Genomic DNA, 61,998 nt, shown 5'->3' with positions numbered 1-61,998 from the left:
GTCATATAAAAAAGCTATAATTCTTTTTTGCATAACCCAGTTGTCATCAACCCAATGACATGCAATAGAAAAAAAAATCTAAATGGTTAATACTAAGACCCAAATCAGCGGTAAGACAAACATTACAATTTAAAGAATTAAATACATGGCGCAAATAAAATCTAATTTTTTAAACAAATCTATAACATCGGCTCTACAAGTACTTCTAGGAATACCCTCAAATAACGGGTTATAACTGTTGCACCCCATTTTTACCAAAGGCTAAACAAAGCACAACTTATGAAGCTCTGAAATAGTTAATTATGTACAGAGTCGCCACCTAGCATTTAAGGTATACTAGGGTACCTATAAATTATTAATATATGCAGCTTAACATGATCTACGAAAATAAGTGAGATTCTAGGTAAGGGTTCAAATTATTCCGAAGGGAAGGTGTTAGGCATCCTTCAGAATCCACAAATGTGGTTCCCGGCTAGACCAATTTAACTATACGAGGGATGTGTAAAAAGGCTTTATTATTTACAAAAATTAATAGAATTTAGACTAAAGAATAATATGAATATTCACATAAATAATCATGCAATACGTATTTTATACATATGTGTTATAATAATTATTAAAAAAAAAGTTATGTGCAACTTAGAAGCTTGGGTATGTGAAAAGGGTATAAGGAATGGACATGAAATTATTTTGCACTCAAGGTGAGTTAACTAATTTAACTAGCTAAGTATGTACGCCTAATCAATTAATTATGAGAGTACATTCTAAAGCCTAAATATTGAGGCAAATCACCCTATTTATTTACTTAAGTGTGCTAAGCTATTGAATTAAAACTCTAGCAAAACATGATAACTATAAGAATATTAGCTACAAAAATAATAACTGCCTAATATTAATTTGTCTAAAACACATAAAATTTAAATCACCTAAGCAGATCATAAATAAATATCATCAACCTGCACCCTAAAAAAGTAAAGTTTCACTATATTTTATGCTTGTATAATTTAATAATGTAAAATATATATATATAAACAGAGAATTTAAGAAGCTATTTAAACTTCTTTTGAGTGTCATCTTCAAAAAGTAACTCCGGATACCTGCATGAGACTTAATAAAAATGTTAGTAAGAAAATAAATAACTATCGGATGAATTAAAGAAATAATGAATAAACTTAAAATAAAAAACCCGTCTTTGTACATGGAAGACCTTGGAAATCGACGGAAATTTCTTCATCGGCCAAGTATAGAAAACAAAGTTTTATTAATTAAGATAAAAAAATTTAGTAGGCTAAGTAGCCATTTTGTCACATAAGAGCAAAAGAAATGAAAACAGTAAAAAAAAAAAAGAAAAAAAATGAAAGGAAAAAAAAACATGAAAACAGTAGGTCCAACCTATCAGTGTCATCTAAAGATGATTTTATAACGTGAAAAAATATGTAGACTAAGTATGCAACTCCAGGCCAAAGAAACGACGTAATGATTTTTTTTTTTTTTTTAAAAGAAGCCTAAACAAAGAAAAGTCCAAGATCAACAGTAAGGAATCAAAACAATACATCAGCTATAGAGAAGGACCAAACCAATTCACAAAATACCACATGAATATACATGCACAAAATGTAAGGAAATCAGTAAGAGGCACTGCAGAGAAGATAAACATAACAGGCAACCAATAGCAACAACAACCAGTAAGATGGAGCGGCTCCGCCAACACAGAGGTCACCGGAAAACTCTCACAAACAGTCCAACAATGGTAGTAGCGGAATGGAGCAGTAACGCTAAACACAAAATAGTTATAAACCTGCAAATATATACAGATAATATTAATGCAGAAGCAACAGGGGGCAAGAAGCAGCAAAATGGAGGGAGTTCGTCGTCGTCGTCGTGGTGTTTCGTCAGAGATGGGTTTCGTGGAGGAAGGTAGTGTCGCTGCTGGCTGCTCCGATTCACCGGAGCAGTGATGAAGAAGTAGCAGTGAAACATTAGTCAACAAATTGTAGTGTCAATGGAAAAGTAAAGGCATCATAGGGGATCTGTACAAGTGGGTTAGGGAAAACACTACTTAGCAAATAAATTCAAAATACAGCAACAAGAAGGTAGTCAAACAATAGGAAAATACAACAACCATGGTAGACGTCGGATAACACCTAGTCGCCGGAGCACAACGACTCCGACCAGATCTGAACTGAAAAAAAAATGCACACATACACACAAAAAAAAATCGTGAGATGAGGAAGGGAAGTAGCAGTGAATGGTGGTGTCATTTGGTTGCTGGTTGTTTCGCGGTGGTTAATGGCGGAGTTATTGTTCGCTGCTCCGGTTCATCGGAGTTCGGAGCTCCTCGCCGGAGCAGTAACGAGGAAAAAAAAAGGGTTGTTGTGTGGTGATTTCTGGTGGAAAGCAAAGGGACAGTGGTGGTGAGAAGTCCACCGGAGCTCGGAGCTCCGGTGTGAAGAGTGGGCGGCGGCTGTGGTTGAAGTGGAAGAGAGGGAAAAAATGTTTAGGGTTTCTTAGAAGAGAGAGAGGGGATGGACCAAATCTGAAATGTGCTTGTGTCTGATAGCGTGTGTGAGGGAGGAAGGGAATAGAAAAAGTGAAGGGAGAGAGTTTTTAGAGGGAAAGAAATGGAAGAAAATTAAAAAAGTAGAAAACATGTGGGGCCTGCAGAGAAAGGGGGAAAGGAATAAAATCTGGAAAATGAGATGTGTTGTTTGTGTAAGTGTGTGTTTGTGTATAGAATGAAGACAAAGGATGAAAAAAATAAAATTTAACCCCACCCTTTCTTATAATATCAATGAACACCCTCTTTTGTCCAAAAAATAAAAGAATGCACCCCTTTGTCCCCTCAATGCTTATTTTAATCCCTTTTAAAAAAAAAGTGATGAAACCTTGACTTGATCGGATTTTACTCTGCGTTTAAAAATTAATTACTCCGATTTTCTCTGCACTGTCAGACTGTACTAATATATAGTTAATTAATACATGTATAAATAATAACGCAAGTATAAAATATAAACATTAATGTCTATGATATGAAAATATATTGCTATAAAATTAAGAAACAATTATTAATTGCACAAAAAATTGTAATATCACGCTGTACATGTGCAAAATAATGATTCTTGAAAAAATGACAATAAATTGAGAAAATTCCTAAAATAAGGATAATCATCAATAAATTGTTGAAAAAATGTAAAAATGTATTTCGTGCTCTTTAACGAATCAGGGCCCCCCCAAACGTTAATTTTAAGCACGTCGAGCCAAAATTAGGTGTCAACAATAACAACGTTGAATGTAAGTAACAAACCCCAAACCCGAGGGAAAGGAAAATGGTAAACAATCATAAGCTATCATTTTAGTTATTTCTACGCGTTCTTTTTTCTTGTCATACTTAAAATTTCTACCGGTTCGTGGGTCTATCGTCATTTGAATCCCCCCACATTTGAACCCGTTTGCTCTCCCCAAATATCCATATGTTTGGTTCTCATATGACCATTTAGTGTACCCGTTCTACCATCCTTACCAGTTCCTTGTTTAAAACTAAATACTTGTCCACATAGGGTGCACGTAGCTGTTTGGTTTTCCCTATTCTTAGTCATAAATTTCCAAACTTTAGTTGTTGGCTTACGAGTTCTAGGCGGTTTGTCTTGTGTATGTGATTGTGCAGGACATGTATCTCCTATGCGATTTTCGGGGGGTTGTGTTTCATCATCATCTAAGTCTTCATCAAAAGTGTCGATAAAATGTTGTTGCATTGCCTCATGACCTAAAAGTGGATTATTTCCACCAACATCAATACCTAAATTAGGTGTTTCTTCCACAAATGTTTCCTCATTAAGCGCACCCCTAACAATACGACTACTACTACCGGCACCACGTCTTAATCTCTTTGACATTATTAAATAGAATTAATTTAAATCACAATCAAATAAATCACAAGAAAATAAATTACAACAAATTAAATTGCTAGAATTAAATTGCGTAAATTAAATTGCGGAAAATAAATTGCTAGAATTAAATTGCGAAAAATAAAGATAGAGTTGGAACGAAGGTACCAAATTGCCGGATTAATTTCCAACAAAGTGAAGGCGTCTAGAATTGCAAATCCACCAAAGCTACTTCGGATTGTTGCAAAATCACCAACTCCAGCAACAATATTATAATTGCAAAATTAATAATTGAAAGTTGAAACTATAATAAGACTTTGTGGCTAATTATTGCAAAGTAACTATAATTGAGAGATTGAGATTTGAGAGAAAGATGAAGAAGAGTGAATTGGTGTGAATTAAAATGAAAATGAAGAAGGGTTTATATAGGGGTGGGGGATGGGTTAAAGTGTTAAAAAAAAATTGGGGGCCAAAAATTAAGAAAATGATCGTTTGGCAACGGCCATTTTTGCAAATGGACCGTTGCCAACGGTCCATTAATAACGCACAGGCGGGCGGCCCAACGACTCTTTCCTTTTTTTTTTTTTTTTTTAATTTTCACCGGTTAAATCGGTCCGGTTCCGGTTTTCAAAATATCGGAACCGGACCGGTAAACTATTACAAAATTAACCGGAACCGGTTAACCGGTTCTACCGGTTCCGGTTCCAGTTCCGGTTTAACCGGTCCGGTTACCGATTAAAACCGGTTAACCCGAACCGGTTGCCACGTTTACTGCCATGGTTCGCTTGACCTTTAAAAATCTTGTTGATCATTTTGTTAAAAGAAGCGCCCTTGCTGCTCTGCTAATGGTAAATAAGAAGACTTGGCCGCCCGGTGTTGATAAGAAGTTCCATGAATATTGGGATAGGGCCGCCATGCACACTGATATGATGAACTATAACATTGTGACTGGGGTCTTCGAGATTCTGACATTTGCACACGAAGGTAAGGGTGGAAATGTCCATAAAGTCTCTGACAATTGAAAAAAATGTTCGTGTGGGAAATGGAAAAACTACCACATGCCATGTTCCCATGCAATTAAATTCTGTCGGATCCGTAAAATTCAGCCTAAGGACTATGTTAGCAAGTACTACAGTTGTAGATATTACAAGCAAACATACAGTGGAAAGTTTTCTCCCTTGGGTGATGAGGCATATTGTCCTACAAGTCCCTTCTGTTTAATTGCAAACACTGCATACGAGCGAATTTCTGGAGCTCAGAGAACAACTAGAAGGAGGAATCAAAATGGATATTGCTCCTGCTCGCATGGCTAGGAGGTGTGGAACTTGCAGGCAAACCGGTCATAACAAAAATCGTTGCCCCAATCGTACTCAGTAGTTGTTGTTGCTTGTTTACTGTTAAGTTTTTTCATGAGTTCTATGTTATTGTTATTTTATGTAATATTTGTTATCTTATGTAATCTTCAATAATATGTTGTCGTCCTTCAATAATATGTTGTCGTCCTTCAATAATATGTTGTCGTCCTTACTTTAAAATATAAACGGTTCGTATTGTAGAGTTTAATTTTGTCTTTAATTTAACAGTTATTGTTGGATAGAACTTACACAACACTTTATTGAATAAACATAAAATTACATTATAATTGAAAATTAAAACACAAAACACATAGTTGGTCTAAGGGCGTTCGTTAGGCATGTCATCATCCGATTTGTAAAGTTCGTGTGCTAAAACACTTGCTCATTCATGTTCTGTTAGCGTGCGATTTGTTGCTGCAGCTTGCTCTTCAGCGAGCTTAAGGATATAGTACCTACAACGTCTCACCAACATCCTATTATTCTCCTTTCGAATTTGTTTCACAGCTACCTCATATTCTACCATATCCCTGTGTTCCATCCACACAGAGAATCGACGTGGCTTGGGTACCCCCAGTTGCTCAAGATCATTCATGAGCATATTTGACTTATGGTACCTATGCTCCCATTCACGACGTAATCCACAGTAGTACTCACATGGATCTGATTTTTTCAGCATCCGAAAATCATTCTCTCGTTCGTCAAGCATGTGCGGGTTGTACATGTCCATTTCAAAATCATATGGATCCCATGTTCCCCAGTCACTGTTGGGTGACTCTGAACTTGAGCTATCATTTCTGTTTTCCGGGAATGCCCAAGCAAAAGGTGAGGAAGAGCTTCCAGGAGTGCTCTTTTTTTTTGTTCGATATTTTTTGGATAGTAAATGGATTGTTAAGTCTCAGTCTAAGATTTTGGATAATTTGCGAAATGCAAAACAAAAAAAAATGGCTCTTGCTTGTAAACGCTCACCCGAAGATAACAATGACCGGTTAGATTTCTTTATAATGTAAATTTTGTTTCATATGCACCGAAAATGTAAAATAAAAAATTGGAGTAATCCAAGTTTATAAATAAATTTTCGTCATGGACTTGTCAAATTTAAGTTTTTTATATTTTGTTGCTGACCTTGCGAAATGCAAGGATACAAAATTGTCAGAAGCTTGTCAATAACTTTCAATTTTTTTTTTACTTGGAAATGTATTCCTTTTCTTTTTACATGGACAAGTCAAATCCAATTTTTTTTAAGAATATTGTCAGAAGCATTGTTGCAGTTATATTTTCCAAGCTTTTATATTTCGTTGCATACTTTGCGAAATGCAAAGCTAAAAAATTGGACAAGTTAGAAGCTAAAAAATAAGCTCGTCAATAGCTTTCAATTTTTTTTCACTTGGAAATGGATTCCTTTTCTTTTTACATGGACAAGTCAGAAGCTAAAAAGAAGCTAGTCAATAGCTTTCAATTTATTTTTGACTTGAAAACGGATTTCTTTGCTTTTTACATGAACAATTCATAAGCTAAAAAAGAAGCTAGTCAATAGCTTTCAATTTTTTTAAAGAATCTTGTCAGAAGCATTGTTACACTTATCATTTCCAAGCATTGTTGCATACGTTAAAAAGAAGCTAAAAAATAAGTTAGTCAATAGCTTTCAATTCATTTTAAGAATCTTGGCAGAAGCATTGTTGCACTTATCTTTTCCAAGCATTGTTGCATACTTTAAGAATCTTGCCAGCGGATTGTTAAACTTTTTACATGTACAAGTCAAAAGCTAAAAAAGAAGCTAGTCAATAGCTTTCAATTCATTTTAAGAATCTTGGCAGAAGCATTGTTGCACTTATATTTTCCAAGCATTGTTGCATACTTTTAGAATCTTGCCAGCGGATTGTTAAACTTTTTACATGTACAAGTCAAAAGCTAAAAAAGAAGCTAGTCAATAGCTTTCAATTCATTTTAAGAAGCTTGGCAGAAGCATTGTTGAACTTATCTTTTCCAAGCATTGTTGCATACTTTTCGTCATGGACTTGTCAAATTTAAGTTTTTTATATTTTGTTGCTGACCTTGCGAAATGCAAGGATAAAAAATTGTTAGAAGCTTGTCAATAGCTTTCATTTTTTTTTACTTGGAAATGTATTCCTTTCTTTTTACATGGACAAGTCAAATCCAATTTTTTTAAGAATCTTGTCAGAAGCATTGTTGCAGTTATCTTTTCCAAGCTTTTATATTTCGTTGCATACTTTGCGAAATGCAAAGCTAAAAAATTGGACAAGTTAGAAGCTAAAAAAGAAGCTCGTCAATAGCTTTCAATTTTTTTTCACTTGGAAATGGATTCGTTTTCTTTTTACATGGATAAGCCAGAAGCTAAAAAGAAGCTAGTCAATAGCTTTCAATTTATTTTTAACTTGGAAACAAATTTCTTTGCTTTTTACATGGACAATTCATAAGCTAAAAAAGAAGCTAGTCAATAGCTTTCAATTTATTTTTGACTTGAAAACGGATTTCCTTGCTTTTTACATGAACAATTCATAAGCTAAAAAAGAAGCTAGTCAATAGCTTTCAATTTTTTTAAAGAATCTTGTCAGAAGCATTGTTGCACTTATCTTTTCCAAGCATTGTTGCATACGTTAAGAAGAAGCTGAAAAAGAAGCTAGTCAATAGCTTTCAATTCATTTTAAGAATCTTGGCAGAAGCATTGTTGCACTTATCTTTTCCAAGCATTGTTGCATACGTTAAGAAGAAGCTAAAAAAAGAAGCAGTCAATAGCTTTCAATTCATTTTAAGAATCTTGGCAGAAGCATTGTTGTTATATATCTTTTCCAAGGTTTAATATTTCGTTGCATACTTTGCGAAATGCAGGGACAATTTTTTTAGCATGGACAAGTCAAATCCCAATTTTTTTTACACGGATTCCTTGGTCTTGGCTGTTGAAAGAGCTAACATTTTCTTACAATTGCATTCATCCAATTTATAAATAATCGGACTACTTCAACCAAAAAAATATAAACTTTCAACCAATATTCATCGTATTCGATTATCTATATCTCAATCTAACTAACTCCATTAATGTCTAAAAAACCTTTTTTCAGCGGATGGTTTAAAAAAAAAAAAAACATAAAGGAGAGGGGAGTTGGATTACGGCGCTCTTGGATGGGAGGGGGGAAATCGCTCACTCGATAATGAAGATGGACAAGATGGAGAGGAAGATGAAGATGAAGATGAATACGACAACATTTCACATAAAATACAAATTGAAATAACATTGAAAAATGAAAAAGGTACAAATACAATACTTAACTAGCCGACATAACAACAGAAAATGCTTATGGAAAATCATCTTCATCAGACATTTCGCAGTCTGAGTTCCAATCAGGGGTAACATATAACCCTATTCTGTGTCCCTCCAAACGCAACCATCGCAAACGCATCCTATTATTTTCTTCGCGAATGCGGTTCAATGCAACATTCAGTTCTTGGGGTGATGTGAGCGGCATGCCTATTGCACGGCGTTTTGGACGATGCAGGCCATGACTTCTTAAATCGGTCTCAATATTATGAGCTTCATCTAGGCGGTAGTTCCATTCTCTCCTCATTTTGCTAATGTATTGTCTATTGTAGCGCTCGCTCGGATTAAGCGAGTACTCAAATTCATGTTCCAAAACCCATTTCCTACCCATTGACTCAAAAATGTCACCTGGGTGATATGTCATTGGCCCGCATTGCCAGAAGAATGGATTCCACGATGACATTTTGAAAGAGTTTGTTTTGGCGTGGTGAGATGAATAATGTATTATGGAAGACTATTTATAGAAAAATACATGGTGTAGATAGGTCTAAACCCCACATGCAATTTTCGTATTTATTAAAAAAACAATTCATATAGAAGTCTAATTAGTCAGAAATACACCATAATTCATATTGACGGAATATATGTCGCTATAATAAGTCATATATAAGTCTAAATAGCCATAGATACACAATAAATTTTCAAAATAAGTTGTTAAAGCTCCTCATGCACCCCTACGTGTGCATCTTTTCCTCCCACCAGTGCCACATTGTGTTGGCCGGCGATCCTACGAGATCTGCGCGGAGGAACCGCCTCATGCATCCCTTCCGCACCCTATAAATATCATACAAAATAAAAGTTACTTTTTAATGCGACACTTAAATTATATATATAAAAATTTAAATTCAAAACGAACTTGTGCCTCTAAGTCCTGAACATCTGGCGTAGGTGCATATGCATCATTAAAACTGAGCCTCCTTCCATCACAGGGAAAATTAGTTGGAGGTCGAGATGAGGTACAAGTCTGAGGAACTTGGAAAAGGAGGTTGTCCAAAGCCTGTTGGCTCCAAGGTTGTGAGGAATTGCTAAATGGGGTGAAACCTTTTAATGTTGATGATGCTTGTGGAGTGACCATATTAGATGAGTTATATGGAGCCTCCAACCGAATCATAGATGGGACAGATATATCCATGGTCGGATAGTGGGAGCTATGTATATTCATAGATGAGTGACATGGAGCTTCTGGGGCAGTCATAGATGGGTCGAAAAATTCCATCGACGGATAATATGGGCTAGGTAAATTCGTATGTGGTTCATGTGGACTGGATGGGTGATATGGGGTGGGTAAATTTGTAGGTGGATGATAGGAAGCAGTCATAGATGGGCCGACATTACAACAGAATGAATGAGCCGGGTCTGGGTGTGGCTCTAGATCGTCAACTTGATCGTCATCAATAAGCTGGTGCGCCACCTGACCTCGACCCCGTGGGTTACCAGCACGACGTACATTTTCACGATCCCGACGACCAGTTGGCAACTTAGGCGGTGCCACATAAACTGCTGGTGGTATATAATCGGGATCAAATGTCAACCTCGTCCCCATTGCAGCAGCATTCAGAGACTCAGTCGACATATTAATAAACCTTTGCATCAATGCATTCATACCCTGAGAATCTGAAGGCCACTTTGACGGACTTTCCTGAACACTGTAAGCCAAATGTCTAACTCCATGAATTCCCCGAGCCTACAAAAAAATATATAACAAACAGTGACGTAAGAAAGCCACTGATTGGCAAAAAGAAATTAATGTGTATCATATACGATATAGTTATTAATATTACTATAATATTTAATACATATGATACACATGTATTTGCATGTAAATCGGTTCCAAATCCTTTATATGATGATTTAGTTAGAAAATATAATTAAATTACTTTCATAATCATGGTCAATTTATTATTATACAGTCTTTTTGCTAAATAACGAAAGAGATAAAGTATAAAAATCGAAGCACCTAGGTTAAGATTTTCATGGTAAATTTGCCTGAATACTGGCATTGGATGAGTGTAGTAAGTCAAATTCTTAGACTATTTTTCAAGATATATTAATTAGTACTACCAGTAATTTTGTTTCTACTCAAATGTTAGAAAACTATATAGTACATCATTAACTGTCTATTTAACTTGACATGCACCAAAAGTTACGTACCAGTGCTTCGTGCCTCCCTGCGAGGTGTTGGTATCCCCTATTTACTGTACGTTTTGGATTTCCTATCAAGGTGCGGGAGTACCTCCGGTACCATTTAAAATATTCAGAATCCGGTCCGGGAGCTACAGTAGTATATGGAGCTTCAACTATTAGTTCCTGACGGCGTTCCCACAAATATTCAGCTTCCTCAAAATTTCCCCCCATCTCCTGACTTACCTTAAATCGCTTGTCCACTGAAAAATGAAATGGTCTATGTGGGGGGATTGTTCCCGGAACAGACTGCTCCTTACCAAATTGTCTGTTGACCCGACCCGCCATGTTCCACTCTCGGTAGATCCCACAAATGAGTGGCAACTGCACCATCCAAATGTCTTGACCACGTCGGCACCACTCCGGAAGTCCATCATTGATGGCCTCTGTATAAGGCTCCCACACAAACTATGATAGCAAAAATATTATACAGTCATTTATAATTTATAATACAAATTATAAATTTTCTCATTACAACAAACATCCATTATGCATTTTCAGTTAAGTAAAGATTAGAACATTCAAGCAATTTCCTTCCTTCTAAATACACAAAATTTCATCATTTCCAAACCGTGCAAATGAAGAATAAAAAATACTCAATAGTAGAAAGCGTATCATGATGAAATCCTTGCTAGGAGCACTTTCTTTTTTATTCAGTTCCAAAGCATAACAAGAACAGGCTAACTTGAAAATTCCATAATGAATTTTGATCGAAATAAAAACAAAATAAAATACTTTAGTAACCTTCTAGCCATTAAAACAAACCTAGACAAAATACTAATTATGCTAATAGAAGAAATGGGATCTAAAAATATCACAACAAGTAGCAAGTTGTAGCAAATTAGCTATAACAAATTAAAATAAAATCAACCCATTATCATAGTACGAGTTAGCAAAAAATGAACAAATCTATAAAAACTCTATTATTGTTATATTTTTCACATTTCTTATCAAAAAATTTAAAAGGAAAAATACCTGATCATCAGTTAGGTTGTCTAAAACATCCCTACAAACTGCTAGCACAGCTCGTGCCTCGCTTTCACGAACTCCACGACGAGTCCACTTCTGCGCAAATACAATATCTTGTTCGTTTACTCTTGGGGGACGAAGTAATGGCTGCATCAGGATTATTCGCTCCCAAGCCTAAACCTGTATAAGTAAATTTAAATATATAAATATTTTTTGAATTAAATAAAATAACCCGAAAATACACATGAAAATTGTGTTGTTATGGTTGGGTTCCGATAATGCGCTAATATTGTTGTGCAAGCTATTCGACAATATTATAATTTTTAATGATTTATTATACAAATTATAACACTAGGAAATCTAAAATATTATTTAAAAGATAGCAGAGAAGTTGACTATTTAAACGTGTATCAAGCAATACTTTTAAATTGTTAGCGTGATAACTCAAGGAAATATGGTTAGCTGACATTTAGAATTATACACAAATATTAATAATCCAGATTGCATTATATATAGTGGTACATTTAGTGTTTATAATAAAGCTCAACTTTCGATTCCTAATTTCATTTTTCAAAATTTGGGTAATGGTGGTTATAAGAATGCTGCTTAATCTCTTATTTCTACTGAAGTAGAGCAATATATTATTGAAATTCACGTACCTGTAACAAAGCAATAAATCCACAAACATCACAGCTATTGGCCATCGAAGCACGACATAAACAATTGTACAAGTATGATAATGCTGCTGCTCCCCAAGCTTTCCCGCCTATTACATCAAGGTCTATTATGTCAAGCAAAAAGTGTAAACTAAGCTTTGAACCAGTATTATCAGGGAATATATTGCCACCAATCAACCAAAGCAGGTATAACCTGACCCTCTTTTGTACCTCAGCCTCATCAGTGTGTTCATCAATAATATCATCATTGGCAATCAAGGTTTCCAAATGATTAGATAATTATGTTATTACCAACAAGCTATTACCTATAATTGCTTCTTCTCCGGGCAACCAACCAGTAAGGTCGTACATCAATTCCTGCCACCTTGATTTAGTTATATTTTTAACATTTCTCTGCACCAATGGGTGGCCATCCACGGGAATGCCATATAACACCTCGACATCCTGCAGTGTGATGGTACATTCGCCAGTCCGCATATGAAATGTATGCGTCTCTGGACGCCATCTCTCAATAAGTGCAGTGATGATTCCTTCATCATACTGCACATTACCTACTACTAAAACTCCCCCAAATCCACACCTCTCAAAGTAATTAAGAATGCGATTATGTAAAGGGTATTGCCTCACGTGATTCCAGAATTCATGATCCGCACGACGTATAGTCAAACACGCGTTCTTTCCAGTCAATTTTCCATCCCACACAGCCTGGGATCGATGCTCATGCTGGAGTATTAATAAATCATAGTTTTCTAGACCTGGATGTACAGTGACTTTGGGGCGATCCATATCTATAACATTGCAACACCAAGCCACTGCTATTAGAATAATGGACAACACAGTACAAAATTGTTTACTATATATTCAATAAGAAAGTCAATAAAGGTCAAACTATAAGATATATTATCACGTGAGAAAAGAATTTTTTTTTAATAAGAGTACAACTGTCAAAAAATAATTGCAGTTCCCTATGTGGTGAACGAAATGTAATTAAACTTTTGGTTAAGCTCATAATTAATTGCCATAATAGTATTCATCTTACATATAACTACTTCTTTTCTATTTAAAACAAAGCATATGACTGGAGAGGGGATGCAAGGAAAATATATATATATTTTTTAACGGATCGGAATAGTATTTCGCCAGTTATCCAACGAAATACCCATTTTGGTATTAAAAAAAAAGGACATGCTATTTTTGTCTATTAGCTTCAAAAACAACTCCAACTTCCTCACAGTTTCTTGATCTTATACTTTTAATTTGAAAATTAAAAATTCTTCATGCTTATCAACAGAAAATAATCTCTAACGATTAGTCACAATTTGAACATAGAAAATGACCCAACAAATGATACAAATATCTTTATGTTATATTTAACAATATTACTTTCCTCACAATTTCTTCATCTTTTTTTTAACTGTTGTTCTATGAAAATGACTAACTAAAAAAACATTTTATAATATAAATTTATACCTTTTTAATCAGTAGCTTCAATGATTTTTTTAGTATTTTAATTGTAGTTCGTTGACCAATAAACTCTACTAACATTTTTTAAAAGCTTTTTTTAATTGAAGCAACGACTGAAATTACCAACTATTGATTAATTAAACTTGTAACTTTTGTTTTCTTTATTATAGTCTACTACACTAAGTATAAGATATAAATAAATCAAAAAAATAAATGTGAACTAATTTATAATGTCTAAATCAAAAAATATATGTAAAAAATTATAAAATTAATAAATTACCTCAATTTGAAGAAGATTATGGAGCAAAAGTTGAGGAATCCTTGTGATAGGATTAGTAGAAAAAGAAGAAAAGAATGAAGAACGGAAGAAGAGAAAGAATGGAGGCACAGGAAGAACGGAAAATGGAGAGGATAAGGTAAAATAATATAGAGTAAAAGTGGGGAGCAGAAAAAGGGTATATGAACGAAATAAAAAAAAAATTCCTATTTCGTTGGAATATAAACGAAATGCAAAAAAAAAAAAAAATCCTATTTCGTTTTTATATAAACGAAATACCAAAATAAATAAATTATATTTTCCTATTTCGTTTTTATATAAACGAAATATAAAAAAAAAAATTATCCTCATGTATCAACGAAATACAAATATATATATATATATATATATATATATATATATATATATATATATATATATATATATATATATTCCAATTTCGTTTTTATATGAACGAAATAAAAAAAATTCATATTTCGTTTTTTAATAAACGAAATACAAAAAAAAAAAATTACTATTTCGTTGATATACCAACGAAATGCAAATATATATATATATATATATATATATATATATATATTTTCCAATTTCGTTTTTATATGAACGAAATAATTTTTTTTTATCCTATTTCGTTTTTTAATACACGAAATGCAAAAATAAATAAATTATAATTTCCTATTTCGTTTTTTTATTCACGAAATACAAAAAAAAACAAAAACAAAATAAACCTATTTCGTTAATTAATACACGAAATGCAAAAAAAAAAAAAAAAAACAGTTTCTTTCATTAATTTCATGAATTGCAAAAAAAAAAAAAAAAAGCCTATTTCGTGAATGGCACAACGAAATGCAAAAATAAATAAATAATAATTTCTTGCATTAATTTCACGAATTGCAAAAAAACAAAAAGCCTATTTCGTGAATTGCACAACGAAATGCAAAAAAAAAAAAAAAACAGTTTCTTTCATTAATTTCACGAATTGCAAAAAAAAAAAAAAAAGCCTATTTCGTGAATTGCATAACGAAATGCAAAAAAAATAATAATAATTTGTTGCATTTCGCTACATGTGTAGCGAAATGCAAGTAATCATTCGGCACCAGAACAGTGTTGTATGGGTATTTCGTTGGTTATCCAACGAAATACCCATTTTTGGTCTAAAAAAAAACATACTATTTTGGGCTAATAGCTGCAAAAATAAGCCATTTTGGCTCCGGACTCGAAATTTAAATCCTAAACCTAAAATTTAAACGTGCGAGATTAAATTGAAAAAACACAATAAAATCACATGTAAGATAATAAGCAAGTAAAGAAGAAGCAGAAATTGAAGAAAAAAAAAAAGCTTAAAGCATCATGAGAAATTAAGAACATAACTGCATGTACTATAAAGAAGAAAGATTGAAAAATAAAAGAGCAGCATGGATGATTATTACTATGAGAATGCGTATATATAAGATTTAATATCCGGCATCACAAATGTAGTGGAATTAGAACTCTAGTTAAAAGAAAACCCTAATTTGACGAAATTATTGTACTGTCAAAATCCTATATAAGGTAAAGTTTGAAATATTTCTATTTTTCTATTATAAATTATTTGATGGAAGAGTTGTCTTTGAGATTTATACCTTACGTTCTTACCATAATAAATTTGAACAAATTGAATTTAGTACATTACCATCTTATTTACATAAATTCAACGTGGGAGCAATTGCAAAACTATTAATATTATAATTTATATAAGGTAAAGCTTAACTTTTTATAAGGTAAATCATAATTAATATTAAAGCTCTAAATATTATTTCTTGCTACCTAATTCGTATAAGAAAAGATTTAATAAATAAAATTTTAGTTAGACTTTAACCCCCTGTTTGGATGGTGGTTTACCGTGGTTCATTAATGTATGGTTTTCTATGAAATCATGTTTGTTTCCATTGTTCTTAAAATTATGTGGTATGGTGTTGTAAACCCGTGGTTCATTCCATGGTTATATAATCATGAAAAGTCCTAATTTTTGTAACCACGGATTTGGTGGTTTTTCTGTGGTTACATATTTCATTTCTCCATTATACCCCAACCCCAACCCCACCCTACAACTGACCCTCACCCCACCCCTGCCCCACCCTCCACCATCCATCCCACACTACGCCCACCCTACCACTCACCCCACCCCACCCCGCCCTACCACCCACTCCCACCCCCAACTACCCACTTCTCTGCCACCCACTACTCCTCACCACCACCCAACCCCACCCCACAACAACTCACCCCCACCCTACCACCCACTACTCCCACCCTTATCCTACAACCACCCACCCCTCCACCACCCCCACCCACTACCCCTCACCACCACCCAATCCCACCCCCACCCTCATGCCACAACCACCTACCTCACACTATCCACCCCTCCACCACCCCCACCCACTGCCTACTTATTTTTTAAAGTTTCTATTTTATTCTTTACCTGAGTTTTATTAATATATATAAACTAATTTCTAATTAAGAGTTAAGGGTATTTTAGTAAACTTACAAGTTGTTATACAGTACCATACAGTCAAACCAAACAATACAAATGTTATTAAACCACAACAAACGATACAGTCTATCCAAACATGGTGTTTATTTATACAGTACAATACAATACAATACAACACCATACTGTACCATACCATACTATACATTAATGAACCACGGGAAACAACCATCCAAACAGAGGGTAAAGTCCTAAATATTAGGAAATAGTAAACTAATTTACGTGTTTATATAAGCTAGTGGTAAATCAGCACCAAATTGGGTGTTACTATATTTATGTGCTACTTTAATGATTTAAAATAGTCCTAAATTTTAGTCATATAATTCAAATAAGGAAAGGTTAGTAACCAAATTTTAATGAATTTTTAAATTTTAAATATTAGAAAAATTATTAAATGATCGTTTTGTCTATTGTAGAGTCTTTTAATTAAGGGTAAAAAGTTCAAACAATATTTCTAAGGCCCTTCGCACTTTTAATATAATATAGATTACAAATGTTAGACGATAGCTTTTCTTATTTGTAAGGTCAAATAATATATGAGCAAATATTAGAACCTAGTGAGACGTTATTCGGAAAGGTAATTTTTCAGAGGCTATATTTGCACAAGTTTTAAAAATATGGACAAAATCTAAATTATGGCCCGGAAGATGAACCTTTTGAGTAAATCAACCCAGGGCGTTGTTTAAACATTTTTTTGCGCGGATTGCCCTTCTTTTGGGGTGGTCTTTAAATTTTTCCCTTCAAATTTGTGGTCTTTAAATTTTGCCCCTCATATTTGTGGTCTTTAAGTTTTGCCCTTTGCTTGAAAAGGTGGGCGAATACATGAAGTTCTGGGTTCGAACCCCCGCTCAGGCATAAAATAAAAAAATAATTTAGCCAGACAGGACTGGGGGAGTGTATGCCGGATCCAACATACAATCTTTAAGGAAAAGCTAAAGTTATGCCGGATCCGGCATAACTAAAAGTCTGCCCCATAAGGCAGAATTTTTCCTAAGACATAGTTTAGTTATGCCTTATGGGGCAGAATTTTAGTTAAGGCATAACTAAATTATGCCCCATAAGGCAAGAACTTTTCTTAAGGCATAGACTTTGCCTTATTTATGCCTTAAGGAAAAGTTCCGCCTTATGGGCATACTTTTAGTTATGTCTTTGGGGCACACTTTTTAGTTAAGGCATAACTAAAAGTTTACCTTGAAAAGTAAAAAATAAAAATAAATATATATATATATATATATATGCTTCAAGGCAAAGTCTGCCGGAGGGGGCAGACTTTTAGTTAAACACAACTAAAAGTTTGTCCCCTCCGGCAGACTTCTAGTTAAACACAACTAAAAGTCTGCCGGACGGGGTATAGCAAAATTTAAACTTTACCTTATAAGACAAACTTTTAGTTATGCCTTAAGGAAAACTTACGCTTTATGGGGCATACTTTTAGTTATGTTTTATGGGGCACACTTTTAGTTAAGGTATTACTAAAAGTTTACCTTGAAAAGTTAAAAAAAAATACGTATATATGCTTCAAGGCAAAGTCTGCCCCCTCCGGCAGACTTTTAGTTAAACATGACTAAAAGTCTGCCGGAGGGGGCATAGCGAAATTTAAACTCTGCTTTGCAATTTTTTTTTAAATTTTTGACTGAGCGGGGTTTCGAACCCGAAACCTATGGGTTTTGGCCGAAGGGCAAAATTTAAAGACCACAAGTATGAGGGGCAAAATTTAAATACCACCCCAAAAAAAGGGCAATTCATTTAAACATTAATCAGAATTTGCAAACTATTTAAAGTTTAGCCAAATATTTTAACAGGGCAGTGCACCTTCTTTTCTTCTTTCTTCTCCTTCTCACTTCTTCTGCAACTGCCATTTCTTCTTCTTCTTCTTCAACGATAATCTTCCTTTCGCTACCAAGAACGAATCTCAGAGCATATAATTTTCATCACCTTGTTCTTACATGAGTACTAATTGAAGGACACCACCCTGAAAGTTTGAACTATGGAAATCAAACTTAAGGACAAATTTTATGAATGCATGCATCGTTATTGTCACCAAATTAGTTACTATTACTACTTGTTCTTTCTTATTTTCCGTATTCTCCCTTCTTCTTTAATGGCTTGAAGTTGGAACCACAACAATTGAACTTCAGGACACAAGCCTGAAGGTTGTACTACACAGTTCGAACTTCAGGACATAATGTCCTGAAATTTGAACTGAAAAACTAAATATAAGGACACTAAAGCCGAAAATCTTGAAATTTGGGTTAACAACTGAACTTAATTAAGGACACAAAGTCCCGAAGTTGAACAGAAAAAACTGAAGTTAAGGACATAGGTACATGGTGTCCTGAAGTTCGAGGAAGCGAAGAAGAATTAGTGACATTTACACGGGAAAAAAAGAGTAGAAATAGCATCCACTGCCACTTTTTGATTATGTCTTTGAAAAATAGTTAGTTCTTATCATGAAGTACTTCAAATTTCATTGGTGAAATTTCATCGCAATATCTTGGAGTAAACTCCTGCAATGCGCCGAGGTCCACAAAAATATCGGACCATATTGAGTCAATTGTACTGTCTAATTAATAAAATACTAATTATATGCTATGTCATGGCTAATAGGTTGAAGACCTGAGGTTGACGTTATTATAAAACAAGACGACACATTCAAATTTAAGGATGGAGATGTTAAGGTATTGATGCGGAAGACGAAAGAGATACATTTAAAGCATTCCTTAGGAAGAAAATTAAGGATTAACGATGCTCCTTGGTGTGCTACAATCTTAAAAAATCTCAACGTTCTTACTTTTTCAATTATAATGTGATTTAGTTGTATCTGGAAAAATCTGGTTGACCAGTGATTAGTTGCTTGATTTCTGTTGATTTTGTGTATCTCTAATAGCCATTATTTTATCTTCAGTTAATGCCTAAACAATGGTTGTTATGAACATGTGAAGCGGTAAGAGTGTACAAGGGAATTGAAGTTCTATGGATCCAATCAAATTGACTGATAAACAATCCATATATTACGTTCAGTCAACAAAAAATAAAAAAAAATCCCAGCTTTTCCAGGCTGTCTTCTCTAGGGTCCTTAAGATTTGATACGCAAACCCTTTAATTTTTGTGGTGTTATTTGGTATACTTTATTATCTATGCATTCAATATCAAGAAAAGCCCAAAACTGAAGTCAATATTTACCTGACTTGCTAGCTGTACTTTTTTCCTATAAATATACTTCATACACATCAGAAGGATTACAAGTAGAAGACACAGTCAAGAAGAAGCTCTAGTCAAGAAGAAGACGAGAGCAAGTGATTAATTAAAGAGATTGAATAGATGAAGAACTCGTCGTCATCCTCAGTAATTACATCGTCAAATGATGATGTGATGATGGAGATTGAAGTAACAAGTGAACCACAAGGCTGCAATGGTATAGTATCTGCTCATTTGGCTTGGAAGGATGTCAATGTAATGGTTACTCTGAATAATGGAGATACCCGAAATGTATTAGAAGGACTTACTGGTTATGCAGAGCCTGGAACCTTTACTGCCTTAATGGGTCCTTCTGGTTCTGGAAAATCTACACTTCTCGATGCCCTCGCTGGACGTCTTGCTTCAAATGCAATCCTCTCTGGAAAAATTCTCCTCAACGGTTGCAAAGCTAAGCTCTCATTTGGAACTGCAGTAAGTACTTAATTAATTCTAATTTTATAGTAGTATTTTCTTTCTTTTCAAAACAGAGAGAGTAAAGAGTTAATGTTGATATACATTATAGGCATATGTAACACAAGATGACACGTTGATTGGAACGCTAACAGTTAGGGAGACGATTTACTATTCGGCTCAATTGCGTCTCCCCGAGAAGATGCCATTATCGGAGAAAAGGACACTGGTTGAGAGCACAATTGTTGAAATGGGCTTACAAGATTGTGTTGATACCTTTATTGGGAATTGGCACTTGCGTGGTATTAGTGGGGGAGAAAAGAGGAGAGTTAGTATTGCCCTTGAGATTCTAATGAGGCCTAGATTGCTCTTTCTCGATGAACCAACAAGTGGACTTGACAGGTAATTAATGTGATAAAGATCATATTTCACTTGTTCAACAAAGTTTATTGCACAGTTATTAATGAACAAAATCAGCTTAAACTTCTGGATTTTGTGACAGTGCCTCGGCATTCTTCGTAACACAGACACTGCGTTGTCTGTCCAGAGATGGACGGACGGTGATAGCCTCAATTCACCAGCCAAGCAGTGAAGTTTTTGAGCTGTTTGACAGATTATATTTACTTTCGGGAGGCAAAACTGTTTACTTTGGGCAGACTTCTGAAGCATACAAGGCAAGATATATCCTTTCAACAGAACTCACTGCGTTTAATCTGAAGTATATTTGTGTTAAGAAATTCACCACTGACCCTCACCTTTCTCTTTTCTACGATCCATAAGCTTGCGCAAGTTCTCAAAACTGGTTTTTGGTTTGCAGTTCTTTGCAGAAGCTGGGTTTGCTTGTCCTTCTCTCAGAAATCCATCAGATCATTTCCTCCAGTGCATTAACTCCGATTTCGACAAAGTTAAGGCAACTCTAGGAGGGTCAATCAAGGTATATCTTTTGAGTTCATCCTGGTACTGATAAACTGCAAATGTTTGCACTTTTGCCGAGAGATTCCAGAATAACTTTTTTAAATAGGTAATGCTACTCTGTTCACAGTTGAGAACACTTGAAGCATACACACCATGTGTTTTTGCTTGGATAACTGCAATACAATAGTCATTATAATCCATATAAGTCGCCGCTTTCTGTTGTTCTTTCTTTAAGCAACATTCACATGGTTTAAAGATATTAATGATGTATCAGAAGTTTAATCTATTTGTGTAGTTTTATAAGGTTACCAATTTATAGTCATTATAGAAACTGCTCTTATCAATAAGCTAATAATATAAAAAACAATACTACATATATATAACAATCTTTAACATTTATTATGGATTAGGATAGAAAGATCTTCGACTTCCTTCATTTAACTTAATTCTTTTCTTATTTTGATTAGTTTGATCAGTGCAATGGTGATCCTCTAAACAAGATGACAATAGCAGAAGCAATTCGAAGTCTTATTGACTTCTATGGACATTCTAAGTACTGCTACTCAGCAAATGAACAAGTAGAAGAAATGTCCAAAGTTGTAAGTGTTAATATAATGGTCCACAACTTTGATATGATTTCATCAAATGTGATTTTTTATTTTTTTGTAACAGAAAGGAACATTGCTAGATTCCAAGGGTAGCCAGGCCAGTTTCTTTATGCAGTCCTACACCTTAACCAAACGTTCGTTTGTTAATATGTCAAGAGACTTTGGTTATTACTGGCTGAGGGTTCTAGTCTACTTAGTGGTATCCATCTGCGTTGGAACCATCTATTATGATGTGGGAACCAAGTATACTTCCATCCAGGTAACTTATTTCTCCTAATGGGATTTTTAACTTGGTCCCTTGTAATTAATGTCTCCTACAATAAGTCGCGTTTTTGCTTTATTCATCAAATTGACATTATGCAGGCAAGAGGTGCATGTGCAGCTTTCATCTTTGGATTTATGACATTCATGTCGATTGGAGGTTTCCCATCATTCGTGGAGGATATGAAAGTTCGTACTTTATATGACACTCTTAAAAAGCTATATGATGATTCATTGCCACACAATTCTATAATTTGGCCCTATTTTGGCAATGAAAACAGGTATTTCAAAGGGAGAGGATGAATGGGCATTATGGTGTCGTTGCATTTGTCATAAGCAACACGTTATCTGCAATGCCATTCCTTATATTGATTGCAGTTCTTTCGGGTAGTGTCTGCTACTTCATGGTCCGCTTCCATCCAGGTTTCTCCCACTATTTGTTCTTTGTACTGGACCTTTATGCCTGTATCACAGTGGTTGAGAGCCTGATGATGGCTATAGCTAGTGTTGTCCCTAATTTCCTCATGGGTATCGTCATAGGGGCTGGCATTCAGGTAATAGACATATTCTGTTTCCCTTTTATTAGATTAGGAAATGATTTTGCTAATCTAAGTATCTAAAGTTTAGTCAAAATGCATCTACACTTAACTATTGTGTATATTTGCTGTGTTAGGGAATATTTATGGTGGTCTCTGGGTTCTTCAGACTCCCTCATGACATCCCAAAACCTGTCTGGCGTTACCCGGTGTCTTACTTGACTTTCGATTTTTGGGCTATACAGGTAAATATTTGCTGCAGATTTTAACTTTTATAACTGACAGTGTAAATTTTTACACCATCAGAGTACCTAATAATTATAGGTAAAAGTTCATACTAAGTAGAATTAGCAAATAAAACAGGTATCCTAATATAACATGTTAAAATGCATTAATAGCGTAAACAATTTTAGTTCCATCATCACCCAACAAAATAACATTCTTATGTTCTCAGTCTGATAAAAAGAATCAAACTCATACACGAGAAGCGTGTTGCAGATTTTAGACAAGGTGGTATATATACCAATTCTATAATATATCAGTACATTATAAACCCGAGAGGATATGCTTTACAGGCACCAGTCTTATTTTGACTATATATATGAATCCGATGACTCTAAATTCCGTGGTTTCTGTAGGGGCAATACCAAAACGACTTGAGGGGGTTGATATTTGATAACCAGAATCCTGATCTTCCCAAGATCACAGGTGAATACGCACTTAAACAAATATTCCAGATTGACGTGAACAGATCAAAATGGGTGGATCTAAGTGTCATCTTCTCCATGATAATCATCTACCGAGTGATCTTCTTCATCATGATAAAGATCAGCGAGGATGTCACTCCTTGGGTTCGAGGTTACGTTGCTAAGAGAAAAATGCAGCAGAAAGGTGCAAATCATAACAAGACAGTGGCTCCACATGCTCTTGCTTAATCGCCTTCTCTAAGGATTTTAGAATCATGGACCAAATAGCAAGATCAAAAGGAATCAATCAAAAGATCCTATTATTCGTTTATTCTTCTTTTTATAAGTCAATATAAAAAGTTGCATTCAAATAATATACGAGATGACAGTGGTTTTTATAACGTTTATCCATTTTTTTTTGTGTGTTATGTTCTCATTTTGTTTTCCAGTATATGCTAGAGACTTAAAGCCTGTTTGCCTTAACTTGTTAAAAGTAGATAAAAAGTATTAAGTATTTAAAAGAATTAAGTCCTTAAACATAATTTAGAAATAAGTAATTATGTGTTTGAATAGAAGTTTGAAGCTGATACTACTATATAGAAGTAGTTACAGCATTATCCCTTAATGCAGAATAAGGGCAACATGCTGGCTAGGCATCCGTCATTCCGCCATAAAATAATTAAAATGCGCATAGTCAACGGTTGTCACGAACATGTGAAGTAGTAATAAGAAGAGTACAAGAGAATTTAAAGTCCTATAGTCCATAACATCTCTTAATTCTGTATACCCTAGTTATCAGATGTTGAGTCTTCGTTTCGTCTTATATTTATCTCTGCATTCAAATTCAATAGAAGTCCTAAATACAATAACCACCAGCTGGCTGCTAGCTGTTCTTTTTTCATATATACTCATCAGAAGGATATATGAAACATGCAAGAAAAAGAAGAAAGACAAGGGGGAAAGCGATAAATTAAAGAGATTGTATAGATGATGGAGATTGAAAAAGCCAGCATACCACGAGGCCATGGTATAGTTGTGGATGGATTAAGTCCTTTGAGTGAAACATTATGGAAGGAGAAAGTAAACACTGAAATAATCCTAGGAGATGATGTAACTGCTCATTTGGCTTGGAAGGATGTAAATGTAATGGTCTCTCTGAATAATGGAGATACCCGAAATGTATTAGAAGGACTTAGTGGTTATGCAGAGCCTGGAACCTTTACTGCCCTAATGGGTCCTTCTGGTTCTGGAAAATCCACACTTCTCGATGCCCTCTCTGGACGTCTTGCTTCTAACGCAATCGTCTCTGGAAGAATTCTCCTCAACGGTCGCAAAGCTAAACTCTCATTTGGAACTGCAGTAAGTACTCTTATATTTTCTTTCTTTTCAAAACATAGAGTAAAGAGTTAAAACTGATATTATACAGGCATATGTAACACAAGATGACACGTTGATTGGGACGCTAACGGTTCGGGAGACAATTTACTATTCAGCTCAATTGCGACTCCCTGATAGGATGCCATTATCGGGAAAAACGGACACTGGTTGAGAGCACAATTGTTGAAATGGGCTTACAAGATTGTGCTGATACGTATATTGGGAATTGGCACTTGCGTGGTATTAGTGGGGGAGAAAAGAGGAGAGTTAGTATCGCCCTTGAGATTCTAATGAGGCCTAAATTACTCTTTCTTGATGAACCAACAAGTGGACTGGACAGGTAAGTAAGGTGGTTAAGAACAAAATATTTATTTAACAATGTTAATTGAATAATATTAATGAACAATATTTGAAATCAGATTAATTTTGTGATAGTGCCTCAGCGTTCTTCGTATCACAGACGCTAAGTTGTCTGTCCAGAGATGGACGGACAGTGATAGCCTCAATTCACCAGCCAAGCAGGAGCAGTTTGACAGATTATACTTGCTTTCCGGAGGCAAAACAGTCTACTTTGGCCAGGCTTCTGAAGCATCTGAGGCAAGCAAGATACAACGGGTTTGAAGAACCCATTAATTACGTGTAACTGGGACTATATATATATAAGAAAAAATTAGCACATATATAACGAGCAGAATTCATTGATTCTAAAGTTTGGATTTGCCGATAATCCCACCCTTCTCTTTTTAACAAACTCGAAAGTCTGAAGACTGAATTTTTGTTTGCAGTTCTTTGCAGAAGCTGGATTTTCTTGTCCTACTCTCAGAAACCCGTCAGATCATTTCCTCCGGTGCATTAACTCCGATTTCGACAAAGTTAAGGCAACTCTAAGAGGGTCAATCAAGGTATGTATTAGAATTAATTTTTGATCACTTTGTTACTAATGAAACTCCAAATTGTTTGCACGTTTCACTGAGATTCCTAAATAGCTTCTTATATAGGCTATTGATCTGTTTATCGAAGCATACGCACGATAATTACTGCAATAAAGTCAATTATCCATATAAGTCGCCGCTTTCCGTGTCCTTAATTTCTTTAATATATAGGTTACCTTACGTCTTGTTCACGTATTCCCAACGCTACCATGATTAAGAAAATTTAGTTAGGTGTTAAGTCATTGTTTAATCCCACTTTCTTCTCTTCTTCTGATTAAGTTCTTCCTCATTTTTTTATTACGTCTGTGATTGTTGGGTCCATCCCATAATTTGAGGAAGGAAACATTTCCCTCATTTTAAGGAAGAAAACAAGGAAGAAAACATTTCCCCTATTTTGAGGAAGAAAACATATTCCTTGTTTTAAGGAAGAAAACATCTTTCTTGTATTTGGCAAATTGTCAAGTGCTTGCTTGAGTCACAAATGACATCAATAGGTTCATTTCATCCCTATAAATAGGGAAACCTTCCATCATTTGTTAACACACCAAAATATCAGACATTAGATCATCACAGCACAACCAAGAAGAGTTGTGTAATATCCTTGAGAGATTTGTGAGGGTTTTTTTTAGAGCTTGTATGTCTCTTCTTTCTATTCTTGAAAGTAATAGAAGTATTTTTCTCTCATATTAGCTCGATACTATAATTCTCCCCCCCCCCCCCCACCAACAAGTGGTATCAGAGCCAAGGTTCTGTCTGAGTATGCTCTGTGGTTGCAGCATAGTCTGAACTTCCACATCAGAAAAGAATTACCTAGGTGCTCCTGCATCAGCTGCCACGTCACCGGTCAGTTTTGTAATTTTTTGAAAAATTGCAGTTTGGTCCCTCAATTTTTTTTAAATTATTCAGAAGGTGAAAATGACCATTGACGAGTCAACTTCATCTTCTGGAGCTATGATTATGCTCACGGCTACCAACTACACGCTGTGGAAACCTCGGATGGAAGATTTCCTCAGTTGTAAAGACCTTTTTGATCTAATAGAGCTGAAGGGTATTAATCCTGACCCGCCCAAGTCAATAGAGTGGAAGAAAATTAATAGAAAAACTATTGGTCAAATCCGACAATGGATTGACCATAGTGTCTTCCACCACGTTGCACAAGAAATCGACGCTTATGCCCTTTGGAAGAAGTTGGAAGACATGTACCAGGCCAAGACCGCTCGGAACAAGGCCCTTCTGATGAGACGCCTTGTCAATATGAAGCTCAAAAGTGGAACTTCTGTTGCCGAACATACCAGTGAGTTCCAGAGTCTGGTAAATCAATTATCTTGTGTAGAAATGCCACTTGGAGACGAAATGCAATCTCTACTACTTCTTAGTTCCCTTCCTGATAGTTGGGAAACACTAGTTGTTACTCTCAGCAACTCAGCCCCAGATGGCAAACTTACCATGTCTGTGGTCAAGGATGCATTGTTCAATGAAGAGGCAAGAAGGAAAGACATGAGCACAAATCAGACTCATGCCCTTGTGATGGAGAATTGAGGAAGAGCACAAGGAAAACAACAAAGAAACAGTAGAGGAAAATGGCAAAGTAGAGGCAAAAGTCGGGGGAGATCATCGGATGGCCGGAAACCTTCTTATACCTGCCACCATTGCGGTATAGAGGGCCACATGAAGAAGAATTGCTACAAATGACTAGAGGAGCAAGGCAAGAGCAGTTCTCAACCGAAGAACAAGGGTGGTGAAGCGCTCATCACAATCTCAGGTGATGTAGCGTACTGTACTACCCATGATGAGACATGCCTTCACGTCTCAAGAGAAGACACGGAATGGGTGGTAGATACTGCAGCATCCTACCACGTAACTCCCCACAGGCACTACTTCACAACATACAAAGCTGGAGACTTTGGAGCGGTGAAGATGGGTAATTCCAGTTCCTCTGGAATAGCCGGAATTGGTGATGTACAAATAAAGATAGGTACCGGGAGCAAAATCACTTTGAAGGATGTCAGACATGTGACAGATCTTCGGCTCAATCTCCTGTCAGTGGTATCTCTTGACAAACAAGGGTATGGAAACCATTTTAGCAGAGGCACATGGAAAATGTCAAAGGGCGTTTTGACAATCGCTCGAGGACATGTTTGTGGAACATTGTACAAAACGCATTTGAGAATTTGTACAGACAGCCTCAACATTGCAGAGGAGGCTTCTCAGGATTTATGGCACTAGAGACTCGGCCACATGAGCGAGAAAGGGTTGACTACCTTGATGAAGAAGAATCTTATAAATGTTGACACTGCACTGTGTCCTTGCAATCATTGTCTATTCGGTAAGCAACACAGAGTGTCATTTAATTTCACTTCAACAAAAAGATCAGAGTTGTTAAGTTTGGTACACTCTGATGTCTGCGGTCCTATAGAGGTTGAATCACTCGGTGGAAGCAGATATTTTCTGACTTTTATCGATGATGCTTCTCGGAAAGTGTGGGTGTATTTCCTGAAGACGAAGGACCAGGTGTTCGAGTGCTTCAAGTCATTTCACGTCTTGGTGGAACGTGAAACAGGAAAGAAGCTGAAATGTCTCTGATCTGATAATGGAGGCGAGTATACTTCCAAGGCGTTCGACGTATATTGCAGAGCATATGGCATTCGACATGAGAAGTCAGTACCACGCACCCCTCAGCACAATGGCGTTGCTGAAAGAGTGAACTGGACTATCATAGAGCGTGTCCGGAGCATGCTGAACATGGCTAAACTTCCAAAGCCATTTTGGGGAGAAGCAGTCAATACCGCATGTTATCTCATCAACCGATCACCTTCAGTACCACTCAACTTTGAAGTTCCAGAGAGGCTATGGACAGGTAAGGATCCTACATACTCACATCTTAGAGTATTTGGGTGTTCATCATATGCACATGTATCCAAAGAGCTCAGGCAGAAGCTTGATACGAGAACTATCCTATGCATTTCATTGGCTACGGAAATGAAGAGTTTGGATACAGGTTATGGGATCCTAAGGAGAAAAAAGTGATCAGAAGCAGGGACGTTGTGTTTCACGAAAATTTGACAATAGAAGACATTGAAAAATCCACGATGTCTCAGAAGTCAAATGAGGGTGCTCAAGTTTCAAATGAAGCACCAGAATTGTTCTTGAGAAATAAGGACGAAGTGCCAGAAGAAAACTCAGAAGCAGAAAAAGATGAGGAGACAGAAGAGAGTGCTGAGCAAGGGGAGCCACAACCCACCTCACAAGAACCATCACACGACACAGATGATGGTAGTTCTTCTCAGATGGTTCCAACTGCTCGTAGATCTGAACGAGGCCATATACCATAAAAAAGGTACTCATCATTAGAATACCTTTTGCTTACTGAAGATGGAGAACCGGAGAGTTTTCAAGAAGCTATGTCTCATAAGGATAAAGAAAAATGGCTGATAGCAATGCAGGATGAGTTAGAATCTCTGCAGATAAATCAAACTTATGAGATCGTAGAACTTCCTAAAGGGAAGAAGGCACTGAGAAACAAATGGGTGTTCAAGTTAAAGAAGGATGCAAGCGGACAAGTGGTGAAACACAAAGCTCGGTTGGTTGTCAAAGGGTTCGAGCAGAAGAAAGGAATTGACTTTGATGAGATCTTTGCACCAGTTGTCAAGATGACCTCAATCCAAGTTATACTTGGCTTAGCAGCAAGTATGAACTTGGAGCTTGAACAGATGGATGTGAAGACAACATTTCTTCACGGAGATTTGAAAGAAGAAATCTATATGCAGCAGCCAGAAGGTTTTGAGGTTTCAAGTGATAATCTCGTGTGCAAGCTATCTAAAAGCTTGTATGGTTTGAAGCAGGCACCAAGGCAGTGGAATAAGAAGTTTGACTCATGCATGAAGAGTCAAGGCTACGAGAAGACTACTGCGGATGAGTGTGTATACATCAAGAGACTTCCAAACGGTACCTTCATTGCTCTTCTACTATATGTAGACGACATATTGATCGTTGGGAAAGATCAAATGAAGATAAACCAACTGAAGAAAGAACTCTCTAAGTCTTTTGATATGAAAGACTCAGGACCGGCTCAACAGATTCTTGGGATGCAGATCACTCGAGACAGGAAGAATCGCAAGTTATGGCTATCTCAAGAGAAGTACATTGATCGGGTACTTGAGAGATTCAACATGAATAATACCAAACCAGTTAGTGTTCCACTTGCGAATCACTTCAAGTTGAGAAAAAGAACATGTCCCACATCCAAGGAAGAGATCGGGGAGATGTCAGCGGTGCCCTATTCTTCAACAATTGGAAGTCTGATGTATGCCATGGTATGCACACGGCCAGATATCGCTCATGCAGTGGGTACAGTGAGTCGTTTTCTCTCTAACCCCGGGAAGGAGCATTGAGAGAGAGTCAAATGGATTCTCAGATACTTGAAGGGTACCACGAAGTTATGTCTTTGCTACGGTGGAGCTGATCCAGTCTTGGAAGGCTATACAGATGCTGATATGGCCGAAGATATTGATAGTAGAAAATCTACTTCATGATATATCTACACTTTTGCAGGGGGAGCTGTTTCTTGGCAATCAAGATTGCAGAAGTGTGTCGCTTTATCTACAACAGAAGCAGAATACATTGCTGCCGCTGAAGCTGGTAAAGAAATGTTGTGGCTAAAGCGCTATCTCCAAGAACTTGGGATCCAGCAGAAAGAGTACAAGATACATTGTGACAGTCAGAGTGCTCTAGACTTGAGCAAGAACTCCATGTACCATTCCCGTACAAAACATATTGATGTTCGGTATCACTGGATACGCGAGACGATTGATCAATAACTGTTGAGACTAGTGAAGATCAACACAAAGGAGAATCCATCAGACATGCTGACCAAGGTGGTACCGAGAGACAAGTTTGAATTGTGCAAAGAACTTGTCGGCATACACTCAAACTAAAAAGCCAGTGTACCCTCCTTCAGGTGTATGGGACTGGAGGGGGAGATTTGTTGGGTCCATCCCATAATTTGAGGAAGGAAACATCTCCCTCATTTTAAGGAAGAAAACATTTCCCCTGTTTTGAGGAAGAAAACATATTCCTTGTTTTAAGGAAGAAAACATCTTCCTTGTATTTGGCAAATTGTCAAGTGTTTGCTTGAGTCACAAATGACATCAATAGGTTCATTTCATCCCTATAAATAGGGAAGCCTTCCATCATTTGTTGACACACCAAAATATCAGACATTAGATCATCACAGCACAACCAAGAAGAGTTGTGTAATATCCTTGAGAGATTTGTGAGGTTTTTTTTTTTAGAGTTTTTTTTTAGAGCTTGTATGTCTCTTCTTTCTATTCTTGAAAGTAATAGAAGTATTGTTCTCTCATGTTAGCTCGATACTATAATTCCCCCAACACTGATTGTACTTGAGTCATAACTTTCGACATCATATATAGTTTATTAGCCTAATTGCGTTTAACCAAGTTTAAGTACCATTTTTTTTGGTTGGACTTTTACATTGTAAGGTTATTTGAAACCACTACAGGTAAACGTCCATAGTAAACATGGATTAATAATCTCAAGAAATAAGTAACCTTTAAACTACAGATTCTGTTACTAAACAATTCATTTAACTTATTCTTTTCTTATTTTGATAAGTTTGGTCCGTGCAATGACGATCCTCGAGACAAGATGACAGCAGCAGAAGCAATTCGAAGTCTTGTTGACTTCTATGGTCGTTCTCAGTACTGTTACTCAGCAAACGAACGAGTAGAGGAAATGTCCAAAGTTGTAAGTATTAATGTTCCAAACCTTGATTATTATGAATTATTGATTTCTTCATTTGCCTTCTGCCATCAAACGTGATCCTATTTTATTTTGTGTAATAGAAAGGACCAGTGCTAGATTCCAACGGTAGTCAGGCTAGTTTCTTTATGCAGTCCTACACATTAACCAAACGTTCGTTTATTAATATGTCAAGAGACGTTGTGTTACACCCCGGAAAATTTTAGTTCGCGCACAGTGGATCGACTGGCGAAGGACAATTTCGAGTATCGAACTAGTGATGTCTTAATGATATTTAGGAGAAGAATTATAATTCCCCTTATGACTGGTAATGAAGTGCCAAGTAAGTTTCAAGAAGGACCCATAAGCCAAATATGGGCATAAGCCATCCAAAAAGGGCGAGTTAAGGAAACACTTTCGGAGGATCTGGTTTGTAGGGATCAAAACTCCATTTTTAAGTCGGAATTTGGGAAAAACACCACAGTATGAAAGTTGTAGATAATTGAAATATCTTTCCAACCATAGGTCGTGAGCCCTCACATAATATCGGGATCAAAGGTTATGGCCGTTCTACGACAGACTGTTATGGGCAAAAATATCACCTTCTGGCACCATCCGCGACTCGCGGATGACCTGCGACTCGCGGATGCGACCCGACTTCATCGCGGATTGTGCCAGTGAGGGGCGATCGTCTGGCAAGATCTGTGACACAACCTGCGACTCGCGGAGCATTTCCGCGACTCGCGAAGTGTGTCGCATGTCGTGCCAGTCCAGAAAATTCTGGACCTTTTTAAATGTACCCAACTCGTCCAAAAATCATTTTTTTCCATATTGTTGACCAAGGAACTCTCTAGAACTCTCTCCAACATCCATCTATAAGAGATATCAAAGGAAAACCAAGATCAACAACATCAATTACATGAAATCAAGTGTGTAGATTCAAGCAAAACTTGTCTTCTTCAAGGAAATTCAAGAAAGAGTGAAGTAGGGTTTTGGTGCTAAAGGGTTATTCTCTTTCAAGTCTTGTTCAACCATCATCCAAGGTGAGTTTTATGATCATCCCATGTTGTTTAAGGTCTTAGAAAGCTTAGATGCTTGAAATGTAGAGAAGCATAACAAATGGGTCATTCAAGAGTGAATAGTGTCATGTTTGGTTAGTAGTGGAATTGAATCATGGATTATAGGGTGTTGTGAGTATGAATAGGTTATAAATGACTTGTAAACCCTGAGATAAATGTGATGAAATTGGAGAGAAATGGTGGATTTTGCTAAATGCACATAGATGATGATTGTTGATTGTGATATTGTGAGTAGCATTGAGAATGTTGGGAGTTGATATAGAACATGGGAAAAGTAGTATAAACAAAGGAAGTGCTGCCCAATTTTCCCTAGAAATAACGACGCGTTCTCATAGTTATTTAGCTAATGTACCTCGCATTCTCTAATGAAGGTGACGACGTAACATCGGAGGTGAACGAGAGACCGATAGCTTAGCTAAACGACAAAGGTATGTGAGGCTAGTCCTTTCTTCTAATGGCATGAATCTCTTAGCTTGAATTCCTATTCCTTTCATGAGCTCTCACCTCCTAAGAAGTTAGAGGCTTATGCCTATGAATGTATATGTGGATTAAGCTATTCGATGTGAGGATGTTATTCCTTGCCTACACTCACCTTATGTACTAGTCCTTTCAAGGTGAGGCAGAATGTCCATAATGGCTCCATAACGTAACCGGGGGATTACGACCTTACGTCACCCCGATTTGGTAAAGTTTATCATGAGTCTTATATACGCATTAGGATAAGATAAGTAATTTATGATGAGCATATTATTATGAGTATTTTGCATTGAGCATGTCATGAGCATTTTACACCGTGCCTAGTTGGCCGGGCAGTCACCGCCAAGGCGGGCAGCTATACGGAGACACCATGACCTTCGGGCATGGGCAGACACCACTAGTGGGCGGCATGAGACGGTACCCCGGACGCGGGAGGCCTGGACGCGGGCTAATGTTATTGATTATCACACCGTTCCGATATGGACGGGCAGCTTGCATATTATGCATATATGAGATTATGATGAGTATGAGTAAGACAATATGCAATACTTCTTTTATGATTGCCATTCAGATTTAGATGTTTCATATTGATGTTCACATTATATTATCACTGTCTTTCTTCATTGTTTATGCCTCTCATACTCAGTACAATGTTCGTACTGACGTCCTTTTTCTTTGGACGTTGTGTTCATGCCCACAGGTAGGCAGGGAGGAGACGTTGCTCCAGATTCCTAGAGTCGCCAGCCGATTAAAAGCCCTCCATTGCTCCGGAGGTGCCTAGGACAATCTTTTGTGTACAGTTGTATATGTGTCAGTTCATAGAGGCTCGTAGATACTTGATGTGGGTTGTATGGTCTCAGGAAATGGTCATTTTGCATGCATGTACATATATGTATTATTTTGCTAGCCTATAGGGCTCAAGTATATACAGTACATTTGTTTCCAAATGAAAATGTTTTTCTTATAAATTAACTATGAAGTGGATAATCGATTGACAAAGAGGCTAAGGAGTAGTAACACGAGTGGTGCTCGGTGGTTAGCACGGGTACCCGTCGCGGCCCTTAGCCGGGTCGTGACACGTTGGTTATTACTGGCTGAGGATTGTGATCTACATAATGGTCTCCATTTGCGTTGGAACCATCTATTTTAATGTGGGAACCAAGTATACTTCCATCCAGGTAATTTATTCTCCCTTAATTAGTGGAAAAAGTAACAAATTAACGAACACAGTAACATAGATAGAATTTTCATCAAGAAGATTCATCGTCTACTACATATACATAAAAAATCTACTACATATACATAAAAAGAATTTTGACCTTATATATACTAGATACTATAATTAATTTCTCCCAGGAGAAATCTCAATTTTGCTTAATTCAAATTGATATTTTGCAGGCTAGAGGTGCATGTGTATCATTCATCTTTGGGTTTATGACATTCATGTCGATTGGAGGTTTCCCTTCATTCGTCGAGGATATGAAAGTTCGTACTTCTTATATTATAGGAATTTTGAGTTTAACTTTTATAAATGCACCAGCAGTATAAAACTACAATTAATTGTCCATAATAAATGGAACTAGTTGTCACCAGAAAAATAAGGTAGACCACCTTTTTGCAACAATATATATATATATTAACACTGATATTGAACAAATTATTAAACAGGGTATAAAAGTTAAATATTATGGTGATACATTGCCTCACACTTCTAAGTTGGATTTGTTTTACCAATTAAAATTACAGGTATTTCAAAGGGAGAGGATGAATGGGCATTATGGTGTGATTCCGTTTGTGATAAGCAACACATTATCTGCAATGCCATTCCTTATACTGATTGCATTTCTTTCTGCTACTATCTGCTACTTCATGGCCCGCCTCCATCCAGGATTCTCCCACTATTTTTCTATGTACTTATCCTTTATTCCAGTATTACAGTGGTTGAGAGCCTAATGATGGCCATTGCAAGTGTTGTCCCTAATTTCCTCATGGGTATCATCATTGGTGCTGGCATTCAGGTTATAAACTTACTTAATCTGTTTCCATTTATTAGAGAAATTTAAATTTATATATAATATCAGTGCATTTTAATTGGTAATGGCAAATTATGTAGTTCATTTTCTATATTACCAAATTATTGTAGATGTTACACGTTGTTGTACGACAATTACCAAATTATTGTAGATGTCATACGTCGTTGTACGTCAATTATCAAATTATTGTAGACGTTACACGTAACAGTACGTAACTAGCACCATCGGTGCACTGAAAATTATATTATTAGATTGAAAACTGATTTTGCCTATCAATAAGAATCTAAGGGTTGGTAAAAGTATATATTATCACTTTTTACACTTAATTAATTTGTGTATGTTTGCCTTGTTAGGGAATATTTATGATGGTCTCTGGGTTCTTCAGACTCCCTCACGACATCCCGAAACAATTCTAGCGTTACCTAATGTCTTATTTCAGTTTTGACTTTTGGGCTCAACAGGTAAAATTTGGTAAAAATATTGTTACCAACTGCTTTTTGGCCATGTATTATAAAAATAGTCAATGTCCTAATGTTTCAAGTTCCACAAGTGAAACTCTTCCCTCGTGAAACTTTGGAACTTCAGCACAATATTGAAAAGTGGCTATTTGCAATTTTTTCCCTAATTGTTGCAAATTCGGTTAAACAATAATATTCCTTTTGTAGTTGAGTGTCATGACGTGGTATTAGAGGTTCCAAAATAAGTTTCATTATCACTCGACGACAAAATACTTCTATGTGCTTTGTCCCCGTACACAAGCCGCATGCTGCAAAATTAAATTTTACAAATAAACAAAAGTTACCTCATGGCAAAGTTCAAATTCTTGCTTATGAAGTGGTATAGCTATATTCAATAACAGTAAGTTATATTTCACATGCACATCTTATTTTTCAACACAAAGCTCGGTTGGTTGTCAAAGGGTTCGAGCAGAAGAAAGGAATTGACTTTGATGAGATCTTTGCACCAGTTGTCAAGATGACCTCAATCCAAGTTATACTTGGCTTAGCAGCAAGTATGAACTTGGAGCTTGAACAGATGGATGTGAAGACAACATTTCTTCACGGAGATTTGAAAGAAGAAATCTATATGCAGCAGCCAGAAGGTTTTGAGGTTTCAAGTGATAATCTCGTGTGCAAGCTATCTAAAAGCTTGTATGGTTTGAAGCAGGCACCAAGGCAGTGGAATAAGAAGTTTGACTCATGCATGAAGAGTCAAGGCTACGAGAAGACTACTGCGGATGAGTGTGTATACATCAAGAGACTTTCAAACGGTACCTTCATTGCTCTTCTACTATATGTAGACGACATATTGATCGTTGGGAAAGATCAAATGAAGATAAACCAACTGAAGAAAGAACTCTCTAAGTCTTTTGATATGAAAGACTCAGGACCGGCTCAACAGATTCTTGGGATGCAGATCACTCGAGACAGGAAGAATCGCAAGTTATGGCTATCTCAAGAGAAGTACATTGATCGGGTACTTGAGAGATTCAACATGAATAATACCAAACCAGTTAGTGTTCCACTTGCGAATCACTTCAAGTTGAGAAAAAGAACATGTCCCACATCCAAGGAAGAGATCGGGGAGATGTCAGCGGTGCCCTATTCTTCAACAATTGGAAGTCTGATGTATGCCATGGTATGCACACGGCCAGATATCGCTCATGCAGTGGGTACAGTGAGTCGTTTTCTCTCTAACCCCGGGAAGGAGCATTGAGAGAGAGTCAAATGGATTCTCAGATACTTGAAGGGTACCACGAAGTTATGTCTTTGCTACGGTGGAGCTGATCCAGTCTTGGAAGGCTATACAGATGCTGATATGGCCGAAGATATTGATAGTAGAAAATCTACTTCATGATATATCTACACTTTTGCAGGGGGAGCTGTTTCTTGGCAATCAAGATTGCAGAAGTGTGTCGCTTTATCTACAACAGAAGCAGAATACATTGCTGCCGCTGAAGCTGGTAAAGAAATGTTGTGGCTAAAGCGCTATCTCCAAGAACTTGGGATCCAGCAGAAAGAGTACAAGATACATTGTGACAGTCAGAGTGCTCTAGACTTGAGCAAGAACTCCATGTACCATTCCCGTACAAAACATATTGATGTTCGGTATCACTGGATACGCGAGACGATTGATCAATAACTGTTGAGACTAGTGAAGATCAACACAAAGGAGAATCCATCAGACATGCTGACCAAGGTGGTACCGAGAGACAAGTTTGAATTGTGCAAAGAACTTGTCGGCATACACTCAAACTAAAAAGCCAGTGTACCCTCCTTCAGGTGTATGGGACTGGAGGGGGAGATTTGTTGGGTCCATCCCATAATTTGAGGAAGGAAACATCTCCCTCATTTTAAGGAAGAAAACATTTCCCCTGTTTTGAGGAAGAAAACATATTCCTTGTTTTAAGGAAGAAAACATCTTCCTTGTATTTGGCAAATTGTCAAGTGTTTGCTTGAGTCACAAATGACATCAATAGGTTCATTTCATCCCTATAAATAGGGAAGCCTTCCATCATTTGTTGACACACCAAAATATCAGACATTAGATCATCACAGCACAACCAAGAAGAGTTGTGTAATATCCTTGAGAGATTTGTGAGGTTTTTTTTTTTAGAGTTTTTTTTTAGAGCTTGTATGTCTCTTCTTTCTATTCTTGAAAGTAATAGAAGTATTGTTCTCTCATGTTAGCTCGATACTATAATTCCCCCAACACTGATTGTACTTGAGTCATAACTTTCGACATCATATATAGTTTATTAGCCTAATTGCGTTTAACCAAGTTTAAGTACCATTTTTTTTGGTTGGACTTTTACATTGTAAGGTTATTTGAAACCACTACAGGTAAACGTCCATAGTAAACATGGATTAATAATCTCAAGAAATAAGTAACCTTTAAACTACAGATTCTGTTACTAAACAATTCATTTAACTTATTCTTTTCTTATTTTGATAAGTTTGGTCCGTGCAATGACGATCCTCGAGACAAGATGACAGCAGCAGAAGCAATTCGAAGTCTTGTTGACTTCTATGGTCGTTCTCAGTACTGTTACTCAGCAAACGAACGAGTAGAGGAAATGTCCAAAGTTGTAAGTATTAATGTTCCAAACCTTGATTATTATGAATTATTGATTTCTTCATTTGCCTTCTGCCATCAAACGTGATCCTATTTTATTTTGTGTAATAGAAAGGACCAGTGCTAGATTCCAACGGTAGTCAGGCTAGTTTCTTTATGCAGTCCTACACATTAACCAAACGTTCGTTTATTAATATGTCAAGAGACGTTGTGTTACACCCCGGAAAATTTTAGTTCGCGCACAGTGGATCGACTGGCGAAGGACAATTTCGAGTATCGAACTAGTGATGTCTTAATGATATTTAGGAGAAGAATTATAATTCCCCTTATGACTGGTAATGAAGTGCCAAGTAAGTTTCAAGAAGGACCCATAAGCCAAATATGGGCATAAGCCATCCAAAAAGGGCGAGTTAAGGAAACACTTTCGGAGGATCTGGTTTGTAGGGATCAAAACTCCATTTTTAAGTCGGAATTTGGGAAAAACACCACAGTATGAAAGTTGTAGATAATTGAAATATCTTTCCAACCATAGGTCGTGAGCCCTCACATAATATCGGGATCAAAGGTTATGGCCGTTCTACGACAGACTGTTATGGGCAAAAATATCACCTTCTGGCACCATCCGCGACACCATCCGCGACTCGCGGATGACCTGCGACTCGCGGATGCGACCCGACTTCATCGCGGATTGTGCCAGTGAGGGGCGATCGTCTGGCAAGATCTGTGACACAACCTGCGACTCGCGGAGCATTTCCGCGACTCGCGAAGTGTGTCGCATGTCGTGCCAGTCCAGAAAATTCTGGACCTTTTTAAATGTACCCAACTCGTCCAAAAATCATTTTTTTCCATATTGTTGACCAAGGAACTCTCTAGAACTCTCTCCAACATCCATCTATAAGAGATATCAAAGGAAAACCAAGATCAACAACATCAATTACATGAAATCAAGTGTGTAGATTCAAGCAAAACTTGTCTTCTTCAAGGAAATTCAAGAAAGAGTGAAGTAGGGTTTTGGTGCTAAAGGGTTATTCTCTTTCAAGTCTTGTTCAACCATCATCCAAGGTGAGTTTTATGATCATCCCATGTTGTTTAAGGTCTTAGAAAGCTTAGATGCTTGAAATGTAGAGAAGCATAACAAATGGGTCATTCAAGAGTGAATAGTGTCATGTTTGGTTAGTAGTGGAATTGAATCATGGATTATAGGGTGTTGTGAGTATAAATAGGTTATAAATGACTTGTAAACCCTGAGATAAATGTGATGAAATTGGAGAGAAATGGTGGATTTTGCTAAATGCACATAGATGATGATTGTTGATTGTGATATTGTGAGTAGCATTGAGAATGTTGGGAGTTGATATAGAACATGGGAAAAGTAGTATAAACAAAGGAAGTGCTGCCCAATTTTCCCTAGAAATAACGACGCGTTCTCATAGTTATTTAGCTAATGTACCTCGCATTCTCTAATGAAGGTGACGACGTAACATCGGAGGTGAACGAGAGACCGATAGCTTAGCTAAACGACAAAGGTATGTGAGGCTAGTCCTTCCTTCTAATGGCATGAATCTCTTAGCTTGAATTCCTATTCCTTTCATGAGCTCTCACCTCCTAAGAAGTTAGAGGCTTATGCCTATGAATGTATATGTGGATTAAGCTATTCGATGTGAGGATGTTATTCCTTGCCTACACTCACCTTATGTACTAGTCCTTTCAAGGTGAAGCAGAATGTCCATAATGGCTCCATAACGTAACCGGGGGATTACGACCTTACGTCACCCCGATATGGTAAAGTTTATCATGAGTCTTATATACGCATTAGGATAAGATAAGTAATTTATGATGAGCATATTATTATGAGTATTTTGCATTGAGCATGTCATGAGCATTTTACACCGTGCCTAGTTGGCCGGGCAGTCACCGCCAAGGCGGGCAGCTATACGGAGACACCATGACCTTCGGGCATGGGCAGACACCACTAGTGGGCGGCATGAGACGGTACCCCGGACGCGGGAGGCCTGGACGCGGGCTAATGTTATTGATTATCACACCGTTCCGATATGGACGGGCAGCTTGCATATTATGCATATATGAGATTATGATGAGTATGAGTAAGACAATATGCAATACTTCTTTTATGATTGCCATTCAGATTTAGATGTTTCATATTGATGTTCACATTATATTATCACTGTCTTTCTTCATTGTTTATGCCTCTCATACTCAGTACAATGTTCGTACTGACGTCCTTTTTCTTTGGACGTTGTGTTCATGCCCACAGGTAGGCAGGGAGGAGACGTTGCTCCAGATTCCTAGAGTCGCCAGCCGATTAAAAGCCCTCCATTGCTCCGGAGGTGCCTAGGACAATCTTTTGTGTACAGTTGTATATGTGTCAGTTCATAGAGGCTCGTAGATACTTGATGTGGGTTGTATGGTCTCAGGAAATGGTCATTTTGCATGCATGTACATATATGTATTATTTTGCTAGCCTATAGGGCTCAAGTATATACAGTACATTTGTTTCCAAATGAAAATGTTTTTCTTATAAATTAACTATGAAGTGGATAATCGATTGACAAAGAGGCTAAGGAGTAGTAACACGAGTGGTGCTCGGTGGTTAGCACGGGTACCCGTCGCGGCCCTTAGCCGGGTCGTGACACGTTGGTTATTACTGGCTGAGGATTGTGATCTACATAATGGTCTCCATTTGCGTTGGAACCATCTATTTTAATGTGGGAACCAAGTATACTTCCATCCAGGTAATTTATTCTCCCTTAATTAGTGGAAAAAGTAACAAATTAACGAACACAGTAACATAGATAGAATTTTCATCAAGAAGATTCATCGTCTACTACATATACATAAAAAATCTACTACATATACATAAAAAGAATTTTGACCTTATATATACTAGATACTATAATTAATTTCTCCCAGGAGAAATCTCAATTTTGCTTAATTCAAATTGATATTTTGCAGGCTAGAGGTGCATGTGTATCATTCATCTTTGGGTTTATGACATTCATGTCGATTGGAGGTTTCCCTTCATTCGTCGAGGATATGAAAGTTCGTACTTCTTATATTATAGGAATTTTGAGTTTAACTTTTATAAATGCACCAGCAGTATAAAACTACAATTAATTGTCCATAATAAATGGAACTAGTTGTCACCAGAAAAATAAGGTAGACCACCTTTTTGCAACAATATATATATATATTAACACTGATATTGAACAAATTATTAAACAGGGTATAAAAGTTAAATATTATGGTGATACATTGCCTCACACTTCTAAGTTGGATTTGTTTTACCAATTAAAATTACAGGTATTTCAAAGGGAGAGGATGAATGGGCATTATGGTGTGATTCCGTTTGTGATAAGCAACACATTATCTGCAATGCCATTCCTTATACTGATTGCATTTCTTTCTGCTACTATCTGCTACTTCATGGCCCGCCTCCATCCAGGATTCTCCCACTATTTTTCTATGTACTTATCCTTTATTCCAGTATTACAGTGGTTGAGAGCCTAATGATGGCCATTGCAAGTGTTGTCCCTAATTTCCTCATGGGTATCATCATTGGTGCTGGCATTCAGGTTATAAACTTACTTAATCTGTTTCCATTTATTAGAGAAATTTAAATTTATATATAATATCAGTGCATTTTAATTGGTAATGGCAAATTATGTAGTTCATTTTCTATATTACCAAATTATTGTAGATGTTACACGTTGTTGTACGACAATTACCAAATTATTGTAGATGTCATACGTCGTTGTACGTCAATTATCAAATTATTGTAGACGTTACACGTAACAGTACGTAACTAGCACCATCGGTGCACTGAAAATTATATTATTAGATTGAAAACTGATTTTGCCTATCAATAAGAATCTAAGGGTTGGTAAAAGTATATATTATCACTTTTTACACTTAATTAATTTGTGTATGTTTGCCTTGTTAGGGAATATTTATGATGGTCTCTGGGTTCTTCAGACTCCCTCACGACATCCCGAAACAATTCTAGCGTTACCTAATGTCTTATTTCAGTTTTGACTTTTGGGCTCAACAGGTAAAATTTGGTAAAAATATTGTTACCAACTGCTTTTTGGCCATGTATTATAAAAATAGTCAATGTCCTAATGTTTCAAGTTCCACAAGTGAAACTCTTCCCTCGTGAAACTTTGGAACTTCAGCACAATATTGAAAAGTGGCTATTTGCAATTTTTTCCCTAATTGTTGCAAATTCGGTTAAACAATAATATTCCTTTTGTAGTTGAGTGTCATGACGTGGTATTAGAGGTTCCAAAATAAGTTTCATTATCACTCGACGACAAAATACTTCTATGTGCTTTGTCCCCGTACACAAGCCGCATGCTGCAAAATTAAATTTTACAAATAAACAAAAGTTACCTCATGGCAAAGTTCAAATTCTTGCTTATGAAGTGGTATAGCTATATTCAATAACAGTAAGTTATATTTCACATGCACATCTTATTTTTCAACACAAAGCTCGGTTGGTTGTCAAAGGGTTCGAGCAGAAGAAAGGAATTGACTTTGATGAGATCTTTGCACCAGTTGTCAAGATGACCTCAATCCAAGTTATACTTGGCTTAGCAGCAAGTATGAACTTGGAGCTTGAACAGATGGATGTGAAGACAACATTTCTTCACGGAGATTTGAAAGAAGAAATCTATATGCAGCAGCCAGAAGGTTTTGAGGTTTCAAGTGATAATCTCGTGTGCAAGCTATCTAAAAGCTTGTATGGTTTGAAGCAGGCACCAAGGCAGTGGAATAAGAAGTTTGACTCATGCATGAAGAGTCAAGGCTACGAGAAGACTACTGCGGATGAGTGTGTATACATCAAGAGACTTTCAAACGGTACCTTCATTGCTCTTCTACTATATGTAGACGACATATTGATCGTTGGGAAAGATCAAATGAAGATAAACCAACTGAAGAAAGAACTCTCTAAGTCTTTTGATATGAAAGACTCAGGACCGGCTCAACAGATTCTTGGGATGCAGATCACTCGAGACAGGAAGAATCGCAAGTTATGGCTATCTCAAGAGAAGTACATTGATCGGGTACTTGAGAGATTCAACATGAATAATACCAAACCAGTTAGTGTTCCACTTGCGAATCACTTCAAGTTGAGAAAAAGAACATGTCCCACATCCAAGGAAGAGATCGGGGAGATGTCAGCGGTGCCCTATTCTTCAACAATTGGAAGTCTGATGTATGCCATGGTATGCACACGGCCAGATATCGCTCATGCAGTGGGTACAGTGAGTCGTTTTCTCTCTAACCCCGGGAAGGAGCATTGAGAGAGAGTCAAATGGATTCTCAGATACTTGAAGGGTACCACGAAGTTATGTCTTTGCTACGGTGGAGCTGATCCAGTCTTGGAAGGCTATACAGATGCTGATATGGCCGAAGATATTGATAGTAGAAAATCTACTTCATGATATATCTACACTTTTGCAGGGGGAGCTGTTTCTTGGCAATCAAGATTGCAGAAGTGTGTCGCTTTATCTACAACAGAAGCAGAATACATTGCTGCCGCTGAAGCTGGTAAAGAAATGTTGTGGCTAAAGCGCTATCTCCAAGAACTTGGGATCCAGCAGAAAGAGTACAAGATACATTGTGACAGTCAGAGTGCTCTAGACTTGAGCAAGAACTCCATGTACCATTCCCGTACAAAACATATTGATGTTCGGTATCACTGGATACGCGAGACGATTGATCAATAACTGTTGAGACTAGTGAAGATCAACACAAAGGAGAATCCATCAGACATGCTGACCAAGGTGGTACCGAGAGACAAGTTTGAATTGTGCAAAGAACTTGTCGGCATACACTCAAACTAAAAAGCCAGTGTACCCTCCTTCAGGTGTATGGGACTGGAGGGGGAGATTTGTTGGGTCCATCCCATAATTTGAGGAAGGAAACATCTCCCTCATTTTAAGGAAGAAAACATTTCCCCTGTTTTGAGGAAGAAAACATATTCCTTGTTTTAAGGAAGAAAACATCTTCCTTGTATTTGGCAAATTGTCAAGTGTTTGCTTGAGTCACAAATGACATCAATAGGTTCATTTCATCCCTATAAATAGGGAAGCCTTCCATCATTTGTTGACACACCAAAATATCAGACATTAGATCATCACAGCACAACCAAGAAGAGTTGTGTAATATCCTTGAGAGATTTGTGAGGTTTTTTTTTTTAGAGTTTTTTTTTAGAGCTTGTATGTCTCTTCTTTCTATTCTTGAAAGTAATAGAAGTATTGTTCTCTCATGTTAGCTCGATACTATAATTCCCCCAACACTGATTGTACTTGAGTCATAACTTTCGACATCATATATAGTTTATTAGCCTAATTGCGTTTAACCAAGTTTAAGTACCATTTTTTTTGGTTGGACTTTTACATTGTAAGGTTATTTGAAACCACTACAGGTAAACGTCCATAGTAAACATGGATTAATAATCTCAAGAAATAAGTAACCTTTAAACTACAGATTCTGTTACTAAACAATTCATTTAACTTATTCTTTTCTTATTTTGATAAGTTTGGTCCGTGCAATGACGATCCTCGAGACAAGATGACAGCAGCAGAAGCAATTCGAAGTCTTGTTGACTTCTATGGTCGTTCTCAGTACTGTTACTCAGCAAACGAACGAGTAGAGGAAATGTCCAAAGTTGTAAGTATTAATGTTCCAAACCTTGATTATTATGAATTATTGATTTCTTCATTTGCCTTCTGCCATCAAACGTGATCCTATTTTATTTTGTGTAATAGAAAGGACCAGTGCTAGATTCCAACGGTAGTCAGGCTAGTTTCTTTATGCAGTCCTACACATTAACCAAACGTTCGTTTATTAATATGTCAAGAGACGTTGTGTTACACCCCGGAAAATTTTAGTTCGCGCACAGTGGATCGACTGGCGAAGGACAATTTCGAGTATCGAACTAGTGATGTCTTAATGATATTTAGGAGAAGAATTATAATTCCCCTTATGACTGGTAATGAAGTGCCAAGTAAGTTTCAAGAAGGACCCATAAGCCAAATATGGGCATAAGCCATCCAAAAAGGGCGAGTTAAGGAAACACTTTCGGAGGATCTGGTTTGTAGGGATCAAAACTCCATTTTTAAGTCGGAATTTGGGAAAAACACCACAGTATGAAAGTTGTAGATAATTGAAATATCTTTCCAACCATAGGTCGTGAGCCCTCACATAATATCGGGATCAAAGGTTATGGCCGTTCTACGACAGACTGTTATGGGCAAAAATATCACCTTCTGGCACCATCCGCGACTCGCGGATGACCTGCGACTCGCGGATGCGACCCGACTTCATCGCGGATTGTGCCAGTGAGGGGCGATCGTCTGGCAAGATCTGTGACACAACCTGCGACTCGCGGAGCATTTCCGCGACTCGCGAAGTGTGTCGCATGTCGTGCCAGTCCAGAAAATTCTGGACCTTTTTAAATGTACCCAACTCGTCCAAAAATCATTTTTTTCCATATTGTTGACCAAGGAACTCTCTAGAACTCTCTCCAACATCCATCTATAAGAGATATCAAAGGAAAACCAAGATCAACAACATCAATTACATGAAATCAAGTGTGTAGATTCAAGCAAAACTTGTCTTCTTCAAGGAAATTCAAGAAAGAGTGAAGTAGGGTTTTGGTGCTAAAGGGTTATTCTCTTTCAAGTCTTGTTCAACCATCATCCAAGGTGAGTTTTATGATCATCCCATGTTGTTTAAGGTCTTAGAAAGCTTAGATGCTTGAAATGTAGAGAAGCATAACAAATGGGTCATTCAAGAGTGAATAGTGTCATGTTTGGTTAGTAGTGGAATTGAATCATGGATTATAGGGTGTTGTGAGTATAAATAGGTTATAAATGACTTGTAAACCCTGAGATAAATGTGATGAAATTGGAGAGAAATGGTGGATTTTGCTAAATGCACATAGATGATGATTGTTGATTGTGATATTGTGAGTAGCATTGAGAATGTTGGGAGTTGATATAGAACATGGGAAAAGTAGTATAAACAAAGGAAGTGCTGCCCAATTTTCCCTAGAAATAACGACGCGTTCTCATAGTTATTTAGCTAATGTACCTCGCATTCTCTAATGAAGGTGACGACGTAACATCGGAGGTGAACGAGAGACCGATAGCTTAGCTAAACGACAAAGGTATGTGAGGCTAGTCCTTCCTTCTAATGGCATGAATCTCTTAGCTTGAATTCCTATTCCTTTCATGAGCTCTCACCTCCTAAGAAGTTAGAGGCTTATGCCTATGAATGTATATGTGGATTAAGCTATTCGATGTGAGGATGTTATTCCTTGCCTACACTCACCTTATGTACTAGTCCTTTCAAGGTGAAGCAGAATGTCCATAATGGCTCCATAACGTAACCGGGGGATTACGACCTTACGTCACCCCGATATGGTAAAGTTTATCATGAGTCTTATATACGCATTAGGATAAGATAAGTAATTTATGATGAGCATATTATTATGAGTATTTTGCATTGAGCATGTCATGAGCATTTTACACCGTGCCTAGTTGGCCGGGCAGTCACCGCCAAGGCGGGCAGCTATACGGAGACACCATGACCTTCGGGCATGGGCAGACACCACTAGTGGGCGGCATGAGACGGTACCCCGGACGCGGGAGGCCTGGACGCGGGCTAATGTTATTGATTATCACACCGTTCCGATATGGACGGGCAGCTTGCATATTATGCATATATGAGATTATGATGAGTATGAGTAAGACAATATGCAATACTTCTTTTATGATTGCCATTCAGATTTAGATGTTTCATATTGATGTTCACATTATATTATCACTGTCTTTCTTCATTGTTTATGCCTCTCATACTCAGTACAATGTTCGTACTGACGTCCTTTTTCTTTGGACGTTGTGTTCATGCCCACAGGTAGGCAGGGAGGAGACGTTGCTCCAGATTCCTAGAGTCGCCAGCCGATTAAAAGCCCTCCATTGCTCCGGAGGTGCCTAGGACAATCTTTTGTGTACAGTTGTATATGTGTCAGTTCATAGAGGCTCGTAGATACTTGATGTGGGTTGTATGGTCTCAGGAAATGGTCATTTTGCATGCATGTACATATATGTATTATTTTGCTAGCCTATAGGGCTCAAGTATATACAGTACATTTGTTTCCAAATGAAAATGTTTTTCTTATAAATTAACTATGAAGTGGATAATCGATTGACAAAGAGGCTAAGGAGTAGTAACACGAGTGGTGCTCGGTGGTTAGCACGGGTACCCGTCGCGGCCCTTAGCCGGGTCGTGACACGTTGGTTATTACTGGCTGAGGATTGTGATCTACATAATGGTCTCCATTTGCGTTGGAACCATCTATTTTAATGTGGGAACCAAGTATACTTCCATCCAGGTAATTTATTCTCCCTTAATTAGTGGAAAAAGTAACAAATTAACGAACACAGTAACATAGATAGAATTTTCATCAAGAAGATTCATCGTCTACTACATATACATAAAAAATCTACTACATATACATAAAAAGAATTTTGACCTTATATATACTAGATACTATAATTAATTTCTCCCAGGAGAAATCTCAATTTTGCTTAATTCAAATTGATATTTTGCAGGCTAGAGGTGCATGTGTATCATTCATCTTTGGGTTTATGACATTCATGTCGATTGGAGGTTTCCCTTCATTCGTCGAGGATATGAAAGTTCGTACTTCTTATATTATAGGAATTTTGAGTTTAACTTTTATAAATGCACCAGCAGTATAAAACTACAATTAATTGTCCATAATAAATGGAACTAGTTGTCACCAGAAAAATAAGGTAGACCACCTTTTTGCAACAATATATATATATATTAACACTGATATTGAACAAATTATTAAACAGGGTATAAAAGTTAAATATTATGGTGATACATTGCCTCACACTTCTAAGTTGGATTTGTTTTACCAATTAAAATTACAGGTATTTCAAAGGGAGAGGATGAATGGGCATTATGGTGTGATTCCGTTTGTGATAAGCAACACATTATCTGCAATGCCATTCCTTATACTGATTGCATTTCTTTCTGCTACTATCTGCTACTTCATGGCCCGCCTCCATCCAGGATTCTCCCACTATTTTTCTATGTACTTATCCTTTATTCCAGTATTACAGTGGTTGAGAGCCTAATGATGGCCATTGCAAGTGTTGTCCCTAATTTCCTCATGGGTATCATCATTGGTGCTGGCATTCAGGTTATAAACTTACTTAATCTGTTTCCATTTATTAGAGAAATTTAAATTTATATATAATATCAGTGCATTTTAATTGGTAATGGCAAATTATGTAGTTCATTTTCTATATTACCAAATTATTGTAGATGTTACACGTTGTTGTACGACAATTACCAAATTATTGTAGATGTCATACGTCGTTGTACGTCAATTATCAAATTATTGTAGACGTTACACGTAACAGTACGTAACTAGCACCATCGGTGCACTGAAAATTATATTATTAGATTGAAAACTGATTTTGCCTATCAATAAGAATCTAAGGGTTGGTAAAAGTATATATTATCACTTTTTACACTTAATTAATTTGTGTATGTTTGCCTTGTTAGGGAATATTTATGATGGTCTCTGGGTTCTTCAGACTCCCTCACGACATCCCGAAACAATTCTAGCGTTACCTAATGTCTTATTTCAGTTTTGACTTTTGGGCTCAACAGGTAAAATTTGGTAAAAATATTGTTACCAACTGCTTTTTGGCCATGTATTATAAAAATAGTCAATGTCCTAATGTTTCAAGTTCCACAAGTGAAACTCTTCCCTCGTGAAACTTTGGAACTTCAGCACAATATTGAAAAGTGGCTATTTGCAATTTTTTCCCTAATTGTTGCAAATTCGGTTAAACAATAATATTCCTTTTGTAGTTGAGTGTCATGACGTGGTATTAGAGGTTCCAAAATAAGTTTCATTATCACTCGACGACAAAATACTTCTATGTGCTTTGTCCCCGTACACAAGCCGCATGCTGCAAAATTAAATTTTACAAATAAACAAAAGTTACCTCATGGCAAAGTTCAAATTCTTGCTTATGAAGTGGTATAGCTATATTCAATAACAGTAAGTTATATTTCACATGCACATCTTATTTTTCAACTATATGTGTGGTTCAAAATGACCAATTTGATATGGTTTCTGCAGGGGCAATACAAAAATGATTTACAGGGATTGATGTTTGATAACCAGAGTCCTGATCTCCCCGAGATCTCAGGAGAGTACGTACTAAAATATACATTCCAGATTGATGTGAACAAATCAAAATGGGCAGACCTAAGTGTCATCTTCTCCATGATAATCATCTATCGAATCATCTTCTTCGTCATGATCAAGATCAATGAAGATGTCACTCCTTGGGTCCGAGGTTATGTTGCCACGAGAAGAATGCAACACAAAGGTGTGAATCAGAATAACATTGGCCTAGTGCACTCTTGCTCGCATTCGCCTTCTCTAAATGTCTGAGAACTAAGGACCAAATTGCGCAAGAGATTAAAAGATATACTAGTCTATTATCCATTTATTCTTCTGTTTATAAGTAACGACAACAAATTGTACAATATGCAATAACATATGAAATTACCTAGTTAATTCCTTGGATGGTCATCCAAGTTTAGGAAATTTCCTACAAAAATCACTTTTGTTTCATTTAGAACAGTAAGGTCACTCAAGTATCACTCTTTTCCTCAAAAAGTACCTAAACACCTAAAAAGCTCACTTCTCTCCTAGTTAGCATGCCATATCACTAAAGGCCCATTTTTTTTATTTTATAATAGATTATATTTAACTCATCAAACTCATTTAACTAAATTCATATTTCATAACCAATTAAATATGACACGGTTAGGGGCAAAAGAATCAAACCATACTTTCTATTAAGCCACTTTTTTAAAATCTATATTTTTTTTAATCTCGATTCAAATATATTATCTTTCAATTTAAATTAAAATTCAAGTGATTTAATCTTTCTATTCAAATTCAAGTTTTTTCAAATATCATATTTTTTCCAGATTAAACAACATATTTTTTCCATCTTAAAATAGAACTACACATGTATACAAAGATTACATTTGTATCGGGATAAATTTAACTTTTTTTTAAATTAAATCGTATATTTTAAAAAATAAAGTTAGTGTAAATTTTTTTCTTTATTTTTAGTTATTTGTTCTTATATATGTAGTTTGTAATTTTTGGCATTTCCATCTCCATACCATTGAGGTCTTTTTATTTCTCATGCAAAAAGGTATAGAATTTTCACTATTGTAATACTTTATTTTATGAAATTATATTATTGCTCTTATTTTTTATTTTGAAATATTATACTATTAGTCTTATATGAAATATAATTTATTTCATGTTATGATATAGATATTCCAACTTGTCGTGTTAATATCTACCAATTTATTAAACTACAGCTCTAAAGTAACTCAAATTCAATTTTTTAATTTTATTTTTAAAACTTATCTACATATTTAAAAAATTCATATTTTAATTCTAATTCATTTAGATTGCATGATAGTTTGTTCCTTTGCCGCTTTTTAACCGAGTCATGTTTGATTGGATATAAAATATGAACTTGATTAAATGAGTTTGATGAGTTAAATATGGCTAGTAGTAAAATTTAAAAAATTGGGTTTTAGTGACATGGCATGCCAACTAAGAGAAAAGGAGGTCTTTGATGTGTTTAGGTACTTTTTGAGGAAAACAGTTGTACTTGAATGATTTTATTGTCCTAAATGAAACAAAAGTGACTTTTATAGGAAATTTCCTAAACTTGAGTGACCATACAAGGAATTAACTCTGAAATTACGATGAGTCTCACTTTTTTCATTTTTTTTATTTCCATTTTTATCTTTCACTATATGAAAAGGACTCGGAGCTTGTTTAGCTTAAATGCTTAATTGACTGGAAGTAATTATTAACATCAAGTGATTAAAAGAATTTTTTGTTTGATTTTGTTATGTATATTTCTCTTTCTACACTACTTAAAACACACACACTCATATAATTGAGGATAACTTTAAAATATAGTCAAAGTAGAGAGGTAAACGTGAACTTTTTCAAACAATATTTTATAGATGAATCAACTATGTCGAGATTTTGATTTGGTTCAAGACTAAGAACTTTGGACCTCTCCTCATTTATATCATTGGGTTAATTTTGAAATACTTAAATGACAATTAAAAAATAGGTAACTATATTATATCCAATATCATTATCTTGTTGTAATTAATTATTTTTTTCCATTAATATGAAAGTATTTCATAAATTGAAATATCATTTATCTATTCAATAAAATAAAGGGATAATTTCAGAGACATTCCTTCAGGTTTGTCTTTATCACAATGACCTCCTTTGTGGTTTGAGATATTACGCTCGCTAGGAACGCTCACCTCCCTTATTTTCATTTTTTTTTTGTAACGAAAGTTGGTTAAAATGAAAAGGTTGTATAATATTCCAATTATGCCCTTTTGGGCTTATTTATAAGGTGCTAAGTGTTATGCCACAATCTTCTCATTAAAAACTCTTCTTGCTGCAAATTGTATATAATTATCGCTTCAAAATATAAAAACATATGTGATTGAAATCCTCTTTCACATATTTGGATTTAAAATTAAATCAAATTATTATAGGTTTATTACACTCTGACTTTTTTGTTGAAGTAAAATCTTTGAAATTAAGAACACAAATATGAACTACCTCTGAAGCTATTTATTTGAACATATAGGCTTTACATATTTGAAAATATTTAAAGAAACAACGGACTTTCAACAATAATTGTAGTTTTCTGGGTCAATTTGTTATTTTCAGTAATGGTTCGTTCAACTTTTCTCTTGTATGTTGTACTAGAAACATGGATTAATCATCAAGTTTGACATGCTTTCCGTAAATTTCTTAATGTCATTGTGTGTTGTTTTGCTTTTCATTATTTTCTGTCATTAAAATTTATATGAAACTGCGATATCTCTCATTACATATGAACACTGTAGACTGTAGTATAAGATTATATTCTTGGACCATTATCATTACTTAATATAATCCAATAAGTTGAAAGGAATGTCCTTGGGTGAAAAAAAGGTCAATATATCACATTTGTAAAGGTAAAAATACGCTCTAGGTAAATGCAAATATTTGTACACAATGTTCTTAATTGTGATGTGTTACTTTTTTTACGTGTTTTCTTTCTATAAAGAAAATTATTTTTACTGCTTAAAGTTCAAATGTGAGAAAAGGAATTTTATCCCGATTCTTTTTATGTATTCGAGAAGTGCAAGAAATTTTATTTTGTAACGTATAAAGAATTGTGTTATAAAACCTAATACTTAATGAGTAATACCAAAAAAAGGGCATTATTGCAGTATAATACAATCTCTCCATTTGAATCAACTTTGGTTACACTAAAATGAAAATAAAAGAGATGGGCGTAATATCTCAAACCATAAGGAAGGTCAGTGTGATAAAGACAAACCTGGAGGAAGGTCTCTGAAATTATTCCAAAAATAAATTGTTGAATGAATCTTTATATGTTCTTTTCCGTAATTTGACACGAAAAATGCTTTTTCAAAAAGATTATCTAAACATAAAATATTCTTCTAACACTCATAAAAGCATACTCAAGCAACCATTATATCAAAATACTTCTTTTAAATTATTTTAAAATGTAGTAATTCACAAAAAGCAATTGATAAAAGTTTTGACCAAACAACCTTTTAGAGCCTGTTTGGAAAGCCACTTGGGAATTGGATTTGGATGTAATTACACAGTTTGACATGTTTATCTGGCCAAGTAATTACTTGGTCAGCATGGAATTGAGTGTAATTGGAGGGAATTACATTGTGTAATTACAAGGTTACTTTTCAATTGCTTTCCTTTTTATTTATTTTCTTTATATTTATTTTACTTTTTAATTTTAAAATATATTTTTCTTTCCAAATTATTTATCTTTTATTTCTCTAACTTTACTTCTTGTGATTCTGTAATGGCTCGTATTTTTTAATTTATTATTTGTTTTATTTTCTTCATTTAGCGTAACCGCTTTATTATTTTAATTTTGAAACTACACCTCCTAATATTAGAAATAATGAGTTATTAACAAACTTGACATATAATGAGTGATGTCATTAAATTAGAATTTCATTGCTAAATGAGGTTATAAACTTATTATGTTTTCCTTTTCTTTTGAATTATATTTACTTAAGTTATATTGAAACTTATTTTATATTATGTTGAAATTTGACATATGTTAAACTTTTTTGGAAAATATTAAAATATTATTAATTTGTAACATATATATCAATGATTTTTACAATATTAGTTATACATATATGATTACTAATTAATGCATTTTCAAGAAAAAATATGTATCTTAAATACCAAATCTAATACATCATTTATACTTATAAACATAAGTATCATTTATAGGCATATAATTATCATATGAACTTTTAAGTTGTGATAATTATTTTATTTAACATTTAATCTAAATGTGTAATTACATTTGTGCAACCAACCATATGTTTGTAATTACACTATAAATTTGTAATTACGTTATGATAAACAAACTAGTCATCATAATTACTATATTGTGTAATTACTATCCTAGTAATTAGACCAATTCCAATTAACAGGTGGTTTCCAAACAGAGCCTTAATATATATATATTTTTTTTAAAAGGTAGGCTTTTGCTTGTTTAGTTCGATTTCAGTCTATTTAAACTGTTTTAACCAGTTGCATAAAAGTCTGACCAAGCTGAACTGAGAATTGAGCCATAACTACAGTGAAATAGTAGTAATAAATACTACTAACTTAATTCTGTCATTTTAATTTGTGAGTATTAATTTCTATATTTCACTTATAGTTTGTTTTTGCTGAAATTTTAGGTTCCAAATGGGAAAGGAAAATGAGGAATTGACAGAGCAAGAAACTGCGATATATGATCGTCAAATTAGGGTTTGGGGTGTTGATGCTCAGCGAAGGTACTATATATACATATACCTGTAATATATATTTTGACCTTGTATATATAGCGTAATTTTTCACTTATCACTGGTTATAATAGGAAAGTAAATGTTCTTGGTATTTGTGCACTTATTGTGGTCATACAGTGAATGTAGCTAGACTGTGGATTTAAGTTGCATACATAATTTTTTGCACTATTAGGTTATTTAGAAGTTTATCCTAGGTAGATAATCGTGTATGGTAAGTAAGTGTAGATTGGTAACATGAAAAATGTGGCAAGTAATCTCTTATATTATGAGATAATGTGAACATTCTTTACACTGTCAGTGTGTACTCTTCAAAATTACCTAAACCATATGTCGGAAAACATGGTCCTTGTAGCTGTCTAGAGACACTTTTACCGATAATTGAATGAGAACGAGGATGATTTTGTAAGGTTTTCTACTTTTTGGTATACGCCTGATATGTGGTTGTTTATAAAATGTTTATTACTTGACCCAAAAAAAAAAGAAGAGAATGAGGATAAAAAGATAACCAATACAAAATAAGGTAATTTGAAGATTGTTTATGATGATCAGGCTGTGGGTCGTCCCTCTTCTCCTTAGGAATGGCAATGGAGCAAGGACATGGTGGGGGCGGGGTAGCGCAAGGTAAAGCCTTAATGGGGCGAGACAGGAGAATACTTCAGCAGAGCAATTTGGGGTAGGAGAGAAATTGATTTTTGAAAAATGTATAGTGATCGTCGGCTCGGCATTGGAAACGATTAGCAAGTGACCCACTCTCAGATTAGGATAATAGGGTTATGACTTGACTTTAGTCAGCTAGTGTTTCTCAGTTTTGTGATTTTGTTAATTTCTTGGTGGAGTGTAATTGGGTAAATCCATTAATAGGTGGATCATGAGAAATTGACAATTTAGGAGATGAGACTATAGTGCTTCTATTTTCTCGTGTTCTAGTTGTTCCACAAAGCTAAGGAGAGTAGTCAATACTCTATAAAGATTTCTAAAACCGTAAACACATTGGGTTTTACCATTTGACTATAGGTTTTTGATTAAAATTGATGTAGGGCAAGGCATCACATGTCCCACCCTGCTTTACCTATCTATTTGGCATCTCTATGTACCATCACTCTCCTTTCTTGAGTCATCAAAGTCTTTTTGACTTGGTATGGATCAATCCTTCTATGCGACTAGCGCTTCAAAAGGCGAAACTCTCAGTCGTCCCATCCATGAGATTCAATAGAGATTGATGCTTTCATTTACAACAACTCTTGTTGGCTTTTTAGCACGTAAGCTGTATACTTTGAGTCCAAGTGACGGTGATTTTCTGCAGACTGCTGAATATTTTCATCAAATCTGAATGCTTCCTTTTTCCTAAAGTCAGTATTTTATGTATGTTAAGGAAGATGGAGTTTATTAGCTTTTGTTCTATTGTAGCTGGTTACTCTTTCATTGCGCAAATATCTTCTGTTTTTCATATCGTTTAAGAATGGACACCCAGACCATTCATACTCGATGCAAACTTAGCTAAACCATAGCAGAATGGAAGTAAAGAATCCATAGAGGTGATACCAACTAAAGATTTGTATGTTGATTGGGATAGCCTACCGCAACTAGTTTTGGATCGCGTAATCATTGATTGATTGACTGGTTTAGTGTATATCTCTTCAAAATAAGGTGAGGAGCAAAGGTGTAAATTTCTGTGTTACATGGACTCCTCCGTTCTCGGCCTACCCTTCTCAAGTTCGTGACTTTTGCAATGGTACTTGGATCCTCCAAAATACACTGCAAATGCCTACTGAAATTTGAATGAACTCCTATGCCTACCTGAATCTGATACTTGTACTTAAGCACATGTAACGTGTGTAGATTTTAGCCCAGTATAACTTGTTCTGAAGGAAGAGGCACACCGATGTCCCTGTGTTCACATGAAGGGCAAATGGAATGTGTGCTCATCCCATGACTTATTTTTAATTTAAAAAACAGTATTCTCTATCTTCAAGAGAATGGCATATACAATATTTTAGATAGATATCTGGTAGAGCATCTAGTTCTTTCATTTTTATAAAAGATTCTACTATTTTATTATTTGTGACAGGTTGAGCAAATCCAATATATTCGTCAGTGGACTGAATGGGACTATTATTGAGGTGCAACCAGTTAATCACTTTTTTGAGTAAATTCAAATTGAGGATCTTCAGATTATATTAACTTCTTTTTTCTCCTTTTGCTTTCCCAGTTCTGCAAGAACATTGTCTTAGCCGGAGTAGGTAGTTTGACGCTAAATGATGATCGACTTGTAACAGAAGAGCTACTGTCTGCTAATTTCTTAGTTCCTTCTGATGAAAATATGACCCGTGGGAAATCACTTGCTGAGCTTTGTTGTGAATCACTGAAAGATTTCAACCCCATGGTTTCTGTTTCTGTTGAAAAAGGTTGGGATCTTTTTGTGCTATATTTTATTTATAAACTATTAAACCTGCATAGTTCCTCTAACTCATCAAACACCAGTGCATTTGCGCTTTTTATTGTTCTTTTGATCTGGTAATGACTTCCTAAGCTAGCTTAATTTGCCACAATGGGCATATGATCTAAAGTTGAATGCATGTTGAATACCATGTGACTGTGCTAGTGACGCAGTCAATTAGTACTTCGGGATAGATTTGTTGAGAGAAAGATACAGATATCGAAGATGGTTTTTTGTTTACCTAAGTTTTTTGTATTGCAATTAGTGTTACTTTCAGTTTTTTTTTGTATCTAGTATTTTTCAAATTGTATTCCAGGTGAAAGCATTCTCAGAATATACATTAGATTATAGCAGTTAATGCCAGTCTGCCAAACTGTGATTTGAAGTGGGCGTCTACTCTATATGTGGCTTAGATGCTTTTGTCTAAATAGATCCATGAAATAATTATAATGGAAGTCTTGGATATAGAGCCTCTGTTGGTATCTGTTGGCACCATTAGTAGTCCAAGTTTCAATTATCGATGCACCCTAAGTAGTGTTCTGCTGGCTTCTTATTGCTGCTTTACCGGGATGCGCCAATAAATCAATTGCATCTCTACCCCATGCTGTACTATTTATACACTCTCAAATCATGTTAAAAGGTGCATTAAGAAGGTTCCTAACATTTCACTTCGGACTCGAGTTCTGAGCTATATTTCCTATTTGGTTTTCATGATATGCAGAGTCAGGGGCATGTTAAGCACCCTTTATCTATCCAATGTGATGAGTTACTGCATCAAAGCATTTAAGATTCCAGTTCCTATGACAATATGCTATATTTTTAGGTGACCTGGCGAACTTCGATGTTGAATTCTTTCAGAAGTTTGATACTGTTGTCATCAGTTGTTGCTCCCTTCTGACGAAAGTATGGACATTCTTCTTGCTTGTTGAAAATAAATAAGAGGGTTTTTAAAATGAAAATATCAGTTTTATGATTTTCCTTTTGGTAATGTTCCTTATGCAGAAATCAGTTAATGCGAAGTGTCGCGAGTTGCCAAGACGTGTCGCATTTTATACTGTAGAGTGTCGTGATTCCTGCGGTGAGATATTTGTTGACTTGCAGAATTACAGCTACTCCAAGGTTACAACCAAATTCATTTCTTTTAGGCCCCCTTTGGTTCAGTTGGATTTAGTCCTCAGATAGAGCGTCTCCATGCTTAACTATTATACCGCTTGAGTTATTTTCTTTTGACCCTTTTGTTCAGTTCAATCTAGTCTTTTGCACACATAGGTGTACTCTCTGAGGGCCTATATCTTGCTTATCATATCGCTAGATCTGAAGAATCTCTTAAAATCCCTTTATGACTTCTGCAGAAAAAGAATGAGGAAACAATTGAATGCCAACTACAGTACCCGAGTTTTGAGGTATGCTGCATCAAAGTATCAACAAAGAAAATTTTGTCCTGTTTAGCTGTTATGCTGTTTTAGTCAACTGTATCGATGATATTCTATCTTCTTATTCTTATTTTTACTTTTAAGATTTCAGTCTAAGCAATTATCAGAAATGTCGAAGTCATCCCTTTGATCTTTGTTCCAACTTAAGTTAATGGACAACTATATCTGCCTAGCAGAAAGCATATGTATGATTAATGAATAATAGGTGATTGCAGCCAGTTATTGTTTCATACTCATAGCTGAAACCTTATGGATCTCTATATTTGCTTCTAAACAGATTTATTTGCTCCATTCCAGCTGCATGATGGTGTATATCATTGCCTAATGTCTATGATGTTTTCCTTTATTGATTTTCCCTTTCAATCTTGTGTCAGCACTGCTTTTTGTTTTTCTGTAAGTACTTTGTTTCAGCACTATTGGAAGTTTGATGGTTGATAATCCATCTGCTTAACATCCTAACAATTTTATGGTAGCTTTGAAGCTTGTCACAAGTATCTGGCAGCTTTTAAGTGGAAACAATTAGCAGCCTATGTGATTGTCCATAAGTGTAACCTTCTCATTTCAAAGTAACAAGAACCTCCTAACGTTCAGCCTAGATATAGTAGTTTAAGGAAAGGATTGATTTGACCTAGAGACGACATCCTTGCAATTTGCATTACCCGTTCCATTGATGAACACCTCAACAAGGGTTTCTAATGTGCCTTTTGTGTCTCATCACTTCCATTTTCTTCACGACCATCACCAGACATCAAATAATCCACCTTGACGTGTTTCCATGTCCAGTGTCAGCACTGATGAAGTCCTGCAACACCAGTTCAGACATAATTATTATAGACATGATGGTTGCATCTAGATTTGAAATCCTAAAGGATCTCATACTCCCCAAAAAGTAATAGACCAAATTGTATGGAATTCCTTGGAACAGGTAGACTTTTAAAGGCATAATATGCTTTAAAGAGAGACAACAAGGTAATATAAACTAAAGATTCTTGTTATCCCCTTTAACATTCAAAATTTGATAAAAAGGCTTGAGTTACTAAATTGTGATGGTTTCTTAACCTGAAGTTAATTGGATTTCTGTGTTGCAGACTATTTCATAAGTTTTTCATTTCAAATGGCAATTGCCTTACCTAAACTTCTGCAGGAAGCCATTGCAGTCCCCTGGAGATCTCTACCCAAGAGAACGACAAAGCTATATTTTGCCATGAGAGGTAAAACAGGTTCTTGTATTTTCTTATGCAGATGTAAAGATGCTCTCTAAACCCACTTTGCTCTCTGTGCAGAGTCAGTCACAGGCTGTTTCCTACTCTCCCCCTTCCCACCCACCATTCTTCTTATCCACAAGCTGATATTATGAAATAACTGACTATTTCTGGTGTTCAAATTCTAATAGCTTGCTGCAAAAAAGCGTCAATTACCAACAATGAGAATATCTAAGATGCTTGACAGGGTGCTTTCCCCAGACTCCACTTGTGGAATCACACTGGGTTTTTTGTTGTTATTGTTGTTGTTGTTGTTGTTGAGGTGGTGCTTTCTAAAATTATGATGTCTGTGTTCTTCCACATCATATGATATTTGTGGCCTTCTTATCTGTTGAAATTATAGTTGAGTGGTAGCGATCTCGGTAATGTTCCATTTTTTGGTAGTCTGGACACCAAATATACTTTAAATAGTTATCTTGGTGCTGGTTTTCGCTGAAAGTGGTATGGTGACAAAGTGATAGGAAGCCCACAATTGTACATTTTGATACATTAGCCTAAAGTGCAACAGAAAATTTACTTAAGTGTCTTGTCCTTGACTTGTGGACTGGTTATTCTTTGCAGTTATAGAGAGGTTTGAAGTGCTTGAAAAGCAGAATCCTCGAGATACTTCTGCAGATGACCTTCCGAATGTTCTGAAGTTGAGGAAGGAACTTTGTGAGGCACAGGTACATCCCAGAGTTCAATATGCGCGAATATAATGATGTAATGCATTTCCTCCAAGTCATTTATTGAATTTGCCTCTTGATTTGCAGTGCATAAATGAATCTCAAATCCCGGATCCTCTCCTGCAAAGGTTGTTAGCAGCTAGAGTTGAATTTCCTCCAGTGTGTGCCATTATAGGAGGAGTCCTTGGACAGGTGATTATGCTGCTGTCTTCTTCAAAATTACTATTCGCACCTCTCAACTTTTTCGCTGATTTGTTTTTTGTTTATCCTTATAGGAGGTTATAAAAGCAATATCTGGAAAAGGAGATCCCCTTAAAAACTTTTTCCTCTTTGATGCCATGGATGGCAAAGGAATAATAGAGGACATATCTAATATCAACTGCTGAGGAGTTAGGGATTCTATTCAGGTTGACAATGGCTTGTGCTGAAAGTTGTTTAAATATGCTAACTTTACTTGTATTTTGTCTCCAATGGATATATACATCCAATATTTTAATTACTCAACTAACCATGTGTTATCTCATTGATATGACTTAGTTCAGCTTATGAGGGTTAATCTGATTACACTCTGGTCAAACATCATATGCTGATTTTATTTCTTATTCAACCATGATGGTATATCAGAAAAAAATATACAGAAAAGGCTGTTAGCTACCAAAAAATAACAAAATAAATTATTGAAACACTGTGCTTAATGAATAATGCTGTGGCCCTTTCGAAGGGAAAGATCTTTTGGTGGATTGGAACTTTAATTAAATACTCCATTAACAAGTGGTGCAAGATGAAGTTGTCTAACCACTATCGCCCTTTTGCCCTTTTTTGTTGATTATTACTATCTTTATGAGTGATGATTGCTTCATGATTATTATCTTTAGAGAATAGAAGAAAAGTCTGGGATTTTAAAAATACAGAATGAACTTTTCCAAACTGACAAGTTTTGAAAACCTCTCACGTTCCTACCCCTGCCCTCTTATTGAGAAGTCTTTATTACTCCTATATAATGTAATATATGTTAAACTGCTCGGGTTTACCAAAATACATACTAACCATTTATCTTAATGTACTAAACCTTTTAATTCTATAATAAGAGTTTAGCAAGAAGTTAATTTGATACTTACCTCTCTAGTATTTTCATCTAGGCCTAGAACAAATACTCCAATGGGATTAAAAACCCAAAGGTGTATAAAGATTTTACTCGGCGGAACTAATACCCAGAGGCGGAATCAAAATTCAAAGCTTGTGGGTTCGGGATTCTAATTTTTTAAAGTTACTGGGTTCTTAATTAATAAATTGTACATATTTGTCAAAAAATTTAATATAAATATATAGTTCGGACAAAAATTATTGGGTTTGGCCGAATCCACACCCGAAGGGCTGGCTCCACCCCTGCTAATACCTGCATGCATGGGTCGTCAAAATATATTCAGATATACGGTTAAAAAAACAGATGTAAGGTTTCTCTACAATAGTAACAAATGCTACCGACAAAACTATTAATGACTAGATTGGAATTTTAACTTGGGATTTTAAATGAGTAGGTGCCGTGAGTTTATATTTATATACTCACTTTTATTCAATTTATGTGAACTCACGTGATCGGATATATTGTTTAAGAAAGCAAAGAATTTTTTTTAATTTGGGATGTTAAATGAGTCACATATATTTTGTTTGACTATAAATTATTGCACAAAGATAAATTGTTTCTAAATATAGAAAGATGTCATTCTTTTTTACACGGATTAATAGAACAATAGATCACATAAATTGGAACTAAAGGAGTATAAGAAATTAGAGATTACTACAAGTTTTAAGAGTGGACGATGAAGCTCTACTAAATGGTTTAAGATGATTTTTCAACGGAGAAATAGAATTGGAAAAATCCGCCTGGTAAACATATCACTTTATATACACACACTTGTCATGGTTAAGTAATTTAATTTGATGAGGTAAAAATATGTAATAATTAACCATGTCGTGTACCTATTACACCAAACTAACGACTTGCATGCTTTTGTTTTTGCCATTTCAACTAGAAAACTGCAGATGAAACATAAATAGCCGCCCACCAAAATAATTGTAAGAAAATGTTT

At 35.9% G+C, this 61,998-nt stretch overlaps 1 protein-coding gene and 2 pseudogenes across 2 annotated transcripts; all 3 read left to right on the top strand.

Moving 5' to 3' along the window:
- The first annotated feature begins 19,955 nt into the window (after positions 1–19,955).
- LOC132617114 (ABC transporter G family member 11-like) lies at positions 19,956–23,610 on the top strand (annotated as a pseudogene).
- A 665-nt stretch (positions 23,611–24,275) lies between these two features.
- LOC132601958 (ABC transporter G family member 11-like) lies at positions 24,276–49,595 on the top strand (annotated as a pseudogene).
- A 4,191-nt stretch (positions 49,596–53,786) lies between these two features.
- On the top strand, positions 53,787–60,476 carry LOC132601947 (SUMO-activating enzyme subunit 1B-1-like). Of its 2 annotated transcripts, none has more exons than XM_060314996.1 (11): positions 53,787–53,911; positions 54,004–54,099; positions 56,180–56,231; positions 56,321–56,516; positions 57,372–57,451; positions 57,551–57,667; positions 57,901–57,951; positions 59,126–59,192; positions 59,805–59,908; positions 59,996–60,100; positions 60,184–60,476. In XM_060314996.1, the coding sequence occupies exons 2-11, from the start codon at positions 54,011–54,013 to the stop codon at positions 60,292–60,294; spliced, it is 972 nt and encodes a 323-aa protein (XP_060170979.1). In that variant the 5' UTR covers positions 53,787–53,911; positions 54,004–54,010; the 3' UTR covers positions 60,295–60,476. The 2 variants fall into 2 exon arrangements, with proteins under 2 accessions (XP_060170979.1, XP_060170982.1); XM_060314999.1 differs by having other exon boundaries at positions 53,853–53,908.
- The last annotated feature ends 1,522 nt before the right edge of the window (positions 60,477–61,998 follow it).

The sequence above is a fragment of the Lycium barbarum genome, chromosome 1, assembly GCF_019175385.1.
Source record: "Lycium barbarum isolate Lr01 chromosome 1, ASM1917538v2, whole genome shotgun sequence".
Lineage (NCBI taxonomy): Eukaryota > Viridiplantae > Streptophyta > Magnoliopsida > Solanales > Solanaceae > Lycium > Lycium barbarum.
The sequence above is the reverse complement of the archived record's forward strand: the minus strand, read 5'-3'. Positions and strand labels throughout refer to the sequence as shown.

Coding starts and splice junctions, on each gene's coding strand:
- LOC132601947 (XM_060314996.1), top strand. CDS start 54,011: ATGGGAAAGGAAAATGAGGAATTGACAGAGCAAGAAACTGCGATATAT. Junction 56,517..57,371: donor TTCTGTTTCTGTTGAAAAAG/GTTGGGATCTTT, acceptor CTATATTTTTAG/GTGACCTGGCGAACTTCGAT. Junction 57,452..57,550: donor GTTGCTCCCTTCTGACGAAA/GTATGGACATTC, acceptor TTCCTTATGCAG/AAATCAGTTAATGCGAAGTG.